The sequence below is a fragment of the Petromyzon marinus genome, chromosome 3 (assembly GCF_048934315.1).
Source record: "Petromyzon marinus isolate PM22_M1 ecotype Great Lakes invasive population chromosome 3, UKy_Petmar_22M1.pri1.0, whole genome shotgun sequence".
NCBI classification, from domain to species: domain Eukaryota; kingdom Metazoa; phylum Chordata; class Hyperoartia; order Petromyzontiformes; family Petromyzontidae; genus Petromyzon; species Petromyzon marinus.
The window spans coordinates 14183838-14255926 of NC_133669.1; the positions used below are offsets into that span (position 1 = coordinate 14183838).

The window sequence follows — 72089 nt, forward strand, 5'->3', positions numbered from 1 at the left end:
CCACCCCGATGGGACTGTTCGAGTTCCGAGTACTCCCGTTTGGGCTCACTAACACGCCTGCGACATTCCAGCGGGTGATGGAGTTGGTGATGCGGGGCTTGCAATGTGAACAGTGCCTAATTTACCTGGATGACGTGATAGTGTTTAGTAGATCTCTGTCTGAGCACTGGTCCAGGCTGCGAGAGGTGCTCCAGCGATTGCGAGTAGCCCATCTCAAGCTCAAGCCGCGTAAGTGTTACCTTGCGCAGCGCGAGGTAGGGTACCTCGGACACCGCGTCAGCGAGGCAGGGGTGCGCACCGATCCGGAAAAGGTACGCGCTGTAGTGGAATGGCCGCGGCCAAGGAACCTGATGGAGATCTGGTCATTTTTGGGGCTAGCCACTTATTATTGTCGATTTGTGAAGGGATTCAGCAAGATTGCATGCCCCCTCACCCAACTCACATCCCCTAAGAACCCATATCAGTGGACGGGGGCCTGCCAGACGGCCTTCGCCACCCTCAAAGACCACCTCACCCACACCCCCACCCTGGCTTTCCCCGATTTCACCACCGATTTTATTTTGGACACCGATGCCTGCAGCAGTGGGCTAGGTGTGGTGTTGTCACAGGTGCAGGATGGGACGGAGCGGGTCATCGCATACGCCAGCCGGACTCTGAGCGGGACCGAGCTGAATTGCTGCGTGACCCGTCAGGAACTGTATGCCGTAATTTTCGCGTGTAAGCAGTTCCGACCGTATTTGTACGGCAGGAAATGTCGCGTACGCACTGACTATTATGCTCTGCAGTTCCTCCTCACATTCAAGGAACCGCGGGGGCAGATGGCCCGATGGCTGGCGCAACTGCAGGAATACAACCTGCAGATCGAGTACCGGGCCGGGCGGACACACGCAAACGCGGACGCCTTGTCAAGGCGGCCCGCGGTGTGCGCCGAGACGAGGGCAGAGGCTGCCTGCCCGTGCTTCACGGGGGGACGCTGCCGACAGGCAACGGCCCCCCAGGAGCGCGCTGGGACTAACCCCCCTCCGGTGAGAGAAAGTGCAGTATGTGCTACAGAGACCCCTGCAGAAGGAGTCAGGGACCCAGTGGACCACCCGGCGGTCATGGAGCCCACATCCCGGGGCCTGACGGGCCACTCAACCCCGCCCGGTCGGATCCAAGAGGACGTCGGCTATGCGTTCCCAGGCCTCGACGATGAGCAGCTGAGACACACCCAGCAGCGGGATCTGGACCTAGCGACGGTGGAGGTGGCCCTGCAGGAGAAAAAGATCTGTTGTTCGGCGTTCCCCCGCCGCAGCTGGAGGAAGGGAGCCAGCCTGTAGAGCACCTGATGGGAACCCTGCGAGGGGCCCGCGGCCGGGCCTACCAACAAGGGGAGGCCGCACATCAGCGGCAAGACCAGGGCACCCGGCCCCGCATGGAACCCCCCCTCTACTCAGCGGGCTCCAAGGTGTGGCTGCACACCCCGTGCGTAGGGGCTGGACAGGTGGGGAAACTGACCACCTACTGGCGTGGACCCTGGATTGTAGTGCGGCAGATCTCCCCCTGGACGGTTCTGATCCAGAGCGGGGAGCGGGGACGAGAGACGGTGGTCAACGTCCGCCGATTAAAACCCTGGAGGGCAGCCCCGGCAGGAGAGATCCCCCCCAGTCGAGTACCCCGAAGCCCCGGGATCCCCGCACCCCCCATACTCGGGGGTTTCGCCCCGTATATGGGCCCGAGGGATCCTAACCCCCGGGAGGCCCCGGTCTGGCCAGGAGGCGGCGGGGACGGCGGCCCCTTAACCCCTCTGCCCCTGAGATTGTTCCGCAGCCTGCAGATGTCGAGGGACGGAAGGAGCCTCTGGAGTGGAGAAGGAGACCGCTGTGAGAGCCCCAAGGTATGGAGCCGCCACCTCCGAGACCGGCAACCAGGGCCGGGCGAGTCCCGCAGACTCCGCGGCGCTACCTCGTGGGGGCGGCCCAAGCGAGGTGCTCCAGTCAACCCGGGACGGGGACGGACACCTCGGGGGGCTATGTGGTGCCACCGTAGCGGAGCAGCTCGGCTGGCGCCACCCGCTCCTCGCACCCCCCCCCCACGAACGCACGCACACCCCACAAAATACTCGCATGCACCCCCGTAGGGTCTCGAGGAGGGATCACCTGGTACGATGGGTTTTCACCCGACTCCACTAACAAGGAGTCATTGATTGCTTCAAAGTGCGCACATATTAGGATATCGACGTTGCCCGCGCGACGCATGTGGTGCGCGGAGATTAATTGATTGCTTCCGAGTGCGCGTGTATTAAAATACTTACGACTGCCCACACCGACGTGTGTGTGTGTGTCAGTATTAACGGCGAGGGTCGTGCGGAGAAAACACGTGGGTGGGGGGGAAGCTGCGCGGGTGCCGATTAATTAGCTATCCTCACACAGCAGCGAGTCGACCGCAGTTAGAAACACGCGAGTGGGTGAAGGCACGCGCCTATTCAATCTGCGCGGCCAGCCGCTCGCTATGTCGGTCCGAGAGGACCCTGGTACGGGGGGGGGGGGGGGCGGTTCCCGCTCGGGTGCGCAGAGGGGCCCGAAAGATACAAACGCGGAGGGGATGGGGGTGGGGGAGGCAAACACCCCACCCCCCCCCCGCGCGTGGAGGGGGGCCTCAGCCCCCACCAATTAGACGTGACGCTCCCCCCGCCCGGGGTGAGGGAGGGGGAGGTCAGCCCCCGTGTAATGTGGAGTGGGGAGGGGGGCACTAGCCCCCACACTACTACTACAGCCAGTACACACTGCTATAGAGTTAGTATAGCTACTACTACGGCCAGTACACACTGCTATAGAGTTAGCATAGCTACTGCTACAGCCAGTATACACTGCTATAGAGTTAGTATAGCTACTACAACGGCCAGTACACACTGCTATAGAGTTAGTATAGCTACTACTGCGGCCAGTACACACTGCTATAGAGTTAGTATAGCTACTACTACAGCCAGTGCATACTACTGTAGTGATAGTAGCTACTACTACAGCCAGTACATACTACTGTAGTGATAGGAGCTACTACTACAGCCAGTCGATACTACTGTAGTAATAGTAGCAACTAGTACAGCCAGTACATACTACGGTAGTGATAGTAGATACTACTACAGCCAGTACATACTACTGTAGTAATCGTAGCTACTACTACAGCCAGTACATACTACTGAAGTGATAGTAGATACTGCTATCGAGCCGGTAGATACTTCCATAGATTTAGTAGATATTACTATAGTCAGTATATACTACTGTAGAGTTAATAGCTACTGCTATAGAGTCAATATATACTATTTATAATCAGTAGATGCTGCTATAGCGTCAGCAGATACTGCTATAGTGTCTGCAGATACTACCATAGAGTCAGTAGTTACTGTTATAGAGTTAGTAGTTACTACTATAGTCGGTGGATACTACAATAGTCATTAAATACTACTGTAGAGTCCGTATTTACTACTTTAGAGTTGGTTGATACTACTATAAAGTCGGCAGAAACAACTATGGAGTGAGTCGATACTACTACAGAATCAGCATATACTACTATAGAGTTAGTAGTTACTACTATAGAGTCGGTAGATAATACAGTAGAGGCAGTAGATACTACTGTAGGGTCAATAGATACTACTGTAGTGCTATTGTTGGATATCACTGAAGCCGGCCTGGGAAAGGTATGGCGCGCAATGTATTGACATCGCTGACACCACTTGAATGTGGATACAGTACCGGCCCTAAGCGGGGCTCAGTCGCACTGACTGACAGTGGCGGATGGCACCACGTTCTGCCTGCAGTGCCAGCCCCTACAGGATTGAGGGCGAGAGTGCCGGAAAGGGAACGGGGTTGCAAGGGGTCATGGCACTCTAGTTGACCCCAGAGGACACATGACCGGAGGTATCTACCCGAGGACCCCTAAAGGGGAGGCTGGGGTGGTCACGTGTCCAGGTGGAGATCCTTCTCGAGGTTTGAAGAAGGTGGGCGTGGCTAGGGGCGGAGCGAGCCCCGTCACACAGGATATAAGCTGGTTCCCCCAGTTGCTGTTGTCATCCTGAAGAATCAACGTTCCACGTCCGATGTCCAAGAAGAGTCATCCACACGTGGACCTGGACCCAAGCTGGGGTCCTGTCCATTGTAGCTACTCCGAGTGTAATTAGTGTAGTTAGCCTGGTGGACCACCACCACAGGTTGTTATCTGGTGAAGGGGCAGTTACCCCTTTGTGTTGGTGTGTTGGTACTAATAAATGTTTTGCCTCCAAGAGTGCGTCTGCGAGTCAGTTTGAACCTACTACACTACTATACAGTCAGTAGATACTACTGTAGAGACAGATGCTACTGTAGAGCCAGATACCACTATAGAGACACTGGACACTACTCACTCTATTGTATGTAAGGTGTGTAGGTATATATGCCTATGGGGGGGTACAAATGTTTTTTGAGGGGGGGGGGGGGTGTGGGGGGGGTGAAGGTCGACAATTTTTGGAAACCTTTTAGATCAAATATTTACCCGCCACTTTCTATTACTTTTTGATTCAGGACTTCTTCAAGCCTCTTATAATTTTGTTGATGGACAAATGGACAAACGGAACGCCGGGCTTTCACAATAGCTTAGTACTTGTGTATGTATATGTTATGTATTTAAGAGAAGTTTTGAAATATATTTTTCCCCCGGGTACTTCCCACTAGTCTAACCTATAAAAAGCATTTTTTGCTGGACTGGCAACGCTGTTGTGGACAGTGCTGTGGGGGTGTGGGCCAATTCCGATTGGCCCCTCAACTCATGGCGTCTGTGACCACTACAGTGGCTAAATAGGGGCTCTGGATGGGTGCGAGGGGCTGGTAACCCCTCCACCTTCAATTAACTACCACTAAACCACGACTAAAATATCTAACTAATAAGCTTGTGCCAGGCGTCGATGACGTCTCCTGGCCAAACCCCAATTGGCGGAGCCAGGAGATTGAATCTTTACCCTCGGGGCTCCTCCAGAAACAATTACAAGCCACTACGGATGGCCACGTGGAATGTTCGAATGCTCACTGCGGAGGAGAGGCTGCCACTCCTCTGTTGGGAGCTGGACCAGTACCACCTGGATTTCTGTGGCATTCAGGAGGTCCGGTGGACCACCTCTAGCTGCTGTCACCATGAGGGGTGGACAGTCCTCTACTCGGGGCAGAAGACTGCCAAACAACAGGGTGTGGCTCTTCTTCCGAACAAAAGAATGAAGGGGAAGTGGGAGCGTGGCGGTGAGGTGTGGGAAGCTGTAAGCCCCAGGCTACTTTGGGCTCGCCTTCCCATCAACTGTAGGCGAGGAGTGGTGGTCGTGGTTACTTATGCCCCCACCGAAGACGAACATCCGTGGAGGGATGCAGGCAAGGCCGATGAGTCAGATGCCTTATATGACCTCCTGTCACAGGTGCTGGCTAAAGTGGCCCCTCGGAATAGAGTAATCTTGTTGGGTGACTTCAATGCCCGAGTTGGTCATGATGCTGGCACCTGGTCCAGAGTGATTGGAAGGCATGGGGCAGATCCACTCAATAACAATGGTAGGAGGCTGCTAGATTTTTGTGCAGCCCATGGGCTTGTAATTACCAACACGCTGTTCCGGCATCGGCGCATCCACACAACATGCCGGGTCCAAGCAAGAACATCTGCTGGATTACATAGTGATGGACCAGTGGATGTGAGCCCATGTCCTTGACACCAGGACCTTCCGTGGAGCTGATCTGACCTCTGACCATCGACTTGTCATCTGTAAGATGTGCCTGCCATTCTTCCACTCCGGTGGTGGGTGTACACCCAGGACCCCATTCCAACCTAAGGTGGCCTGGTCTTAGTTAGCTGATGAAAGTTGCACGCGAGAATTTCATCATCGCTTGCGGCTGGGGTTGGCATCGTCCCCCACTCCTCCTGATGTCGAGGGTTAATGGGCGAGGTTTAGGACTGTGACTCATGCAGCTGCAATGGCTGCTTTTGGTACGTGGTCCAGACCTCCCCAGAGACCCTGGCTGACAGAGGAGGTGTCCAGGATGGTTGAGAAAAAGAGACAGGCCCACTCTAATCGTCTACAGCATCCCACGTCAGAGAATGAGGAGGCTTACCGCAGCCTTCGCTCGGAGGTTCGGAGAGCCGTGAGGCGCTGCAAGGATATGTGGTGGTCGCGGGTTGCTGAGGAGATGGATTCTGCCTCAGTGGCCCGCGAACACAAATCCTTATTTAACTCTATCAAAAAAGTAACCTGCAGCACCACACCTATGACCATCATTAGGGGAAAAAAACTGTGATCCAATCTCTGACCCCCAGGAACAGGTTTGCAGATTTGCTGAGCATTTCTGTGAGGTCTTGGAGGAGTGGAAATCCCTCAGCCAGGAAAACATCATCACACAAAGTTGGGATGACCCTGCTGAGGCTGTGGCTCCTCAAATATTGGAAGAAGTCACCTCCTGTGAGTGGTTGGCTGAGGTGCCATCTGTTGAGGAAGTACTGAAGGCGATCCAGAGTCTGAGACCAGGAAAGGCACCAGGCAGAGATGATCTCCCAAGCGAAATGCTGAAGGAGGGTGGCATTTGTGCACAGACTGCCCTGCATGACATCATAACAACGTTCTGGACCACTGGACGGGTTCCGCAGGATTGGAAGGATACCCTGGTGGTCCCCCTCTTTAAGAAGGGGGACCGCACATACTGTAACAACTACAGGGGCATCTCACTCCTCAGTGTGCCGGGAAAGGTCCTGGAAACGATTGTTCAACATCGCCTTGCTTGGCACGCTGAGGAGAGGCTTGCAAAGCCCCAATGCGGCTTCAGGAAGGGCGGTCCTGCACAGATGCCATATTTTCTGTCCGTCTGCTACAGCAGAGGTGTAGGGAATTCCAACAAGACCTACATCTCTGCTTTATTGACCTGGTCAAGGTCTATGATACCATCAGTAGGCCTGGCGTCTGGGTTGTTCTTCTTGCTTTCGGAGTCCCTGACCCTCTGCTCACCATCATTAAGGACCTTCATGATGGTGAGCGGGCTAGGGTAAAACTACGTGGCAGGGAGTCAGAGCCATTCCCTGTACACTTTGGGGTGCGACAGGGATGTCCTATGGCTCCTACATTATTTAACATCTATTTTGACCACATAGTTCGTGAAGCCTTCAATAGCTGTACCGGGGGAATCTCCTTTTGGTACAGATATAATGGGAGGCTGGTCGATGCCCGGGTGCGGTCAAGGGATGGCTCCCTATTGCTCAACCACGTTATGTATGCCGATGATTTGGTAATAGCTGCTCATTCAGAGGAGGAGTTGGAGACGCTGCTGCTGAGACTGGAGCGTGCCACTAAGAGGTGGGGCCTTACCATCAGCCCCACCAAAACTAAGCACCTGCCTGGGTATGTTGTACCATCGGACACTCCACCCCCATGGCTCCCAATCGGTGATGGGGCAGTTGTGGAGAGAGTGGAGAGTTTCCCATAGCTGGGCAGTGTGCTTATGACCGGCTCCAGTTTAACAGCAGAGGTCTCACTCCGAATCAGTCGAGTGGCAATATGTTTTCATCGGTTGTGTAACGCTGTGTGGAAGCTACCTGGTCTGTCGCGCCGCACTAAGCTTCAGGTCTTCTCAGCCACAGTCATTCCCTCCCTTCTCTACGCTTGCGAAACGTGGACCCCCCCATAATGGAACATCTTCGCCGGTTAGAAACATTTAGGCTATCCTGCCTACGATCCATCCTGGGTTTAACCAGGCTGGATTGTGTCAGCTCCCAAATCCTTGAAAGATCTGGACAAGGTCCCATCGGTGAGCTCCTCCGGCAGTCAACGCTGCGTTGGCTGGGTCATGTAATCCGCATACCCAGTCACCGCATGCCTAAACAGTTTTGTTCAGCCGGATCGAGGGGGATAAACGGGCGCGGCACGGGCAAGAGAAGAGTTGGAGTGGTGTGGTGCAGGAGGACGTGGAGCTGAGTGGACTTGCCGACGACTGGTACCAGCGGTGTCAAGATCGGCCTCAGTGGAGGAGGCTCGTGAAGGATGCTACTGGGCAGTTGGAGGCAGTCGCCCTCCAACAACAACGGAGGGCGGAGGAGCGACGCTCACAACAACGAGCGGAGCGCTGGGTGGCTAAAGCACAGCAGGTCGGCACAGAAGGGGGGCACAGGTGGTGCATCAGCCAGTCATCTCGGTCATCTCAGTCAGTCGACCCGTGGCACTTGGGTCTGCCCCGTGACCTCTTGCCAGCGGGCGTTCGACACTTCACGTGGCCTCAAGGTGCACATGGCCTGGCACAAGCGTCGTGGTGACGTCACCGCCACTTAGTGGTGAATGGCGGTTGTTGTTGTTGTGAGTTGTGTGTGTGTGTAAGTCCATGTATCTGTGTGTAGGTCCATGTACGTGTGTGTAAATCCATGTATGCGCGTGTAGGTCCATGTATGTGTGTGATAGTCACTGTGTGTGTGTAAGTGGATGTGTGTGTGAAAGTCGATATGTGTGTGTGAGTCGATGTGTGTGTGAAAGTCGATATGTGTGTGTGAGTCGATGTGTGTGTGAGTCTATGTATGTGTGTGTAAGTCGATGTGTGTGTGTTAGTCCATGTGTGTGAGTCGATGTGTGTGTGTAAGTCCATGTGTGTGTGTGTGTAGGTCCGTGTTTGTGTGAGTCCATGTGTGTGTGTGAGTCGATGTGTGTGTATAAGTCTATGTGTGTGTGTGTAAGTCGATGTGTGTGTCAGTCGCTATGTGTGTGCGTGTGTCAGTCGATGTGTGTGTGTAAGTCGATGTGTGTGTGTTAGTCCATGTATGTGAGTCGATGTGTGTAAGTCCGTGTGTATGTGTAGGTCGATGTGTGTGTTAGTCGATGTGTGTGTGATTCAATGTGTGTGTGAGAGTCGATGTGTTTGTGTGTGTAAATCCATGTGTGTGTGTAAGTCGATGTGTATGTGTTTGTAAGTCGATGTATGTGTGAGTCGATGTGTGTGTGTGAGTACATATGTGCATGCAAGTCCATACGTGTGTGTAAGTCGATGTGTGTGTATAAGTCTGTGTGTGTGAGTCGATGTATGTGTGTGAGTCGATGTGTGTGCGTGAGTCGATGTGTATGTGTATAAGTCGATGTATGTGTGTGTGAGTCGATGTGTGTGTGTGAGTCGATGTGTGTCTGTGTAAGTCGATGCATGTGCGTGAGTCGATTTGTGTGTAAGTCCATGTGTGTGTGTAAGTCGGTGTGTGTGTGTAGGTCGATGTGTGTGTGAGTTGATGTGTGTGTGTGTGACTCGATGTGTGTGTAAGTCCATATATGTGTGTGGCATGGTCTAAGCTAGCTGATGAAAGTTGCTGAGGAGATGGAGTCTGCATCAATGGCCTGTGATCACAAATCGCTTATTAATTCCATCCAAAAAGTAACCTGCAGCGCCACACCTATTACCATCATTAGGGTAAAGAATGGTGATCCAATCTCCGACCCCCAGGAACAGGTTTGCAGATTTGCTGAGCATTTCTGAGTTCCTGGGGGAGGGGAAATCTCTCAGCCTGGAAAACATCATGGGACAAAGTGGGGATGACCCTGCTGAGGCTGCATTGCCTCAAATATGGAAAGAAGTCACCCCCTGTGAGTGGCTGGCTGAGGCGCCATCCGTTGAGGTAAGTAGTGAAGGCGATCCAGAGCCTGAGACCAGGAAAGGCACCAGGCAGAGATGATCTCCCAAGCGAAATGCTGAGGAAGGGTGGCGTTGTGCATAGACTGCCCTATATGACATCATAACAACAGTCAGGACGACTGGATGGGTTCCGCAGGATTGGAAGACTGCTCTGGTGGTCCCCCTCTTTAAGAAGGGGGACCGCACAGACTGTAACAATCACAGTGGCATCTCACTCCTCAGTGTGCCGGGAAAGGTCCTGGCAAGAATTATTCAACATCGCCTTGCCGGGCACGCTGAGGAGAGGTTTACGGAGCCCAATGCGGTTTCAGAAAACGGCTGTCCTTACAGATGTCATATTGTTTGTCCGTCTGCTACAGCAGAGGTGTAGGGAATTCCAACAAGACCTACATCTCTGCTTTATTGACCTGGTCAAGGCCTATGATACCATCAGTAGGCCTGTGCTCTGGGTTGTTCTTCGTGCTTTCGGAGTCCCTGATCCACTGCTCACGATAATTAAGGACCTTCATGATGGTGAGTGGGCCCGGGTAAAACTACGTGTCCGGGAGTCAGAGCCATTCCCTGTACACCTTGGGATGCGATAGGGATGTCCTCTTGCTCCCACATTATTTAACATTTGTTTCGAATACGAAGTTCATGAAGTCTTTGATGGCTGTACCGGAGGAATTTCCATTTGGTACAGGTACAATGGGAGGCTGATCGATGCCCGGGTGTGTTCAAGGGATGGCTCCCTATTGCTCGACCACGTTATGTATGCCGATGATTTGGTAATAGCTGCTCATTCAGAGGAGGAGTTGGAGACGCTGCTGCTGAGACTGGAGCGTGCCACTAAGAGGTGGGGCCTTACCATCAGCCCCACTAAAACTAAGCACCTGCCTGGGTATTTTGTACCATCGGACACTCCACCCCACAACTCCCAATTGGTGATGGCACAGTTGTGGAGAGAGTGGAGAGTCTCCCATACCTGGGCAGTGTGCTCATGAACGGCTCCGGTTTTACAGCAGAGATCTCACTCCGAATCAGTCGAGTGGCATTATATTTTCATCAGTTACTTAACACTGTATGGAAGTAACCTGGTCTATCGCTCTGCATGAAGCTTCATGTCTTCTCGGCCACGGTCATTCCCTCCCTTCTCTATGCTTGGCGAAACGTGAACCCCCCTAATGAAACATCATTGTCGGTCAGAAACATTTAGGCTGGCCTGCCTACGATCCATCCTGGGTTTAACCAGGCTGGATTGTGAGCAGCTCACAAATTGTAGAAAAATCTGGACAAAGTCCCAACGGTGAGTTCCTCCAGCAGGCAAGCCTTCGTTGGCTGGGTCATGTCGCCCGCATGCCCAGTCACCGCATGCCTAAACAGCTTTTGTTCGGACGGATGGAGGGGGCTAAATGAGCGCGGCACGGGCTAGAGAAGAGATGGAGTGATGTGGTACAGGAGGATGTGGAGCTGAATGGACTTGCCAATGACTGATACCAGCGGTGTCAAGATCGGCCTCTGTGGAGGAGGCTCATGAAGGATGCTACTCGGCAGTTGGAGGCAGTTGCCCTCCAACAACAATGGAGGGCGGAGGAGCGACGCTCACAACAACGAGCGAGCACCGGGTGGCTAAAGCACAGCAAGTTGGCACAGTAGGGGGCACAGGTGGTGCATCAGCCAGTCATCTCAGTCAGTCGACCCATGGCACCTGGGTCTGCCCCGTGACCTCCTGCCAGCGGGCCTTCGACACTTCACGTGGCCTCAACGTGAACATAGCCTGGCACAAGCGTCGTGGTGACATCACTGCCACTTAGTGACGAATGGCGGTTGTTGTTGTGTGTAAGTCGATGTGTGTGTTTGAGTCGCTGTGTGTGTGCAAGTTGATGTGTGTGTGTGGGTCGATATGTATGTGTGTAAGTCGATGTTTTGTGTGTGTGGGTCGATGTCTGTGTATGTGGAAGACGATGTATGTATGTATGTGTAAGTCTATGTGTGCGTGCGTCGATCTGTGTGTATATCTGAGTCGATGTGTGTGTATAAGTCGATATGTGTGTGTGTAAGTCGATGTGTGTATGTGTCAGTCGATGTGTGTGTGAGTCGATGTTAGTGAGTTGATGTGTGCGTGTGAATTGATGTGCGTATGTAAGTCGATGTGTTTGTGTGTGTGGGTCCATGTGTGTGTAAGTCGATTTGTGTGTGCTTGTACGTCGATGTGTGTGTGTGTAAGTCCATGTGTGTGTTTGTGTGTCTATATGTGTGCGTGAGTCGCTGTGTGTGTGTGTGTAAGTCCACGTGTGTATGTGTGTGTTTAAGACCGATGTGTGTGTTTAAGTCGATGTGTGTGTAAGTCAATGTGTGTGTGAGTCGCTGTGTGTGTGTACGTCGATATGTGCATGTGTAAGTCGATGTGTGTGTGTGAGTCGATTTGTGTGTTTGAGTACATGTGTGTGTGTGTAAGTCGATGTGTTTGTGTGTGTGGGTCGATGTGTGTGTATAAGTCTATGTGTATGTCTTTTTTGCCCGGCAAACGTCGGGTACTTCCCGCTAGTAGTTAATACATTTCAAATCTTGTTAAGACTCTTTGTCATCATGTTTTTGTCCATCATTTTATTAAAGCATTTTTTAAACGTCCGCATTGGTATCCTATAATATTGAGGGAATTGCATGTGAGAGAAAATGGAGCCGAACTCCTCTCTCTCTTTCTTACTTAATAAAAAAAAGTGTAACCCTTACACTCTTACAGGGTGCCAATCAGCCAAGCATGTAGATCATGCTGTTAATTTGCAACAAGGACTCTGGAACAGAGTTGTGGATTTGGAGACAATATTTCCCCCCATCAGAATAAAGGTAATGGGAACACTTATGATTTTCTTTTCTGGAAATAACACGTAACTTGTTTCTATGACTTCGGATTTTCAAGTAAATTTGAAATTACAGTATATATAGTACATTTATTTGATTTGTGTGACTAATCTTAAAAACATTAATGTTTAATGAGTATTTTATTAATGATGTGTCCTTCACTCTGCCTTTCACACCACAACTGCTAAATATTAGAAAATTAACACCGCTATTTAACCCAGTCCCAAAAAAAATGTAAGCAAGGTATGTAACATTTTATTTCGTTATATCATTTGATAAAACCAATTGTGGAATTTGTAACACAATATTTCACAGACGTAAATGACCAGAACTCTGAGGTGCCGAGTCAAGCTCAATGTCACTCGAATGTCAGACAAGAGAAGTGGGGCCTTTAACTGTCTTTTAGAAGTCGGTGTTGATTGAATGTTACGAATGTGAAGCGGGATGCCGTTCCAAACGGTGGAGAAATCACGTCGGGCAGGAACGGTCCTGGTCCTTGGTGTAGAGAGAAGCTTGCGACTTGTGCTACTGCGGAGAGTTATACCTTGAGCTGTAGTGCAGAGTGAAGAGAGCAAAGAAAGGTACATATGGGTACAATCATATTACAGTACACCGGTTTTTTTCCTACGTCATAATTCATATTTATAAATTCTACAGTGAGATGCTGGAGTCAATCATATGTCAATCTATTTGATTGAAATATAGTTTTTCATGGAAGCATACTTTACAATGGTAAGTGTTGAAAGTGCTCAGTTTTACGAACATTATGTTGGACACACGTGTGCCAGGAAGAGATCCACCTCGTTGTGCACGATCCACTCAGCCGGGTGTAGAGCAAAGCTATTGAGCGACGCCGTCATTTCCCATGCGTCAATTATCACAACGGGGAGGTCCATAAACACACGTCGTGTCAACGCCCAAATGCGGAATGCCAGCCAGTTGCTGAAACTGGCAAGATTGATGCCCGTCTCGCGCATATTAATGGTCTTGATGACAATGGTCGTCTGCGGACTGCGTGCGATCAGTCGTAGGATCGCGGCGCGCACGTTCAGTAACCGCCGGGACGCGTCGACCAAGGGGAACGGCACAAAGTGGGCCCCCAGCGACACTGCCACAGCCGTCATTGGCCCACCGGAGATGGCATCCAACTTGCGCATATGGAAAGGGTTCAGAGGGAACACCGGGACGTCAGACTGGTGGAAAAGCGCTTTGACCCAACAATTACTAAAAAGTTAATAATGAAGAGGGAGAGTATGCAACTAACAAAACTATTGTTAATATAAGCAACACCATCTCCATCACCTTGTGATTAGAACACTCACTCACAATCTTTAAAAAAAATGCAATGTTTTGTTCCACAGCGTTGTGTTCCACAGTTCAGATCAGATCTTTTGGGATCAACCATGCGCATATTGGTGCACTGGGATCCTGTTGCCATGAATGACGCAATATGAAATGAAAATATTACTGTGCACCACACCTCAAGCGCTGCATGGCGAAAGTCCTTGACACGCTGCAACTGGGAACAGAAGTATGGGTAACCATGCGGAATGTAGCGCAGCAAGATGTCGTTTTGGGGGTCCACGGCGAGTGCAGGTTGGTGAATTGTTGGAATATGCAAGTTAATCTGCTTCAGGGCTGAGAACAGAGACAACAAAAACGAAGCATTGAATGTGTTATTCTATGAGCTCTGTCCACACGCAAACAACGGAAGAGGGTCTCTCATCTTGTCGGGAATTAGCACTGGAAAAAAACACCATTTACCTACTTATGGAGTCACTTTAATAGGCCTCTTATAAAACAGTAAACGACTATCCTGTATGCTTTACACAGAATAGTCTGCTCTAAGTCAGTGCTTCAATATGCTTTATAATTGAGCCCACGGCAATGTGCCATTTTATTGAGGGATTGTGTGTTGCCTTGGTGTGGTCTGGGACTTCTTATTGTCTTGTTGCCTTGCCCAAGCTTGCATTTAATGATGCAAAATCTGACAATAAATGTATTTATATTTATTTGTATTTAGTTACTTGCTTACCTTTTTTCCCTATTTTGCACTCCTATCGTTTTTTGTATTGTTTGTTTAAACTTGCTGACCCACCCCTTCTGGAAATCTGTTAAAAAAAGTTGTATAGCTCATTGGATTTCGCCAGTCTATGAACGAGCTTTAGACCATCAGTCAACATACTAACTTAGTTTGCTTGTGGGAAACTGTCCAGATTCAAAGTAAGTCACTTAGCTTTCTTTTTCTTTACCTGACTAATTATGAAATCTCAGTTTCCATATTTAATGGGGCCAGGAGGGGCAGAGCACTGGTGACTTCTACAGGAAGCAGAGCGGCAAGTAACTTTCTGCTATTTATTTAGCAATGTACAAGCTTCAGTAAATTTCTGCCACTGCCGAACAGCTTGGGATAGACGCCTGTGAAATATAGAATCATACCTCATTGGGCTTTTCCAGATACAAAATGTATATCTATGTATATTCGTGTTTTCAGTATGGGAATATCTTTGGAAGATGCACTACAACTCAATACAGGCCTTGCTCACCACCATGACTCCAAGATGACTTGTTCAGTGTACAGGGTGGTTCACCACATTTGTAGGATCTTATATACATTGCAAAATGTTACTGCGATTAATGGAATATGCAAGATTATGATTTACGTTATATGTTTCAAGCAGATACAGGCGCAGATGGCACGATGAGGTTAGATGGCAGCAGATAGCTAATATAAGGAGTCCGATGCGGATAGGAGATAACAGGTGGCCAGGTGGTGTGAGGATACTTCTGGCACTTGGGGGTAAAGCTCTTGGTGAGTGAGGAGGGGAGTCTCTTACTGGGCATGGCCGAGTCCACTAGTACGTTGTACCATTGACGCACGGTGGAGTCGCCCAAGAGGTAGACGTTGCGTCTGCGGAGGCATGCGGTGACCTGTTCGGCTTTGAGAAACCTGCGTCCTTTGCAGTTGCCCGGTTGCCACTCCCTATTCAGGTAATACCCGAGCTGCTGCACTCTGCTCTTCAAATCGTAGGCCCCAAAAGCATCAGCCTTGCTCTTATCTTTCTGGATTCCACCGCACACAGGTAGCAGAGGTTCCTGCACAGCTGGCAAGCAAACAGGGTCGATGTAGAGGGCGAGCATGCTCAAACGTGCACACCTACAATGCCTCAGGGTATATGAAGCTGATCGTGATGAGGTCAATAATAATAATGAATGGTTTCAACAGGCTACAATAATACAAAGTTATTCGGTTTTGAAGCCAATGAGTTAAACAGATGTCAACCGTGTGATCCAACACAGGGCCAATAAAAGTAACATTCTGCTTGAAAATAATATGGGTCCTTTATTTCCAGTATCAATGCTTGAAAAAATAAGCATACGTTTTGCCCTTTCTGGCAATAAAACAGATGTTTAGATGTTCAAAGACCAAATAAAATCATGTCTGCATTAACCACACGTACTTGTGGTGAACATGCATAGATATATTTTTTTAAGCTGGACAAGCCTGATGAGCTATGATTCTATTTTTCACAGGTGTCCATCCCAAGCTGTTCGACAGCGGCGGAAATTCACTGAAGCTTCGGTAGATAAATAGCAGCAAATTACTTGCCGCTATGCTTCCTGCAAAAATCACTAGTGCTCATCCCCTCCTGACCCCATTAAAATAGGGCAACTGAGATTGCATAATTAATAATGTAAAGAAAAATAAAGCTAAGTGACTTGCTTTGAATCTGGACAGTTGCCCACAAGCAAACTAAGGTGTCACGTTGACTGATGGTCTCAAGCTGGTGGCCAAACAATACGCGAAAATGTTTTTTTTAGAATCACAATATTTATTTAGACTGGAGAAATCCGATGAGCTATAACGCACTTTTTCACAGATTTCCAGGAGGGGTGGGTCAGCAAGTTACAACACAATAAAAATCACGGAAATAAGATTTCATAGATATTTGAATTTAACAATAAAATCAGTGGTTATTTGTAACTATTGTAATTGGCCGTCATATGACAGGTTCATAAAAATGTAATTTAATTAAAAAGACAAAAACAGAAAGATTGCATTGAATTTATTTAATAAAAAAATTATCTATTTAGCAAATTTAGTGTAAGTTGACGATCATTATTCTTTAATGGTGTGCAAAACGAAAAGTAAAAAATTCCACCATTAGGTTTTTTCGATCCACAAATAATCTCATTTGATCCAGAAATAACGTGACAGGAATCACTTTACCAATTTAAAAAAATCGCCCCTGCTTGATCACGGCTTGATCGCATAAACACATGTATTAAAAATGGAATAGCTCAATCACTGCTCAATCAATGGGATGTCACATAGACGCATGTATTCAAAATGGAATAGCTCGATCACTGCTCAATCACTGGGATGTCACATAGACGCATGTATTCAAAATGGAATAGCTCGATCACTGCTCAATCAGAGCTTGATCGGAGTTCGATTGGTGCTCAAACAAAGATCAATTGGTGCTCGATCAAAGCTCAATTGGTGCTCGATCAGTGCTCAATCAAAGCTCGATCAGTGCTTGATCGATGCTCAATCGGTGCTCAATCGGTGCTCGATTGGTGCTCTATCGGTGCTCGATCGGTGCTCAATTGGTGCATGGTTGGAGCTCGATCAGTGCTTGATTGGTGCTCAATTAGAGTTTGTTCGGTGCTCAATCGGTGCTCGATTGGTGCTTGATTGATGCTCGATCAAATACACCAACCTACTCAAAATGTCATGGTTCGATCGGTGCTCTATTGACGCTCCATAGAAGATAATTTGTATGTATGTTGAATTTCTTTTGCACCATACATAGCCTGACTATATTTTGCACCATACATAGCCAACCATGATAATCGGAGGTGTGGGAAGTACAATAAACTAAATACAAAAAGCAGTTCTAAAGAAATGAGTTTTCCTAATATCGGAAGGAAGAGCATTCGAGATGGCTGCAGAAGCATTCGAGATGGCTGCAGAACCAGTGTACGTTTATGTAGTTACCATGTTGGGGTGTTGTAATAAACGCGTTGCCTCTAAGAACAAGAGTGTGCCTCCGTATAACACACTACACATGTAGGTATGACTCAATCTGCCCTAGCAACATTAAATAGCCACACGACGAGTATGTGTTGGTCGATGGTGTCGAAGGCAGCTGAGAGATCAAGGCCAACCAACACTGTGGTGCACCGGCCATCCATGATTTTGTAGAGTCCATCAGCAATATTGAGTCGAGGCGTCTCAGTGATGTGGGACTTCCGGTATGCTGACTGCAATGTGCTGAATCTGCCCATTGCAACAACGTGAGAACCTAACCACCTCAGACAAAGTGGCTCTAGGACCTTTAAATTGTACTCAGGTTTGGGATAGAGCATTAGTTTGTGAGGTCACTACGGCTCAAGCCAACTTTTTTCAAGAGCGGTTGTTACTTGCACCATTTTCAACCATTATGGGAAAGAGCCCTCGAGTGACAATGTCTTATTTGGTCGCTGTGCGATGAACATGGACACCTCTGCCACTGAGATTGGTGCCAGGGTCTCGAGTTTTGGTTCTAGGATGATCAAACTCACATGGCAGACTGGGAGAATGCATTGACTTCAAGTTAGAAACTTCCGTTTTGACCGTCACTATTTCATTGGCGAAGAACATCACAAGTGCTGTACACAGACCAAGTTGCCTCGTTGATGAGTGGTTGGAGTGCAACAGACCCTTCACGAAGCGCCACAGAGCATGGGGGTTGCGAGCTGACTCATTGAAGCACAGAGCATAGCATGATCAATATTGAGTTGGTTGGCAGATCTGCAGGCAGCTCTGTAAGCAAGTCAGACAGTCTCAAAATCAGTGTTCTTCCAAAGATGCTCCAGCCACCTCCAGGACTGCTTTGCTGCGATTGCCTCCAGTGACAGCTAGTTACTGCGCGCTTTCCCTTTCTATTTGTGCTTATTCGAATGGGCACGAGTTCATCAAGAACAGCAGTGATGTCATTTTCTAATTGAGCTGCAAATGAATCGACTGTCGATGCAGGATTTAGACACGCCGATAAAGACCGGATCTTCTTACGGAAAGCATCGTGGTCCAGTCATTTCTAGTTTTTCTTTGATATCGTTGTAACGTATTCTTGGTTCTTTCGGTAAAGTCACGTAGAAGGGTTAGGCTATTAATCTGTAATGCCACTTTACACGTCACGTGACTGATTTGAAATACCCATATCTTAAATAACCGCAGTGTTAGCTGTGAGACACGCTCTAGTGTCACGTGTGTCTGTGTGTGCACCGCAGTGTTAGCTGTGAGACACGCTCTAGTGTCACGTGTGTCTGTGTGTGCACCGCGGTGTTAACGGTGAGACACACGTGAGTGTCACTAGTGTCTGTGTGTGCACCGCGGTGTTAACGGTGAGACACGCTCTAGTGTCACGTGTGTCTGTGTGTGCACCGCAGTGTTAGCTGTGAGACACACGTGAGTGTCACGTGTGTCTGTGCGTGCACCACAGTGTTAACTGTGAGACACGCGCGAGTGCCACGTGTGTCTGTGTGCACACCGCGGTGTTAACGGTGAGACACGCTCTAGTGTCACGTGTGTCTGTGTGTGCACCACAGTGTTAGCTGTGAGACACGCTCTAGTGTCACGTGTGTCTGTGTGTGCACCGCGGTGTTAACGGTGAGACACGCTAGTGTCACTCGTGTCTGTGCGCGCACCACAGTGTTAACGGTGAGACACACTCTAGTGTCACGTGTGTCTGTGTGCACACCGCAGTGTTAGCTGTGAGACACACTCTAGTGTCACGTGTGTCTGTGTACACACCGCGGTGTTAACGGTGAGACACGCTCTAGTCACTAGTGTCTGTGTGTGCACCGCGGTGTTAACGGTGAGACACACTCTAGTGTCACGTGTCTCTGTGTGTGCACCGCAGTGTTAGCTGTGAGACACGCTCTAGTGTCACGTGTGTCTGTGTGTGCACCGCGGTGTTAGCTGTGAGACACGTGAGTGTCACGTGTGTCTGTGCGTGCACCGCAGTGTTCACGGTGAGACACGTGAGTGTCACGTGTGTCTGTGTGCGCACCGCAGTGTTAACGGTGAGACACGTGAGTGTGTCACGTGTGTCCTTGTGCACACCGCAGTGTTAGCTGTGAGACACGCTCTAGTGTCACGTGTGTCTGTGTGTGCACCGCAGTGTTAGCTGTGAGACACACGTGAGTGTCACTAGTGTCTGTGTGTGCACCGCAGTGTTAGCTGTGAGACACACTCTAGTGTCACGTGTGTCTGTGTGCACACCACAGTGTTAGCTGTGAGACACGTGAGTGTCACGTGTGTCTGTGTGCACACCGCGGTGTTAACGGTGAGACACGTGAGTGTCACGTGTGTCTGTGTGTGCACCACAGTGTTAACGGTGAGACACGCTCTAGTGTCACGTGTGTCTGTGTGCACACCGCGGTGTTAACGGTGAGACACGTAAGTGTCACGTGTGTCTGTGCACACCACAGTGTTAGCTGTGAGACACGCTCTAGTGTCACGTGTGTCTGTGTGCACACCGCGGTGTTAACGGTGAGACACGTGAGTGTCACGTGTGTCTGTGTGCACACCGCAGTGTTAACGGTGAGACACACGTGTGTCACTAGTGTCTGTGTGTGCACCACAGTGTTAACGGTGAGACACGCTCTAGTGTCACGTGTGTCTGTGTGTGCACCGCGGTGTTAACGGTGAGACACGTGAGTGTCACGTGTGTCTGTGTGCACACCGCAGTGTTAGCTGTGAGACACACTCTAGTGTCACGTGTGTCTGTGCACACCGCAGTGTTAACGGTGAGACACGCGCGAGTGTCACGTGTGTCTGTGTGCACACCGCAGTGTTAGCTGTGAGACACACTCTAGTGTCACGTGTGTCTGTGCGTGCACCGCAGTGTTCACGGTGAGACACGCTCTAGTGTCACGTGTGTCTGTGTGTGCACCGCGGTGTTAGCTGTGAGACACGCTCTAGTGTCACGTGTGTCTGTGTGTGCACCACAGTGTTAACGGTGAGACACACTCTAGTGTCACGTGTGTCTGTGTGCACACCGCAGTGTTAGCTGTGAGACACGTGAGTGTCACGTGTGTCTGTGTGCACCGCAGTGTTAACGGTGAGACACGTGAGTGTCACGCCGTGAAAACGCGTCGTCGTCGTCGTTGTTGTTGGGGGGCTGCGTGAGCGCCGATTTATTTATTAATATCCGGGCCACTGCGGGAGCTTTCGCCTTGTTGACACAACGGCTTAGTGGAAATTATTAATTAAACCCCACACAGCGGCGTCAAACAATTACGTAATCCACGCGGTTAGGACCCATCAGTTGGGGGAAGGGCACGCGCGTAATCAACCCCGAGGCGGTGTCGGCCAGCCGGTAGCTATGTCGGTCAGAGAGGACGCTGGTGCGGGGGGGGGGGGTCACCCGATCGATGGGGCGGGAGGGCATCAGCCCCCCCCAATTAAAAGGGGCGCCCCTCCCGCCCGTGGTGGGTGAGGGGGAGGTCGGTCCCCACCTAATGGGGAGTAAAGGGGGGGCCATCAGCCCCCACCAAGTAGACGTGGCGCCCCCCCCCCCGCTCGTGGTGAGGGAGGGGGGGATCGGCCCCCACATAGTGGGGAGTGGGGGGTGGGCATTAGCCCCCACATAAACAGTAGGCCTGTGTACATTGTATTAATGTCGCCAGTGAATACTGATCAAAGCATTTTGTCTTAGGTGGGTGTACGACGGTTATGTGGCTGTTATTGTACCGTATGCGGTGTCTCGGTTGCCTTGGATAATTAATTTGTTGTGTCGTGTCAGCTGACCTTTAATTGTTCTTTAGGCTTTTGGCAGAGTCAAAGGGGTTGTGTAGTGTGGACTTGAGGGTCATGGGGACAGCATTTGAGTGCTTTATTGTTTTGTATTGTTCATAAATGCCTACCGTTGGTAGATAAGACGGTGATATCACTTTCACTGGAAGGCCAATAACATTACGAGGTTTTTCTTAATTAGAACACCATCTTTTCAGAGGTCACGCACAATAGCCCCACCTAGTGGCAATGTCACGAGCCGCCGCTGATTATAACGAGAGTAGACGAGTGGACAATTAATCACTGCAGTGTCATGCAGTGTCGAGTTGTGTAGCACATCACATGTTGCCAGTTGATCATAATGTAATCTGTTATTTCGACATTACATACATGATGATTCTAACAATAAAGTGAAAAAAATCGCTCACTCAATATGACTGAATTTAAACACGCAATTTATAAATAAAGTCACCAGCGTTAATTGCAAGATTTATTATGAGCAGTTGTATCAGTTCATAAAATATTTTGGAAGTAATCCCCCGCCCACTATGAGCAGTACCACATACTGCAAATCGTATAATTATCACGTGTTTTTCAGAAAAGCCAAGCATCAATGAGTAATGATGAGGTTATTATTAAGCCATATTTAATTAAAACCAATTAGTGTTTCCTATATTACTTACATTTTACGGATGCAACCTTACACTCCAGATGGTGTGTACCGGTTGAAGGTATTTTAAAAGCCTTGTGTGTGAATTGCAAAGTGAACATTAATTTGTGGCAACATTTTTTACAACAATTCGAACATATGGGCGCAGCCAATCACGGTTATTTATTTAATGTTAAAATATAACATCGTGAGATGTAGCAAATTAAGTGAAGCTATAACGTATGTGCATGTGACCGAACCGTAATGTGCACCAATTGCGCACTGACCGAGCACCGATCAAGCTCCGATTGAGAACCGATCAAGTACCTATTGATCACCGATTGAACTCCGATCGAGCTCCAAATCGAGCATTGATCGAGGTATACATATTCCACTGTCAGACTACGGGGATAATTTAGACTTAGCTACAATAATGAACTTCCAAAACCATACAAATCCTCGATTCACTGCGAGCCCCTTTAGCAACCTCATGAAGGGTTTCTCTTGATTGAGATTGCCATGTTCTAAAAGCACTGCTAAGAGCTAAGCACCTAACACATTACCTGCAGAGTCCCCGCTCATGAAACTCCAATCATCCTGCTCTCTAGCTTGGATTTCCACTTGTCCCGATTCTTCGAGAATCATCTTCATGAGGCAGATGTCCTAGGATCTGTTCTCCTAGGATATTAAAAGCCCTGGTGATAGTTATGTAATAACAGCACTCTATGCAATTATGTTTTGTTCTCTTCCAATATTGTGAGATTCTTCCCATGATAGGTTGTGGTATTTTTATACTTAAGGAGGTGGTAACTTGCAATCAAACCAAACTTTAAGAGCAGCTACAATAAGTGAACCTCACATCCGAGAGTTGCAACACCAGTCCATGCCCTCATCAGTTGCTTACGGTAACAGGAAGTAGTCCTGTTGTGCTCCTCTCTACAGCCAACTGACTGCACCAGGTGGCCTCCACTGCCACCAGGTGGCATATCAGTCAGCAACAAGTGTGTGTGCTGACACCCAAGTAGGGGGGAACTAACACAGATACAACAGGGGACACAGAGAGAGAAGCATACCAAACAAACAGGGTTTAGCAAAATTTGGAAACCATATAAAGCAACACAGACGGTCGGTCAAAACACAATTAACGCATAGTCTGGTTGATTACGCTATTTCAAAGACTGCTAAATTGCAAGTTAAGTATGAAATTTAAAATACAGACCGCGCACACACACATAGACATCCAAGTAGAGCGAACCAGCACAGACACGCACACAGTGTAGTCGCCTTAAATAGGCAGAGAAGGTAAGGCTGAGAGACAATGGGACAATTTAGCTTGAGGTATGCATTGAGCAAAAGGGGCGCAGCAGCACACACTCGGAAACACCAGGGCCCACACACAGGCAGAGACAGCACAGAGACACAAATCCAAGCCAAGACACAAAGGCAGATACACAAGCAGAGATAACACAAAGCCACAAACCTCATACCTCCCCGTAGAGGTGGTTCAACCAGACTATGCGTTAATTGTGTTTTGACCGACCGTCTGTGTTGCTTTATGTGGTTTCCAAATTTTGCTAAACCCTGTTTGTTTGGTATGCTTCTCTCTCTGTGTCCCCTGTTGTATCTGTGTTAGTTCCCCCCTACTTGGGTGTCTGTATATACATCTGGGGTTATGTGTTTCCTCTCTCTCGTAAATTTAGCTCTTCTGTACCTGATGATGGCTGCTTGTGTTGCAACCGAAACGTCGTACGCTATTATGTTATTTTATTATTTCTTATTCTTAGTTCTTTCGGTAAAGTCACGTTGAAGGGAAACAACAAAATAATAATATATATTATAAATAACAAAATATATTTCTTATTATTATATATAATATATATTTTATTATTTTGTTGTTTCCCTTCAACGTGACTTTACCGAAAGAACTAAAAATATGAATTACTGCAGTCACGAAAGCTTTAAATCAAAATTTATTATTTCTTATTTATACGTGACTTTACCGAAAAAAGCAAAGAGTAATTCCTGCAGTCACGAAACCTTTGAATCAAGTCTGAAGTGTGTGTGCTGTCAACTGCCCCCACCTCGCCATCCAGTTGGGACTGTGCTAGCCCTAGGGAAAGACAAAGCTCCCCCATATAGCCTTAACAGACTGTAGGGGCAAGTGCTGCTAGTGAGCACCTATGAAGGCCGGAACGATACACGAGGGGGTGGGTGGCCAGCACCACGCCCAACCGCCTTAGTCTCCCCAGTGGCAATGTTTTTATCCACCGCACCAGGTACTAATTTGAGGCTGAGTCGACCTAGGGGAGGCCCAGGACCGGTTCAGATAATCGTCACTGGTGTTAGCCGTGAGCGGGAATCGAACCCGGGTCGCCAGGTTCATAGCGCAGCGCGCTAACCGCTACACTACCGCTCCCCACTAGGCACCCACAGTAGCAGCAACAACAGTTGCTTTTCTCTCGTCATTTACTCTTCTGCAAACCTCTTGTAATATGAACAGCATCTGACCCACTGCCCGTCTTCTCTACTACAGCCTCCTCCGCGTAATGTGTTCTGTCAGCATTCTTCTTTGTGCCATTTCACTGCCTGTTTCTTGCACTATCCGCTACTTCAACAAAACTGCTTCTCTCAATGTTTGACCAGTTTTCGTATGTTCTCAGATTTCTTTATTCAATGTCTCAGCTGATTTTGCATAATGCTTAAAAATCTATCGTTCTCCTGGTTCAGATCCTTACTTACGTCTCTCACCACTCTCACCGTGTACTCATATTTGGACTTGCCTTTCTCTACCCTGCCTGTCTCACTGGTCTTCTATTATAACACTGTGTAACGTTTGTTTGTTCTTGAGTAATAAGTGTTATTTCCTAATTGCTTATTCCTCAAAAGTACAGAAAATAGCTATTATTCCCCACAAACTTTGCTTTTGTGACCAGGACAGTGATATTTTGAAATTTACCTATTTTCCAGAACATTCCAGATAGATTCAGTGCTGAGTCAACTTGGAGTAACTTCTAGAACATTCCAGAATTTTTCAGTAATATAAATAGTATAAATACAGGGGCCTTAAGGCCACCAGTTCAGTTTAGTTCCAGCTGCCTAAGTGGATACATATCTGCATTTTTCTGAGATGGCATCAAGAGGCTGCAAACATATGCTTCGACAAGGTAAGGTAATTTACCCTTTTTACCAGGTAAAAGGGTAAAGGGTAAAGGTGTTGACATGCCAAGGGGTAAGGTAAAGGGTAGGGTAAAGGTAGCGTGGAAGAATTACTCGGGAGGGTAAAGGTAGCGCGAAGTATTACCCGGTAAATATCTTGTTTACCGCTCGCTAAAAGCTCCGTGACGCAGTCCGTGGCCTTCATTTAAAATTGGAATCATCGAGAATATTCTAGATGAATAAAGCGCTCTTCCTAGCATTTACCTGTTATAAACCTTTTTCATGTGTAGTACCCCAGTTATTACCCTGTAATCGAGTCATTTGTATGGGGTAAGGGTAAAAGGTAGGGTAAAGGTAGGCTCGTTGCTTTTGACCTTTAACCTTAACTTGCTAAAGGTAAAATGTAAGGGTAGAGTGATTGTATTGTGGTAAGGTAAAAGGTAGGGTAAAGGTAGGCTCGTTGTTTTTACCTTAACTTGCCGAGGCCTATGCAAGCATCCGGCAGATGCATTTTACTATATCTGCGGCCAATTTATCAAGACATGAGCGAAAAAGTACTCTGTGAAAGCATCTGCTAAGATGTGTGAGGCCTACAAAGCATATTTCGGCATGCCTGTCAGGGATCAAGACAAACCCTGGGCACCTCATTTCACCTGCGAGCAATGCAAAACAACTCTGGAAGGTAAGATGGACACTTGTTGCTCGGAATTTTGTTACAAAATGTATTAAATTGTAAGAGTTTATCATTTTTTAATGTTTTCCAATTTTCAATGCTATTGAAAAAAAATATGAAAAATGTTGCGAGAATCTCTTACATATTAGTCATGGGTGAAATAAATGTATTTTTGTAGGATGATGCAGAGGGGAAAATAGAGCCATGAAGTTCGCTATCCCAATAATTTGGCGGGAATCCACTGACCACTGAAGCATCTGCTACTTCTGTATGGTGGACCCTTCTAAACGTCGGACTGGCAAGAATGAATCTGCTATCACGTATCCGGGTCTTCCTTCATCCATTGCCCCGGTGCCACACTGCCATGAGCTCCCCGTACCCACTCCTCCGGAGAGAGAGCAGCCATCTTTAGAAGAGAGTAGCAAGTCAGAGAGTGAGGAAGACGTTGTAGATCCAGATGACAATTTCAGAGGTGGAGCTGAGGAGAGAAACCCATACTACCCCAACCAAAAAAGACCTCAACGACTTGAGCAGATATCTTGGTCTCACCAAGTGCAATGCCGAGCTTTTGACGTCTAGGCTCAAGACAAGATGGGCTCTGCTTCTGCCACAATAGGACCAGTCTGTTGGAGGCAATCGGAATCGCCTGTAACCAGAATGAGTGGCGCCTCTTCATTGACAGCTCATCCTGGAGCCTCAAAGCCATGCTGCTCAATAATAGTAACAAGTACCCGTCTCTTCCCCTGGCTCACTCGGTGCACCTCAAAGAGAATTACAACAGCATCAAGACCTTGCTGGACGCCTTGAAGTATGATGAGTATGGCTGGGAGGTCATCAGAGACTCCAAAATGGTGGCATGCCTGATGGGTCTCCAAGGCGGTTTTACCAAGTTTCCCTGCTATCTTTGCGTTTGGGACAGCAGGGACCCCAAGGCGCACTACCTTAGGCAGGACTGGCCACAGCGGACCGAGTTCTCTATGGGGAGGAACAACATCAAGTGGGAGCCACTGGTGGACTCCCGGAAGGTGCTGATGCCACCGCTGCACATCAAATTGGGCCTTATGAAACAATTTGTCAGAGCTGTAGATAAGGAGTCGGCAGCCTTCAAGTACCTTCAAGACTTCTTCCCTAAGCTGTCTGAGGCAAAGGTCAAAGCCGGTGTCTTTGTCGGACCACAGATAAAGAAGATCCTGGAGTGCAATGAATTCCCCAAAAGCTCACTAGCAAGGAGAAAGTGGTTTGGAACAGCTTTGTCGCAGTGGTTCGTGTCTTCCTGGGAAATCACAAGGTCGAAAACTATGTGGAGCTGGTTGAGACTCTGGTGAAGAACTACGGCACAATGGGCTATAGGATGTCCCTCAAAGTCCATATCCTTGATGCTCATCTTAATAAATTCAAGGAGAACATGGGAGCGTACTCGGAGGAGCAAGGCGAGCACTTCCACCAGAATATACTGGACTTTGAACGCCGCTACCAAGGACAGTATAACGAGAACATGATGGGAGACTACGGTACATTTGGCAGCTGATTCGTGAAAGTGTATTACAGTATAATTGTAAATCTTGAAAAACGACTCACTTCTAAATCTTTTGTAGTAATTTTTGTATTACTTTTATATAAATACATGTTAATTTGATTCATATGTTGTTGTTTTCTGACTTTATGTGAACGAAAATTAACAAATTCGCCCGTTTTCTCATTGAAAATATGTACATTTCAAAATATCACTGTCCTCTTCAGAAAAGCAAAGTTTGTGGGTAATAATAGCCATTTTCCATACTTTTTAGGCATAAGCAATTACGAAATAACACTTACTACACAGGAACATAAATTGTGTTACATAGTGTAATCATACAATTACCAACGTCATGTATTCCATGCCTCACTCGATCTTGAATCTAAAGCCTCTCGCTTTACATTTTCAGCTTAAACTTCCCTTCTGGCACCATCGGCTCCATCGTTCCACCTATCACCATGTGCTCCTGTCCAGCCTTTATAGTTTTTCGCACGAGTCCCATTAGACCCCAGAATGTCATGTGACTATTTCTACTTGATGATATGAAAGTAATTCTTCCATACATCATCATGACATCACCCTCAAGGAATTGATGTGATCATAAGCATTAAAACAGGTTTAAAATGTGTTTTCTTACTTTACATTTTACTGTGCAATACAGTATTGTAATTAATGAATACATACAGTATATTGTTTATACAGTACGGTACTCTAAATTGCTCTGTTTTGCTAAATTATCACTATTCTTTAAGACTCCTGGGTAGGCTAGGCCATCTTCGACTTACGATATTTTTGACTTACGATGGGTCGTCGTAACGCATCTCCGTCATAGGTAGAGGACTACCTGTATATAGTTTGTGTTTAAATTCACGCAATTAATATGTAGTGAAGACTGAATAACGTTTCCTCCACAAAAATACATACCATGTTTTCTGGTGGGACTGGTGCTATTAATATGCACCTACAGAATAAAGTTTGGTACAGCTCACAATAGAGTGATATGGCAAGCCACAGGCCAGGTTCCTTTTTTGTACAGTTGTAATGCTTACACATTGTTACTAATAAACAAGCGTTGCAAAGCAACGCTTGTTTATTAGTAACAACATGTTGTCTTCCACAATATAGGTTTTTCATGAGTTAGATAGTGTAAATATATAAATGTGTCGTTAAACCCGCCACCACCCGACACAGCCAATTAGTAAGGTTTGCCACGTAAACAGAACATGCCAATTCGTTACTAATACAGCACACCGGTGTGTTGGAGAGCCAAGCCACAACATTTACAATCTGAGTACGACGTTTCACCAGTAATTATAACTAGCTTAATCAGGCGGTAGCCAGATTTGTGGAGAAATCCTTTTTTGTTCCTTAAATAGAGGGGAAGATGTGATGACGTCACTTGTGAGCCCTTCACGTGCGAATGAATGCATCTAAATTACAATGGGTATCTATTGCCAGTTAGGTTATTCATATATCAATGTACGTTATGCATGCACATTGTCCTTGTACCTCCTGTCGTTTGCGTGCAATAAAATAGCAGTACCTGTGATTGTCTGTGTACAGGTAATCCCCATCGATATATGGTGACCTGTGTAGGCATGCATTTCAACATTTGTTTTTTGATGATTAGCTTTCAAGCAGCACTAAACCTGTAACTATCCGAACGGTTAAAATAATTTCATTTCTCTCAATTTCGATATATTCTCTAATTAGCCTTGGCCAGTAGTAACTAGTTTTTCACAGAACTTCAACATCAAAATCAATTGAGTGTCCTTGTTGGCACGTGTGCTCTGCCACTGCCGACAGTTGTATTTAGGAGTATTTCATATTTATTTGGTGTTCTTTAGTCTTGTGCTGATCATTCGTCCTGTCTGCCCAACATAACATTTTCCACAAGTGCAATTAATCCAGTACACACCTTCTGTTGATAGCTTCGGTAATACGTCTTTAGTACCAGATATTATTTTCTATATTTTATGTACTGTGCCAAATCTGACTACGATGTTTAATTTTTTCAAAAAATTGGGCTGGTTTATCAGTTACTCCCGCGATGCATGTTATTTTAATAGTTTCAATTACTTGGTCAGTTTAAACTCTCGTGTTATTTTATTTGGTTTTGGCATTCAGTGCCCTGTTGTTTTGCACATCATTGTAACTGTTCAATTGCAGCGCTGTTTAACATGTTTAAGTTCACTTTTCAGACTATCACCATCTGACACTTTCTTAGCCCGGTGTATGAGCGTCTTGATGAGAGAGGATTTCTGTGCTGGGTAATGGTGTGACTGTGCATTCAGATAGGCGTCAGTGTGCATTTTCTTTCAGTAAATGCTGTGTTATTTTACCATTCTGGCCACGGCCGAGAAGAATATCCAGAAATAGATGATATCGCGAAAGCCTACCTGTTAAAATGTTGTATCTTGTGTAGGCCCTAGAGATTTCACACGTCCCCCCAGGGGTACACATACTATGGGGTGCTAACCACCCATTCATAGCAACACCTGACTGAATTTTTATCCATGACACCACCTACCCACAGAGTACCAAATTAGAAGATGTATAGTGTCAGTGACATCTGGCTTCACATTCTCAATTTTGCATGCTTTAAATATAAATTTAAAGAGGAAACCTACCTTCACCTTTAACAAGTATCTTGGAGTTTCCATTTGCTTTTAGATATGCATGTGTTTTTTCTCTGCAAAATAAAATTGAGAATTACATGTAAAGGTTTTTGCGACAAGGAAAAGTTACCAGTCATTAACTATCCTTTATCCACTTCGGTATGCATTTCATTTATCTTAAATTAAATAAATAAACATGCAGTAAACTATATCGAGAATGCAAAACTCCTTGTGCATTTCTGGAGTCCCCTGGGGCTTAATTTTTGGACCAATTCTCGTCAACCTTTACATTAAACTCCACTGCACCTTCATAACACATCTTGGTCTCCAATATCACTTCTACGTGGATAACATCAACCTTTTACTCACTATCACACCAGGATCCACTTACTACAAATTAGAAAATACATCAGAACTAAACACTATCAAAACATGGCTCAAAATTACTTTTTAAAACTAATCATACAAAAACAGAGCTCCTCATAACTAGCGCCAAACAACAAAGTAAATCTTCTTTGGTTCTTTTGGTAAAGTCTCGTCCCTTCACCTGATGAAGGCCGCTTGTGTTGTGGCCGAAACGTCGTGAGAATATTATTGTGTTATTTTATTTTATCAATTTATTATTTAATTCTCATTCTACGTGACTTTACCGAAAGAACCAAAGAAGATGAATCCTTGCAGTCACGAAAGCTTTAAATCGAAACAAAGTAAATGTCTATATTACAGATCTCTTGCCGATACAACCAACCAACAGAGTAAACAGCCTGGGCATCACATTATACATCAGCTTAGATTTCTGAGAATATATCTCAAATAAAAAAAACACGCACTACCATCTATGAAACATCTCTATGAAGAACAGTCCATGCCTCATGAATAGATTCATAATCTCTCGGTTAGATTATTGCAACTCACTACTTTTTGGCATACCTCAAACATCTACAAACGTCTTCAAACCATCCAGAATAATACTCTTTGGTTCTTTCGGTAAAGTCACGTAGGTATAAAATACAATTATTTTCTAATTTTATACCTACGTGACTTTACCGAAAGAACCAAAGAGTATGGATTCCTGCAGTCACGAAAGCTTCAAATCAAGATCCAGAATAATGTCGCTCGACTAATTGTTAACCTCCAGAAAAATCCCACATCACACAAACTAAAAAAAACGTACACTTTTTACCAATCAAATACATAACATGTTTCAACATCATCCAATTAACATATACATCAATAAGTAAGTACATTTATAAATGCGCAAATCTAATAACCTAGGTTATCACGAGTGCAAAATACACAACCAAGTTCCACCTTACATCAGAAACATACAGATCAAGCAAAACAACCCAAACACTACTCCAACCACAAAAAACCACAACCATCTGGGAATAGATCTTTCCCATTTGCAGCACCACACCCCTGGAACAACCTCCCCAAAGCAATACGCACACTCGATTCCTTCACTACATTCATGTTACAGCTCAAACCACACCTATTTGCATTTGTATACAACTAACTCACAGCTGCAACTTGCTTTTTTATATATATTTTAATAATTGTAAATAGTTTGTAATTATATATTCTCGTTGTTTAGAATCCTTCTAACTTTTTGTAGAGTTTGAGTTTTAATGTGATGGAGCTTTGAGTTGCAGATTTGCGCCAGAACGGTGGCACATATGTAAACAAACATTTTGTTGGACTTTAATTGACTATTGTAGTCTGTTTAGATTTTTTTAAAGCAAGCAAGGCATTTCAGTAATCTAACCTTGAACAAATAAAGCATTGCAGCATCAGGTTGTGACCGCGTTGGTCTAAGTCGAGCTATGTTGCGTAAGTGGAAACGAGATTTTTATAACGTCACATATTTGGGCCTCAATGTCGAATTGGGATAGAAATAACACCCAGGTCTGACCTCAGAGGATTGATGTACTTGATGTAGAGCCCAATAACATAATCTCTGACTTATTACAATTGAATTAAAAAAAAGTATATGTAAATTATCACATAGATCCAGGGTTTACGAATCACTGGGTCTGAAAAGTGGCACGGTTAATGAATGGCCTCTCATGGACAACTCTGAATAAGGACCATTTCGTGAAACATCAGCCAGCTTGTGCGACACTGCCAATATACTTAATATTTTATTTTTCCATAAATTGCTTCAAAAAATATCTCAATGAGCTAAGCACTTGCCTCGTGAAGAGTTCTTCATGCTCTTTGCTCAAGCGGTAGTCAGTGTTGTTGGAGATGAACCACTGCAGGGATGTACAGGGGACATGCTGTGGCTCGTAACAAAGCCAGGGCTCACCAAGTACTGGTTCTGTGAGGTTGCACAGTTTACGGCCTTTGGTCGGTAACCGTGCCCCACACTCCATCGTCTCCTGGCTGGCCTTATTCACCCCAAAAATTCCCCAAAATTTAATCTTGACAGGAAAGGCCTCACGCACCACCTCAAGCGCAGCCACTGCCTCGCTCGAGTGTACAAACAGCACCTCAACGTTTGTCACTCCAAGCCAGCGTAGGACAAACGACAACGTGTAGGTGCCATTGGCATGATCTTCCAGAACGCCTATCGCGGATGACATCCTCTTTTCACTGAATACACGGCCGATGAGGAAGTCTCCACCGTGGCGCTTCGTTTTGCCCCTGTAGTCTTTTGTTTGGACACGCACTGTTAAGATATCGCCCACGTGGTATTTACGGTTAGGGTCAAGGATTTCAAAGGAGCTGCCTTTGTGAGAGGTGCTGCCATTGAGGTCACTGAGCGTTGACTTAAGGGTGAGCCTGTCGTGGCATGGCACCGTCACATCAGGGTAGGTGCCCAGCTGCTTGGGGTCATTGGCGAAGCGTGAGAGGTCCTCCAGGGGGAGAGGTGAGCACATGTCTTTCTTGTCACCCATGTCTTGCTTGACACTCAGTTCACCACCTATAATCACCAGGGAGATGTCCTGCAACAGGGTCCATATCCACAGAGATGTTTGAAATTCTAGTATTTGAATTATAATTACATGAGAATAAATAATGCAGTACCTCTTGCATATAACTTGATAGAAGCATGAAATGCCTTCTCTCAAAGCCTATAACAAAACCATACAAATTGGATATGTATAGCATCTACATTTGAGCATATCTCAAGATACTGCACAGAAAAAGTTTGCATATTTTATGTTGCAGTCAAAGCCGTCGATAAATAGGAAGAAAAAAGGGAAGGTCTTGGTTCTCGACATCAATTGGAGCAAGGAGTTGACAGCATGGATGACTTGGGGAAGGGAGTTATTTACAGCAGTAAATCATGTGTTTTCTAAAACTACTCACTACTAACCCTGGTGCCTTTACTTTCATACCAGTAAATGAATATGGTTATGTGAATAGGTCAGTGCAAATCACAGCATAGCACAGTCTCTACACTTCATTCAGCTCTACACTTTATCTCAAGCAAGAACTATTCTGCACATTACTGTAAACTCTATAACAAGACTGCTTACCTCACACTCGATAAAAATATGTATTAATTGTCTGTTTTCCATCAGCATTGAATAGACAAAAAAGCTCTTGAAATCTTTCAAATCTTCATTTCAACCACTCCATCACAATGTATATGTTATGCCTCAAGAGTAAATGTGAAAGTTGAAAATGTACCTCTAGTCCTTGTAATAATATCGCATTCCTTTTACATTTCAAATACGTTTCTCAGCCATACACCAAATTGGATTCTTAACTTGGGTCCATGTGAACATATGCACTTTTTAACTAAACATTGTGCTTAATTTTTAAATGCATTTTATTAAAATTTCAACTTAATTGTTACTGTTGAATTGTTATTCATACTTTTTTTCACATCTCTTAAGGTTTTATACAATATTCTGACTGACCTTTTATCAAACGCTTTTGCTGTATTTGTATTTTGTTAAATCTCCGTTGAAAAAAGGTGGTTGATATCAATCAATCCTCAAGTGGGTTGAAAAGGAATGTAAAAAAACCAGAACACTTCTACTAACCTCATGCTGCATTTTTCAAGTGACATGCTATAAAGATCTTTGTTGCATGGCAGTCAAAACAAATGTTTTAATTCTGACAATTTAAATTATTTCCCAACTGAGTGATGAAGTCAATTTAATGGATCCTTATGTAGTTATTGGTGACCAGACTGAGACCGTCAATTATCAACACAGCATTCTTCACAATATAATTGTCACAGAACACTTCGCAAGTAAACATAACATTACGTAAATAAAATGTAAGTTATACATAAGTTCAAAATATATCAAATAGATTATATAATACATATTCTTTGGTTCTTTCGGTAAAGTCACGTAGATAGAAAATATTTTTTTTTAAATAATAAATGATAAAACCCTAAAACTCACGTTTCGATCGCAACACAAGTGGTGTCATCAGGTGCCTGATGACGACCGCTTCAGGTACCTGATGATGACCGCTTCATGCGCCTGATGACACCGTTTCAGGGGCCTGATGACGACGCTTCAGGTGCCTGATGACACCGCCTCAGGTGCCTGATGACGACCGCTTCAGGTGCCTGATGACGACCACTTCAGGCGCTTGATGACGACCGCTTCAGGCGCCTGATGACGACCGCTTCAGGTGCCTGATGGTGACTGCTTCAGGTGCATGATGACACCGCTTCAGGTGCCTGATGACGACCGCTTCAGGTGCCTGATGACGACTGCTTCAGGTGCCTGATGACACCGCTTCAGGTGCCTGATGACGACCGCTTCAGGCGCCTGATGACGACCGCTTCAGGCGCCTGATGACGACCGCTTCAGGTGCCTGATGGTGACTGCTTCAGGTGCATGATGACACCGCTTCAGGTGCCTGATGATGACCGCTTCAGGCGCCTGATGAAGACCGCTTCAGGTGCCTGATGACGACCGCTTATGTTGCGATAGAAACGTCGTGAGTTTTAAGGTTTTATAATTTATTTATTTATTTATATCTACGTGACTTTACCGAAAAAAACGAAGAATATTAATTCCTGCAGTCACAAAACTTTTAAGTCAATATATAATACATCTTGAGCCTGATTTTAAACAACAAAACGTCGATAAGCACCTTGCACCCTAAACACATGCAAAAGCACGCAACCCACACAACTGTACTAACAATTCACTATTTAACGCGATTTTTGTTCCTGGGTAGTAAGTGTTATTTTATATCTTGATTTAAAGCTTCCGTGACTGCAGGGATTCATATTCTTGGTTCTTTCGGTAAAGTCACGTAGAAGGGAAACAATAAAATAATAAAAAATGAAACAATAAAATTCTCACGACGTTTCGACTGCAACACAAGCAATCATCATCAGGTGTGAAAACCACAGCAAGAAAATTTGAAAAAATTGACGTTTTTTTTACGTTAGCACCACGGAGAGCGATTTGACACTTTGTTTAGATGGACGAGTCCATCTATGTTCGGAAAAGAGGAGGGGGGGTGACGAAAATAATGGATGCGGTCTGAAAGCCACCGTAAGCGTGAACAATCAATTAAGACCCGAAATGGTTTATCAAATCCTTCCAATGATTGCTAAGCCAGAATCCATCTTCTCGGTTGAAATTGGCTCTGTGTTTGTATATGTGGATAGCCTAATGAACGAATCTCTCATGGTAGCCAGATGACATTGACTTCTCCAAGACAGAGGTTCTCTGCAAGCCATCTGGATACCATGAGAGATTCGTTCATGAGGCTATCCACATATACAAACACAGAGGCAATTTCAACCGAGAAGATGGATTCTGGCTTAGCAATCATTGGAAGGATTTGATAAACCATTTCGGGTCTTAATTGATTGTTCACGCTTACGGTGGCTTTCAGACCGCATCCATTATTTTCGTCTCCCCCCTCCCCTTTTCCGAACATAGATGGACTCGCCCATCTGAATAACTGCCAAATCGCTCTCCGTGGCGCTAACGTTAAAAAAACACGTCACTTTTTTCAAATTTTCTTGCTGTGGTTTTCACACCTGATGATTATTGCTTGTGTTGCAGTCGAAACGTCGTGAGAATTTTATTGTTTTATATTTTTATTATTTTATTGTTTCCTTTCTACGTGACTTTACCGAAAGAACCAAGAATATGTTATTTTATAATTGCTTATGCCTCAAAAGTATAGAAAATGGCTATTATTCCCCACAAACTTTGCTTTTGTGACCAGGACTTTACGTGAAGGAATGACACAAATGCACACCACGTTTCTCATTGAAAATAGGTACATTTCAAAGTATCACTGTCCTGGTCACAAAAGCAAAGTTTGTGGGGAATAATATCAATTTTCTGTACTTTTGAGGCAAACGCAATTAGGAAATAACACTTACTATCCAGGAATAAAAAATAAAAAAAATTGTTACACTGTTTTTAATGGCGTGTATTAATGATTAACATTGCTTTTGTGTCGTGGTCACAAAAGCAAAGTTTGTGGGGAATAATAGCCATTTTCTGTACCTTTGCGGCATAAGCAATTGGAAAATAACACTTACTACCCAGGAACAAACCATAAATATTTTTTGTTACACAGTGCAATCAACAAACTCAAAGTTCGAACCAATCAGCCTAGACGATGAACCCGTAAACCTGTACTACGAGCCTCCAAACCTGAACTAGAAACCTAATAAACCCAGGCCATGAAGTAACAAATGCAGACTATTACCTAACCATCATAAGCAGCTTGCCCAGTCTAGAAATCAGGATCTTAGCATTGCCGGCGTGTATGTATGTATACATGTTGAATTTCTTTTCGCAACATACGTTACCAACCATGCTAATCAGAGGTCCAGGGAAGGACAACAAACTAAACACAAAAAGTAGTTCTCAAGAAAGTAGTTTTTAATCTAGATTTTAACGTGTGTAGGGGTGTTGTGGGAAGGTAACACCCAGTGTGGGAAGGTGACACACAATCACACCTTGGTGGCTACAACCACGTCCGCTATAGCCCCGCCCTCAGTGGTGTATGAGTATAAAGGGCGGGGAGCCAGAGAGCTCGGGGCGGTGTGTTGGGGCCAAGAATAAAGAACCAGTGAAGAAGGAAGGGCGGCTAGATAGACCCTGGGACTTCCCTGACCGCTGTCCTTTTGAGGGCCGGCAGGGTAAGCCAGTGGTGCGGCCCCAGAGCCTCAGAACCGGAGCCCTTTTAAGGGTTGGTCTGGTTGGTGGGGTGCCGTGATCTGTGCTTGACCAGGGCCAGATCAGATAGCCTCCTCTAGCGCCTATAGTTCGAGGAACTGGGAGCACAGGAATTAGACTAGATAGCCTAGGGGGTGTCCCAGCGTGTATACGGGTGAAGGGGCCGTTACCCCTTCCAATGTAACCCTTGTTAAGTTAAATAAACAGTGCTGCCTCTACTCCACTGTCTCCGTGTCCTGTGAACCCACTACAACTGGAGTCAGAAGTGGTCTTTATAATGGACACAAGACGGACAAACCGCCATTAGGGGACGGGGTAGGGGCGGCTCATTCCCGTCTTGCCGAGCTGCTGTACGCCGCGGCATCCACGCTGGAAGAGATTAACCGCGCAGGGCTGGGGGGTGCCGATGCCGCATGGCGGTGTCTACTATGGAGATTGGAGGGCCGCAGCACCACGTGGACAGCGGGGGCCAATCACCGGCTGTAACGTCATCACCGATGGACGTTCGCCGCCAGGACCAATCGGCAGGCGCAACGTCATCAACTGTGCGACCGCCAATGGATACCCCCATCCCCTCCAGTGATGACGAAAACGGCGGGAACAACTCGCAGTGGCTGTTGGAAACGGAGCCATCATTCCAACAGCGTTTGCCTGTGTTGAAATAATTTGTGTCCTATGGGGGCGACTGGGGGGCCTTTGAACGTCGCTTCCTCGCTCATCAAGAGATGTCCAGGTGGACGGACAACGAGGCGCTGCGTGCCTTGCAGGCCATGTTGGATGATGACGCGCTCGCCACCCTCATCACGGCCCCCAAGTCGGCACGCGCTACACTGCAGTCAGCGCTCCGAGTCCTTGCCACTGTCTACGGGCCGCCATCGGACTGTCGCCAACTGTTCCACGAGTGCAGCAGGTGCCAGAAAGAGTCGCCGCTTGCGTACCGCATGGCTCTCCTGGTCCTTGCAAAAGCGGCTTTTCCGCACATGGACTGCAAGGGGGTGGACTCGATGGTTACAGAAAAACTTCTGGCGCTGGCTCAGGAACTGCAGATCGTTGTCATCGCAGCGGACGATGCGTACATGTGTTCCTTGCGGGCAGCAAGGAACATACACGCGCATCTGCTGTCACAATGCCGACCACCTCTCGTCTCCAACGGAGCGGCTGCGGTGTGCGCTGGGACGTCAACCATCCCCTCGTCCGAGGAGATCTTCGCTGCAGGTCGCCCTGCAGAGTGGAGATCCGGAGGGAGGCCGGCTCGGACAACATCGAGCCACCAGGAGCAACCCAAGACGGCGGGTGCACTCGTCACCTGCTACAACTGTGGCCTCAACAGCCACGTGGCTTCGGGATGCCGGGCGCCGCGACAGCCAGGACCCCGACCGGACGGCGCTCCAGCCTTCAAGCCTTTGCATCAAACTCCAGTGCCTTGAAAATGACGGCCTCCCAGCCGCCTGCGCCACCCGGCGGGGACGGGGTTTGTCCTCCCGGAATGCTGGAAGGTTGCGCACCCGAACGAACAGCGCCCACCGCCGGCCCGACCGGTTCTCCCCCCTACAATGGCCCCGCAAAACAGACTCGCGCAAAACACGCCGGTTTTTGTAATGTTGCCTTCTGGTTGCACTTGTTCTGTTCACACTGTTCTACTCACCTGTTACGTCTACTTTTGCTGGGCTAACGGGTGGCTCGGGTTGAATGCGGGGAGGGGGGGGATGAATATGCTGAATATAATGTATCTTTGTATAGGTGGGTTGGGTTATTTATTGGGGCGTTTGGTTGTTATGAGGCACACACGGTTCGGGGTTTTGTTGCATTGTTATTGTTCAATATTGTTGCAGCCGGGATGGCTGCGGGCTGTACAGGAGGGGGTGATGTAGGGGTGGTGGGAAGGTAACACACAGTGTGGGAAGGTGACACACAGCCACACCTGGTGGCTACAACCATGTCCGCTATAGCCCCGCCCTCAGTGGTGTATGGGTATAAAGGGCGGGGAGCCAGAGAGCTCGGGGCAGTGTGTTGGGGCCAAGAATTAAGAACCAGTGAAGAAGGAAGGCCGGCTAGATAGACCCTGGGACTTCCCTGACCGCTGTCCTTTTGAGGGCCGGCAGGGTAACCCAGTGGTGCGGCCCCAGAGCCTCAAAGCCGGAGCCCTTTTAAGGGTTGGTCTGGTTGGTGGGGTGCCGTGATCTGTGCCTGACCAGGGCCAGATCAGATAGCCTCCTCTAGCGCCTATAGTTGGAGGAACTTGGAGCACAGGAATTAGGCTAGATAGCCTAGGGGGTGTCCCAGCGTGTATACGGGTGAAGGGGCTGTTACCCCTTCCAGTGTAACCCTTGTTAAGTTACATAAACAGTGCTGCCTCTACTCCACCGTCTCCGTGTCCCGTGAACCCACTACACCTGCATCGCTCCAGTGGCTTCCTAATATCGGAATTAAGAGCGTTTCAGCATTCCATCGCTTCCGAATTTTGGTATAGCTACCATCATTAAGTCCTGAATTTTGTTATTGTATGTGTTTTTGTCCATGATAACTGTGGCATTGCCCTTGTCGGCTGAGAGGATGACGATGTCACCTCTCTTTTTTAATTGAGAAGGCTCAAAGCGCTCATCTTTACTAATGTTGCTAATAGGTGTCTTAGCGTTTTTAAGGATTGCAGAGATTTCCGATCTTGCCATGTCTGCAGTAATGTCCCAAAACTTTAAGGGCTACATCGACCTGGGCAATGATATCATCAATTGGGATGTGTTTAGGGGTGACTGCGAAATTCAACCCTTTGGCTAGAACCGATTTTAGTCTGTCTGAAATTGGACTGTTACTCTGATTGATAACAATCTTGTCAACTTCTAACTTTTTGATGTATGGATCTGGCTTCTTCTTGGAAAGGAGGTTGAACTTGGACATCAGGTTATATTGGCACTTAGCTGACATTGAGGCAGCTGTAGAGGCTGTCATGTTGTCTACATGTTCCCAATTAGATGTAAACTTTTTTTCCGTCAATGTTAAGTGTCATTCCAGGAGAGTCTTGTCTAAATTGTCTAGTTCAAATCGGAGCAATCTTATTCTCTCTGAGATCAGGGCAAGGCCAGCCCTGAACAAGATCAGTTTAGCATTGGGAGAAGTGACAGCAGCAGATGTCAGTGTAAAGGCAATAGGTATTACCTTAGTGTCGCGGCGTCTTTTCAGAAATGTGAGCGACTCGATCAGGTGAGCCTTCTTATCTCGAAGTTTGTTAAAAGATCTAATAGTTGTGTGGAAACCCTCCCCATAGAGGCGGTTAAGTATAATCTAATCAAAATCAATTTTAAATGACATATTTACAGAGTTGCTATCAGTTTTCCTATCAAAGAGAGTGTTCAGAATGCCTTTCTGAGAAGTTTAGAATAAAATTTTAATCCTCATTTAAGAGATGTAGTGGAGTAGGAAGGTGCGTAGTGCAAACAGCATGATTACATGAGAACACAGACAGTACGGGTTATGTTGGGTCAGCCTGTAGCGAAGGCGAATACAGTGCAGGTTATGTTGGGGCAATTAAGCTGGGAGAGCCAAGGACAGCTGTGATTGGCTGGAGCTGTTGCCAAGGCTAGAGTGGCGCCTAAAGGTCTGGGGAAGAAACAGGTGCGAACGACGCGGAGTGCCGTTGGGACGCGGACTAATTAATTGGGGAGTAATGAGAGCGGGAATAAATTGGGGTGTCGGCAATTGGAGCGGGGACTTGAAGGGTGGAGAGCTTGGAGAAGGTTGTTGAAGTTGGAGAGCTTGGAGTCAACAGCGTGGAATTGAAGTGTGGAGAGCTTGGAGACAGAGAGTTGGAGAGACAGGTTTTGGGAGACAGAGTTGGAGACGGGGCTTGGAAACAGCGTAGCGATAGCGGAGCTGAAGAAGAGAAGCAGCCAGCAGTGGAGAGAGCATAGCGATAGCGGAGTTGAAGAAGAGAAGCAGCCAGCAGTGGAGAGAGCATAGCGACGGTGATAGCGGAGAGCAGAGACGAAGTAGTTAGCAGGGGAGAGAGCATAGCGACGGTGATAGCGGAGACGAAGAAGTTAGCAGCGGAGTAAGCGAAGTAATCGTGGGGAGTGGAGAAACAAAGGTGGCGAGCGAGTCGAGTGAAGCACGGCAAGCGAGCCGTGGCGACATGGATACTGTAAAATATTGAGGACATGCTGAGAGTTGTAAATAAAGCGGTGTTCGAAGAAAGACAAAAGTTGTCCGAGTGAAATCGAACACTACAGAAACACAAAATTACGCGAATAGCATCTCTGATTCGTATTTCTGTCTGGTCATACTGTGTTCTGATCACACTGTGTTCAACGATTTTGTTCTTGAGTTTGTCAGGAAGAGGATTCCATGTGACACGAGCTGCCTTTTGAAAAGCGTGGTCGCCATGTGTCTTTAAGCAGGTTCGTGGAAGAACAAGATCACCACGTGCAGCAGATCTAAGGTGTTGTCGTTTCTGATTATTGGCAACAGGCGTGCATAACTCCAACAAATAACGGGATGCTATATCATGTAGGCACTTACAGTATATAGTCAGACAGAGCTCATACTTTACATGCATGAGCTTCCGGAGCCCATGATTGTATCGTCTTTTACCAGTGTGTAATCAGGCTACTGCACTCAAGACAGGCTGAAGTTAATTAATCAACTTGATAGTTGTGCCGGTCAGCAAATCATTGCAATGGTCAACTCGAGAAATGACAATACTCTGAATGAGTGTTGCAGCTGCCTCAGTATCCAGTGGTCGATAGACATGACGCAGCTGACGAACTCGGAAAAATCAGGCCTTAAAAATTATAGCAACATGTTGTGTGTGTTGGATATCAGGTGCCACTTGGACTCTAAGACAACGGACATCGGCAGCTGGTGGTATGGTAGTGGCACCCACATTGAGCGATGGACCGTGGCTCATCAGCTTATCAAGGCTATGGGTGGTGCCCAACCAGATCACATCTGTTTTTTTCCCACATTCAGCTTCAGTCCATTAAATGCTATCTAGCAAATAATATCCAGAACACATTGTTCACAGAGCAATGGCTGATGCTGCTATGCCATCAGGCTCACAATGGATATATAGCTGAGTGTCATCTGCAAATGTGTGGAGTGATCCCTATTTTACACGTGGGCTTTCAAAACCCATATTATCCATAAGAGGTTTTTTCGGTTGGATCACGTGAATTTAAGTGTGTCGTTAAACCCACCATCACCCAAAACAGCAAATTAGTAAGGTTTGTCACGTAAACAAATTATGCCAATTAGTTACTAGTTCAGCACACCAGTGTGTTGGAGAGTAAACCCACAAAATTTACAATTTAAGTACGACGTTTCCCTGGTAATTACAACCAGCTTCATCAGGCGATATCCAGAATTGTAGACAATTCCTCCTGTTTTGGTCTTAAATAGAGGGGGTAAATGTGATTCACAGTTAATCATCATATATAACACTGGTGTACAATTTTTTTGACGTTTGCTTCAGAGATTAAATGTGCTGTTTGTTATGGACTTTGATGTGCTGAATTCAAATAATACAATTAAAACAACTGATTGGCTACTGTTTAACACGTAGGCTTTCGTGACCAATAGCATCCATAAAAGAGGTTTTTGAGTTAGATCGAGTAAATATATAAATGTGTCGGTAAAACCTGCCACTACCCGACACAGCCAACTAGTAAGGGTTGTCACGTAAACAGAACGTGCCAATTCGTCACGAGTACAGCACACTGGTGTGTTGGAGAGCCAAGCCACAACATTTACAAACGAGAACGACGTTTCGCCAGTAATTACAACTAGCTTCATCAGGCGACAGCCAGATTTGTGGTTGTAACAAACGCTTTTGTATGCCTTGAGGTTTTCCACCAACTCCCTGTAGTTGTCTGCCTTGTTGTTTCCGAGAAAATGTGTTGCCACTAACTGGAAGGCTTTCCATGTCGTCTTTTCCTTGCCATGCAGCGCACTGTCAAATACATCAGCTTGAAGAAGTTCACGAATCTGAGGACCAACAAAGACACCTTCCTTTATCTTAGCTTCACTTAATCTTGGAAATTTTCCATGGAGGTACTTGAAAGCTGCTTGTGTTTTGTCCATGGCTTTGACAAAGTTCTTCATCAGACCCAGCTTGATGTGTAAGGGTGATAACAGGAGTGGCCAATCTATCTTGATGTAGTGGGAATCTCTCGCACGACTATCCTATTCGTAGAGCAAACAGCAGTACTTTGTGTATCCAGTTTACAGACCAAGCAAGACAACAACCTTCAAATTGCCACAAAGCTGACACTGATTTTGGTCATAGTTTATGCACCTCAAAAGTTGTTTCATGTTGTCATAGGTTTCCTTTTTTCTTCTTTGGTTCTTTCGGTAAAGTCACGTAAAATGAGAATAAAATAATAAATTGATAAAATAAAATAACACAATAAAATTCTCACGACGTTTTGGCCACAACACAAGCGGCCTTCATCAGGTGAAGGGACGAGACTGTCTGGAGGACAGCGCTGGAGCGAACAAAGCCACGCTCAGATCGCGACCTTTAAGCTGTGTGAGACGAAACAAAGCGCCTTGACAAAGGAATTAGCATAGAATTTAGCATTGAAATAGCTGAGTGATTAGCTTGTGACTGGTCACAGAAATGGCTATGTTAAAGTCAAAGCATACACATCCACAGAGGCACCCCTTGACAAAGGAATTAGCATAGAATTTTATTGTTATTTTGTTTTATCAATTTATTATTTTATTCTCATTCTACGTGACTTTACCGAAAGAACCAAAGAAGATGAATCCTTGCAGTCACGAAAGCTTTAAATCGAAACTTAATAGGTTTCCTTATTAAGGACTGCATGACCAACTGGAATTGATGGCAAAACATTGCCATTATGCAGCAAAACAGCTTTAAGACTTATCTTCGATGAATCAATGAACAGTCTCCACTCATCTGGATCATGAACGAAGTTTAAATTGAGATCCCTTCCCTTAATAACTTACTTATCCTCCGTCATTCCATAGTCAAGGGTCGTGTATACTGATCCAGTGGCATATCTTGAAAACTAGAGCCAATCAACAATTTTAAGCTAAATTTTCATTCTCAGTGACCCAGAATTAGTAAAGTTGGACTACATTTATTTTGGAAGCATTTTGGCTGTAGACCAGTGTAATGTACATTACATTATGTACATTATGTATGTGGATTATGTTAATCGAAGAGTATGCAGAGAATATGCACTATCTATTATGTTAATAACCCAACAACCAATAGGTATAATTGTAATTTATATAACTCATTAACCCCCCTCTGGTCTTCGCACCTGATTGGCTCACAGTGATGATGAGATGCAATGTGAATAACTTGCCATTGTCGGTGGCCATCAAGCTCATTGTAGATTTTTAGCAAGGCCATCTCGCTGCTGTGGCACTTCTGATAGGCCTACTGAAACTTGGGCTGTTAATTTGTTGCATAAATACGTGTCTGTAGCTGCAGTTGCAATGTTTTTTTCAAGCAGCTTTAAACTAAATGGCAGATTTGACATTGGTCGGTAGTTCTTCAGATCATCAGCATCAATATTGCTCTTCTCAAAGAGTGGCTGAACTATTGCTTTCTTAAATTGCTTAGAGAAGCAACCAGAGGATACAGACACATTAAAAAGGAAGAGCAATACATCGTGACAGAATGCACTGATACTGCTTAATCAACCAAGCTGGTGCTGGGTCGATCTCACGTGATTTTATTGGAGTAGCAGCTATGAGCTTCACTATAACGTGCGTTATAATATACCATTAATTGATTATTTGGACTTCTGCATATGGAACTTGACTTATGGGTGTACCAGCAATCGCCACCTGAACATCGGCAACCTTATTAGTAAAAGATGAGGCAACGTCCTCAGCTTTATGAAAACCGAAATAATTTTCCCCGTGTTTGCCTTCTCTTAGGATGTCAGATATAGTCTGCCACAGCCTCTTAATATTTCCTTTACCATTGGAGATCTTGTCATGCGAGTGCTGGTGTATTTTGACTTCAAACTTCCGATGCATATGCTTCATTTGTTCGACCCAAGCTTGTCGATCTATGATCGTATAGTGACATGGAATGGGTCACTATGCAGCTTAGCGCTGGTTGCTGGTAGAGAAGGGGATCTGCAGTTGCAGCAGCCCTGTCTGACAGCAGGTCACGTGATAAGCCAGAGAGAGGGATGAAGGGGAAAGGTTACAGAGGGGGCACGTGAGGGAAGCCCGGGAACCCACTAGTAGGTTCTAGAAGGGGGTGTGGCTGGGGTGGAGCGAGGCCACGCTGGAAGGATAAAATGGGACCCCGAGCGGAGGCTCGGGGTTGTTGCTTGGAGTGGGATCTCGTCGTTCTGCTGGATTCTTCGTCGCCATCTTCACCTTCTCGACGTCGTCAGTCAGGCAGTCTGCCAGCTGTCCTGACTGGGAGCTGTAGTTACCTCTTGTGAACTGTGAAGGCTGTTAATAATAGAGTGCCTCCTACTCCTAGTGTCTCTGAGTCAGTCACTACAATCGTATGAGAACTTCAAAGGTGTCGACCATTCTCATTTGTTGGCATACAGTGAAGCACTCAGTGTCAAACCACCTTTTGACAAACTGTTCGAGTTGGACAATTTTTTTATCGAGCAATGAACAAATTGTATCATCATCAAATTCAGCTCGTTCATCAGCTGTCTTATTGTTGAGAGATGCCAGGTTGCTCCACATGGATGAAGCAAGCAGATCTAGTTCAAAACACTCAGGATTTAAGCTTTTCCACATCCTCACTGTACAGCAGGTGTTTCATCTTGGCTTTGCTAGTGACAGTGTGAATGTGACCAACGTGTGGTCAGATGATGAACTCGCTTACATCCACTGAAACGGGCACTGTTTCTGGCCGTGTGATAACCAAGTCCAGTGTGAGTCCGGCCTTGTGTGTGGATTAATTGATATGTTGAATCTAGTTGTATAAGTACAACTGTCGAATGTTGTAGGATGAGGATCGTTTAACTTGTCAATGTGAATGTTGCAATCACCACGCACAATAACCGGAAAATTATACGAACTTAGCAGATAAAACACGGCATGTAAATTCATTAAAGAAAGGTTGCGTTACAGTTTTACACCTGGTCGATAGACACCTCACACAATGGCATGCTCGTCGGGGTGGAGTACACAATAGTGATGTAACTACAGACATACTCGATGGTTCTAACCTTTGTCTCAGGCGCCAGTTTGGCGAGAGATTGAGGCGATAGCAGCGGAAGCCACGTGTGAGAGGCGACGGGAGGACGCCAACTTAATTAGGGGACTTAATGAGGAGCGGGATAAAGAAGGAACGTGTGCGGCAGAGAGGGGTGAGTTGGTTGGAAGTGAAGACAAGGTGAAGTCAAGAGAAGTCCGGGACCCCACTCTCCACACCTCGTCCTCTCCAGCGGTGATGGCTGATCCCCCACTGGAGGCAAGGGCGAGGTTGGAGAGGCCAGGGTAGGCAGGCTAGCAGTAGAGAAGCTAGCGGAGTGTATAGCGACAGGCTATCAGTAGAGAGGCTAGCGGAATCCTAAGTGTGAGTGCTCGAAGACTAGCAGTAGAGAAGCTAGCAGAGTATATAGCGGAAAACTAACGGCAGAGAAGCTAGCAGAGCATATAGCGGAAAACTAGCGGCAGAGAAGCTAGCAGAGCATATAGCGAGAGGCTAGCAGTAGAGAAGCTAGCAGAGCATATAGCGAGAGGCTAGCAGTGGAGAAGCTAGCAGAGTATATAGTGAGGGGCTATCAATAGGAAAGCTAGCAGAGTATATAGTAGTAGACTAGTAGTGAAGAGGCTAGGAGAGTGAGAGAGAGAGAGCAGGCTAGCAGTGGAGAGGCTAGGATAGTGAGAGAGAGAGAGAGCAGGCTAGCAGTGGAGAGGCTGTGAGAGAGAGAGCGCGGAGTGAGCGAAGCGAGAGAGTTGCGACGGAGTCACGTGGTGCTGAACGCGAGGAGTTCTGTTCGAATAAAGTGCCACAGGAGAAAAATAAGTTGCCCGTGTGAAATAAATAACTACATCTCTATAAATAACCACAATTCCACCATGATCTGTGAGTGTGTTTGTTCGAGTTTTTTTCACAAGTAGCCGTAGGGTGGGCAGCATCAATATACGTGTATTCAGCTGCCTTTGCTAACTTTAGACAAATTGAATCCTTTCTGTAACCACGAGAATGGCATTGTTCTCCCGATCAATTGTATTGCACAATACTGCGGCTTTATTGCGAATAGATCTAGCATTCACACACCCAAAATATGGATTTCCAGATGAAGCTCCTACTGATATTGTGTCGGAACTGATTGTACTTGGTACAGGGATGACACTGACAGATGATACACATTTTAATATCACCAGCTCTGGGGACAACACCAAACAATGCCTTAATATGCTGCCTTCGGCTCCCGCTAAAAGCAGATCTGTGGTTTGCGACGAAAAAGGTTGTAACTAATAAGTAAATATACTAGGGTAGTGGAGACTTGAAATAACTCTGGTTAAGTAAAGTTTGCCTGGGAATAGGGCCAGGGTTTGGGTAGATGCCAATGAACAACAACAAACAACCAAAGTAGGCCACTGACTGATGGCCAGCAGAGATCCCCGGCCAATATTGCAGAAAGAAGATTTCAGACATGCTAATATGAGGATGAAGATTATGAAGAGTCACCGGAGGAACAGCTCACAGGGACGGCAAGCGCACATCGCGTGCAGCACCAGAAGCAGTGGAGGCCCACTGGCAGCGACAGATGATGGGTTGTGGAGCAAAGCATGTACAGGGTGGTCCAGATGTCTTGTGACCCCCCATTTAATGATCTATCCCTGAATATTTTTGCAGTAAGGTTTCTTTAAAACAGAAATGAATACGCAAAGGAAAACAAATGGTCGAAGTCAATTAATTGGGGGGGGGGGGGGGGGGGGGGGAGGTCACAAGACATCTGGATTACCCTGTACGGCACAGGCTCCCATAACTGGAGAAGTGCAGCAGGTGTGGCACGACGTTTTTTGGATGGAGATGTGAATCAAGTGCAATTCAGGCTTCCTTGGGTTGGGGAGTGCAGCATGTTTTGCTGAGACTCCCGTGCCTGGGAGCAGTGCAGCACCTGCAGTGAAAGCTCCCATCAAGGTTCCACAGCAAAGCATTGAAACCATTGATTGGGTTAGAGGGTTGCAGCAGGTGATGCACGGCACCTTAATCCGACGACGTGCAGCACTTGTAGCCTGTGAAGCGCCGGAACTCTTCAGTTAGTGCAGCCAACACGGTACAGGTTCCCTTGTATTGCACATCATGTGCAGCATAGGCACCCTCAATTGAGCATCTGATACCATCCAAATGTAACCCGCGATTATCAATCATGCATGCAAATTCTGATTTGTACAATTAATTATCTATCAACCTGGCCCCTTAATAAGGTAACAGGTTTTATAAATCACACGTTCAATATGGAAATGACCCAGGTAAATGGTTCACTGATGTTTAACATCAAGGAGAATGCTTATCTCTTTGGCACCTATTGTGAGTCAAACTATAATTTCAACCCAGAAAGAACAATCCAATCACCTCATGTGATGTATACTGCCTCTGACTAAAATGTTCAATATAAATTCCAGTTATGGGATTCCCATGGCTTACACAGCCTTCCCTTCATAGTTCATGGACCTCCGTGAGGTCTGGCTCATATCCTGTCGAAATTCCACAGAAATTGTAAGTCAATGATTGCCCTTCATGCGTTTTAATCTCTAAAACAGTGGTACAGCTCCCTGCCACCAAACTCCTGGTTCATGCTCTGATCTTTACCCATCTGGACTGTAATTCTCCCTCCATACACACTCACTCCCCTCCAACTAATTTAAAATGGTTCTGTGCAGGTTATTTTCAATATCTCATTTAATTATCATAATTTGCCTCTCCTACATCAACTTCACTAGCTTCCATTTTACTATCGCTGTCTTTTGAAATACCTTACACTGCTCAGACACACAACTTACATTGAAGGTGTAGATTCTTGTCACGGCAAAATAGACAAGGGTGAAGAGTATCATGATCAACAGCATGATCCAGTAGCCAGTTAACTGCGAAGACGACGTCATGTCCTGGACGTGGTGAATAAATGAATAAACAAACATGTAAATATATTTCATCATGGACAGGAGCAGTAATAAAATACCTTAGAAAGAAGATTTGCAGTGTTTTTTATGTTCAAATATGTCCATTAAGTGCACATTCAGTGGGTGGTGGAGAGGAGCCACTGTAATTGAATAAAAATGATATTTTGGGCACATCTTAGAAGCCTTTGCAGATACACTGTGGCAAAGCCAGTCCAGAGTTTGCTCGTATTGAATAATTGCTGCTGAATTTATGCACTCCCAGAAGGCTGTGGGGCTGCTGGGTTTTGTAGAAAGTGTGTATTTATATATTACACATGTAATAGGTTCGATGGAGGCGCACACTCGACTTGGAGGCAGCACTATTTATTAACACACACCACCCACCTGAACACTATACATAAGGTGGTGACCACCTTCCTAATCTTACGAACACTCGGGGGAACACTACACAGCATGACCCAGGGCAGGTGACGGCTGCCTGGTCACGAACGACGATCGGAGACTTGAGGACTTCTCATGGCGTCTTCATCCCGGAGTAGAACAGCCCAGCTCCCCATTCACACTCCGCTTATAACCGCTCCAGCGTGGCTGGCTCCGCTCCAGGCCACGCACCCCTTCTCGATCCTTCGGGAAGGTCCGGCCCCCCAACCATGTGACCCCCAAGCTTCCCCCTGGGGCCCCTGGCCCCTCTTTATCTGGTCACGTGTCCTGTTGGGTTCACGCGGAGTGCCACGGCCTGACACGACCCCCGTGACACCCGCCTACAGCCCCCATACCGAGCCGACACGGTAGTGACGTCATATGTCCCTACGCTCGTACAGTCCCGACATAGCAGTGATGTCATATGTCAATACACGTGTGTCGCGACTTGACTTGAAGACGCTAAGACTTGGAGGCACTTCTTTTTTTTTACCGAGCACCCTTTGCACAATACACACCCCACGCTGGTACACTCTTCTGTCACTTGTTTATACACAACTCTACGTGGGTTTTACATTATGAGACCTCCTTTGCCAGTAAAAAGATATAGGAATAGGTTTTACCTTTTTAACTGGCACAAAAACTGACACCTTTATTCAAGGCATCATGTTTGCAATAACCACAACACAAGCAGTCAAAATGCAAACAAAAAAGACTACTCTGATAATAATATGCACTGTCCTTGAATTTGATTGGTCCACACCCGTGACGGCTTTCTTTAGAGCCTAGTCTCCATTGGTGTTGGACCAGAAGACGTCAAAAGGTGTCAATTTTTGTGCCAGTTAAAAGGGTAAAACTTATTCCTATATCTTGTTACTGGCAAAGGAGGTCTCATAATGTAAATGCTCATCGCGAGCCCTCAATACTCTGATAGTGCGCTGTTTTTGAGTTGTACGCCTTTTGGCGTCTTCTGGTCCAACACCAGTGGAGACTAGGCTCTAAAGAAAGCCGTCTCGGGTGTGGATCAATCAAATTCAAGGACAGTGCATATTATTATCAGAGTTGTCTTTTTTGTTTGCATTTCGACTGCTTGTGTTGTGGTTATTACAAACATGATGCCTTGAATAAAGGTGTCAGTTTTTGTGCCAGTTAAAAGGGTAAAACCTATTCCTATATCTACGTGGGTTGCGAGCCTATACACAACACTAGCCGTCTAACACTGACGGCATTTAACCAAGACAGCCAACTACCGTCTAGCAGCGCAATATCAAATGAAGACGACAGCAACGATGGCGACAAGATGACAGCGGCGATGGCGACGATCTTCAACAGCACGAAGGAAATCCCACTCCAAACGACAGCCCCGAGCTCTCGCTCAGGGCCCCCTTTTATGCTCCCAGTGTGGACTCACTCCGTCCCAGCCACGCTCCCTCTCTAGAACCTACTAGCGGGTTCCCGGGCTTCCCCCACGTGCCCCTTCTGTAACCTTTCCACCAGATATCCCCTCTGGTGTATCACCTGGCTTTGCTGACGTCAGGGCTGCTGTAAGCTGCAGATGCCCTTCCCCGTCAGCAACCAGCACTATGCTGTTACATAGCTAATTCTATGTCACTACACATGGAAAGATATATTAATATATTTTGTTACTTAGTCTCCACAATGTCGCTTATGATTACTTTCCGTAATTTAATTTAATTCACTTTCATTTGTTGTCTTATTGATCATGCCATCAGAAAATGAAATGCTTTATATTTCTCCATGGTATTTATGCCTTACAAAAACGGGTCATTTACACTTGAGATTGCACGTAGAAAGTAACACAATATACTGTATATTTGCAAGCATAGTCGATAAGAAGTGAAGCTTTCACTAACATTATTCACAGTGACATTAAGATGTTTTCCGAAAAATGTATTTGAGGAACAGATGTGGTGCCACCGCAGCGGAGCAACTCGGCCGGCGCTACCCTCTCCTCGCACCCCCCCCCCACAAACGCACGCCCCCAATATACACTCACATGCACCCCCGTAGGGTCTCGAGAGGGGGGCCCCCGGGTACGATGGGTTTTTACCCCAGGGCCCCTTAGGGATGTTCCACGGTTTCCCCGGACCCGGAGATTGGCCGGACCCCCCCCAGGCTGGATTACATGGCCCCCCAAAACTGGGCATAGAGCTTTACAGGCCGTCCGCGATGAAGCATACACGACATGGGGGGGAGGGGGTGGTCCCCAAGGCAGACGCCCCTACGGACAGCGTAAACAGTGGGGCGGGCGGGGGGAAATCCCCGTGGGCGTCACGAATGTATATTCGGCAGTGTTTACCTGGCGAGCCGACATCCAGCTTAAACCAGTGAGTGAGCATTAAGGAACAAAGCTACAGGGACAATGGAAGAGGGGGGGGTGACGTGATGCCCCCCCCCCCAACGGCCGGTAAAGAGCTTTCAATTGGACGCGCAGGATGACATCATGTCATCCGGGGATTAAGAGGTTGAGGAGATGAGGGCAAAATTGGGAGAGATCAGAGTTCTTCTTCTGGAGTCGTGTGGAGACCAGCCGCCCTCAGCGTCCGTGTGACGTTTGTTGGGCGCAGCTACGAACGATTTATCCGGGAAAAAGTCTTCAAGGTGAGCATCTTCCCCAACTCCCATCACGCAGCTGGAAAGGTGAGTAAGCACGGGTGGGCGATTCAGCCCAGTTCGCCGTCAGCCCTAGCGTGGGGTAATCGGACGTTGCAAGGGTTAGGTGATAAGAGGTTAGGCGCTGTCTGAAGGGGCTAGCTGGGGGGGACCACAAACAAGGGTTCGCTATTCATGCCGGGAATAAAACCTTGGTAACAGAATGTCGGTTGACACGTTGTGCGTGGGCGTGTGTGAAGAGGGGTAAAGAGCGGTGGGACAGCGATCGGCGCACTGCTGTGTGTGGGTGACTCCAATCAGTGTGTATACGAAGCGCGCGCACATACAAATAAATAATTAAATAGATGAACGTTCGGCCGCGCCGCGAGCGTATTGCGCAGAGATTAATTAATTTATTCCGAGCGCAGCCGGCCGGCTTGTTGCCATGACCGCTTCGCAAATTAATTAATTAATTCCAAACAGCTGTGAGCAGCGATTTAAACAATATTACATAATCCACGCGGTTAGGATGCGTGAGTGGGGGGGGGGAGGGCGCACGCATAATAAACCCCTAGGCGGTGTCTGCCAGCCGATAGCTATTTCAGTCAGAGAGGGCGCTGGTGCGGGGGGGCCGGTCACCCGGTCAACGGGGGGGGGGGTACGGGGGGCCCAGCGAGACGCGAACGAGGAGGGGGCGGGGGTGGAGGGGCGGACGTCGTGCCCCGCCTGCTCGCGGGGAGTGAGGGTGGGGGAGATCAGCCCCCACATAATGGGGAGTGGGGAGGGGGGCATTAGCCCCAACACAGACATTCATGCATTTTATCCACAATCTACCAAAACAAGGCAATATACATATTCTATTATAGGCCTCACGACACATTTAGGAAGGATATTTCGCTCTGGGTAACGTGTACGTGGGAGAGATCCTACATATAGTGATTGGAAAAAAATCCATGAAAACCCATTGAAGACTTGGTTCATCAAGGACTGCATACTGATGTACCCCCCCCCCCCCCCCCCGCCTGGTGAGACACTGCTTAACCAAACACATACTTCACCTGGAATGGAACTTTCTACAAACAAACTGAGGGCACCCCAATGGGCTCCCCCTTATCTCCGGTTGTAGCCAACGTTTTTATGGAGAACACATTGCCAGTGAACTCAAGCACATACACCAAGCTCTCAAGGCTAAAGGTTACTCCTACTACACAATCCGCAAAGCCATCACTCCAACCATGAAGAAGGATCCTCTTGAGGAGCCATTCAAAACCATCACCTTACCCTACATTGCAGGGGTCACAAAAAAGATCTCCAAAATCCTGAATAAACAGAAGATCCAGGTCCGATTCTACACAGTACATAAAATCCGTGATCTGGTCCCGTCTGTAAAAGATGTGGTTCCAGACATACAGTACCCGGGCGTCTACAAACTAAGTTGCTTCTGTGGTAGCAGTTACATTGGAGAAACCAAACGACATGTCTCGGACCGCATCTGTGAACATAAACCAGACTTGAAACACGGTAGGACCAACACCTCAGCCGTGGCAGATCACTGTTATAATTCAGTAGGCTTACATGACATTGACTTCTCCAAGACGGAGGTTCTCTGCAAGCCATCCAGCTACCATGAGAGATTCGTTCATGAGGCCATCCACATATACAAACACAGAGATAATTTCAACCGAGAAGACGGATTCTGGCTCAGCAATCATTGGAGGGACGTAATAAACCATTTCGGGTCTTGATTGATTGTGTTATACGGTGACTTTCAGACCGCAGTGCATTCGCTGGCATTGCCTCTTAGTACCTTTCACGCGACGGTCAATGGTATGGTTTATAGCAGATTGTAGAATAATAAATAGTATGACAGTGTAATGTTGAATATAACTTATAAGGGAATATATAGTATCGTAATTATATAGTGAATATACAGCAGTGTGGTATACAGTAGGGTTGGTAGAATAATACATAGTGTAATATTACAAGTCTAATATTATTATAGTCTAAGGTAGTGTATAGTAACGCTGTGTATATTATTCAATGTTGGGGTCTGTCAATGGCAGTTTATAATACGGGGTATAGTCGTTTGATGTAAGAAAAAATATTAGTTGGAAGCATATTATAATAATTTATGCGACATAGAAGTGTAATATATAATGACTTATTGTTAGTAGCTCAGCTTATTGGAGAGCATATTGAGTATATTGATGATATTCATGTAGTTTACATATTTTTTCACATCGGTTTATTGTGTTATAGTAGGGTAGTTGCAGTTCTTTAGCGTCAATGTGCTAAATTCTTCTGTTGATATGTATACTCAGCTTATTGGAGAGTATATTGAGTATATTGAGTATATTGATGTTTATTGATGTAGTTTAACACGTAGGCTTTCGCGACCAATATTATTCATAAAGCTTTTTGGGTTAGATTGCGTTATTTATAAATGTGTCATAACCCTCCACCACCCGACACGGCCAAACAGTAAAAAATGTGTCACGTTTACAAAGGACAAATAGTTCACTACTTTAGCCCACCGGTGTGTTGAGTGAATCAACATTTAAAATTTGAGTACGACGTTTCGTTGGTAATTACATCCAGCTTCATCGAGCAATTAGCCAGAATGGTAAAGCCCTCACTTGCTCCCGGTCTTAAATAGAGCAGCAGGGTGACGTCGCTGCACCTGAATACGCTAAATGATGACGTCACCCTGCTGCTCTATTTAAGACCGGGAGCAAGTGAGGGCTTTACCATTCTGGCGAATTGCCCGATGAAGCTGGATGTAATTACCAGTGAAACATCGTACTCAAATTTTAAATGATGTTGATTCACTCTTCAACACACCGGTGGGCTAAAGTAGTGAACTATTTGTCCTTTGTAAACGTGACACATTTTTTACTGTTTGGCCGTGTCGGGTGGTGGAGGGTTACGGCACATTTATAAATAACGCGATGTAACCCAAAAAACTTTTTTATGAATTTATTGATGTAGTTTATATTTAAATTTTTATCGGCTCACTATATGGTAGTCATTATATAGTGTAGTGTATACCCAGTTACTTAATGTTAATATCTCAGCTTATTAGATAATATATTGAGTACATTGATTATATTGATGTAGTTTGTATTTAGTTATTTCACATCGGTTTATTGTATGATAGTTGGGTAGTTGCAGTTCTTTAGCGTCAATATACTAAATGCCTCTTTGATATGTAAACTCTGACTTTAACATAGCCACTTCCATGACCAGTTACATGCTAATTCCTCACATTAACATCATGCTAATCTTCCAGTTACATGCTAATTTATAACTTTAACATCCTGCTAATCTCTTACATTAACATAGCTACTTCAATACTACATTCTTCTGTTGATATGTAAAGTCCTTGTCAAGGCGCTCTGCTCCTCCCACCCAGCTTAAAATACGCTGCCAAGCTTAGAAGTGTTCATTGGAGCGCTGTCTTTCCAACAGCTTTGTTTCTTCACCTGGGGACGGCTGCTTGTGTTGTGGCCGAAACGTCATGAGAATTTTATCTTATGTTTTATTTTTATTATTTCATTATTTCCCTTCTACGTGACTTTACCGAAAGAACCAAGAAGATGCACTACCTACTCGCTGTACTATATTTTACAGGCCACCTAATAACAAGAGGTGGTGTCTAGGAGGGGTGTAATAATTCATAGATTACCTGATGTGACGGAACGAGTTCAAAATTTACGCATTGGGGGTGTGGGTGATATGGGAAAGAAAACAATCCAGCAGGGTTCGTGGGATAACCACGCCAAAGGAAGGGGAAAATTATTGAAAAGGTGGGAGAGAGACACGTGAGGAGAAATATATATTAGAAGGGATAAAAAAACAACCACCAAGCTGTTGAACTCCAGAAGATGGGTAAAATATCAAGCACCTGCTCCCCCCCCCCCCCCCCCCGACGTCTACGCACGCGCACCTCACATCAGGCTCCATAGGAATTGGGACCATCTGGCTTCGAACTCTAGCTCTCTGTCTTTAAGCTTGTAGGTTAAATGTTATTTTCCCGGAAGGTGAGGTCTCTCTTAAAACGAGGCCTCCACCCATGGCTGAGATCTCTCACCAGCTAAGGTGTTCAACCCAGCAAAGAGGGGATATGCCGCTACAGTGCTGAAGAATTGTACTCTTATTCAAAGAGTCAGTTGTTTGGGAAAAATTGTAAGATTGGTGATGCATTATATTCCCCGTCAAATATTAATTTATCCTACTAGCAGGCTGGATAAAATTATATGCAAAGTTTATACTTTATTCAAGACATGCATTTAGGATGCCGTGAATTACTTTTCAGTCGTATTACCATCCAATATTCACTCTTGGGATAAATGTAAACCCTCTAGATAAAAGATTTTGAATTTACAATGCCAGGGTTCAGACTGGTTCATACAGGACTACAATAGATATTAATTCAGGCTTTAGGGTTAGGGCTGACTGTGATGTGGTCAGGAGATAAAAGTACAACATATTCTTGAATCTCTCTAAGTGGAGCTTTGAGTGCCATCCCCTCCTAGTCCTAGGCGTAGTGGGTAAAAACGCATTCCTGCGGAGGTAGCTGGTAGGAACGTTGGGTTGCTCGGTCAATAGCGGCGTGGTGTATTCCGCAAATATGCCCGACTGAGGACGGGCACAAGCCGGCGTGAGTAGGATAAACTTTGAGTTTTATAAGGGCACCACGTGGTGACCAGCCCCTCCCCACCCCTCCCACCCCCACCCAGCCCCACCCTCCCCACCCAGCCCCTCCCCACCCTCCCCACCCAGCACCTCCCCACCCTGCCCCTCCCCACCCTGCCCCTCCCCACCCTGCCCCTCCCCACCCTGCCCCTCCCCACCCTCCCCTCTCCACCCAGCGCCACCCCTCCCATTTTTGGATGCACGACAGACGGACACAATAATCCCCTGTGGGCTGCTGGTGTAACCAGGAGGTTCCTACCAGTATAAGCTCGCTAATTGCACTGGTTCTCACAACCCCGTATCAGTGCTTACGTTATTACAGACCAATTCAGACCTTATAAATTTAATGTTCATCCTACAAAGTCCCATCACAAGGGAGAAATACAAACAAATTTAGAAAACTGGTTTTGTCCGTATTGAAACGGATGTACGCCATATGAACCTGAAAACCCGATTTCCCTGTACAAGACTGCGGGTAATCCGTATGGGTTGACAGGTACATACAGTATGCACACACCAAGAAAAGCAAAGAAAAAACCTTCAGATTATAAACCCCCCCCCCTCAGATTATAATCTGGGGGGGGGGGGTTACCAATTTACCAAATGCTCTTAGTGGGCACTTAGTAAGAATGCTGACGTTTAAATACTTTAGAACATTTTCCGAAAATTAAGCATGTGAAAATTATTGGAAATGAATTGTTGGAACATCTAATAAACTCGCCTATGACCGAATGACTCACATTGTGTTCGTACTCGTAATTAAAACGGACACTCCCCAAAGTTAATAAATAACCCAAAAACCTGTATTATGAATAACCAATAACTGTGTTTTTCTATAAGAGCGTGCACAGACATAGTGCTGCACAGACACACACTCATACACAGATTATGCAACTTTACCAAAAATGTTTTTACTATGCTATGGAATCTGACAATATATTAAAACAAATCATGAATGTCCAGTTTTTATTGCATCATGTCACGAAGGACTTTGGATCTAATCCTGAGAGAGTTTACGATTCGTATCTGTGTGTTGCCCCCGTATCCTGAAAGTAGTAATGTTTCGAGTGTTACTGTATACAGTAGTCTAATGTGCACAGAGCAATACATTTATAAATGCTACAGGAAAATAAGCAAGTGGAATTATCGCGATAACCTGAGTTTATGACAAAGCTTATAAAGGTATCCCACCAGTCTCAATACAGGTATAAAGTATGTGAACACTCTCCTGTTGTACTTTACCCAACACAACTTTAACAATACTGTCATCAGACATTAGCAGTCTTTATAAATTGATCACTCTGTCTTCTGCTGTGGTGCTGTGTATCATGTTGATGTCTATTACTGAAGTAATGCTTACGCGCTTTGTCTTAGAGGTCTTCATTTTTGACTCCATAAGAGGCATAAGAGCGATGTAATCCACTCCTCCCTCGACAGAGAACCGACAAGACGTGGAAGCGTCAAAGGTGACAACCAATACTCTCCACAATGCATATATAACCACACCTCTCTAAAACCCTTCCCCACCCATCTTATCTATGAAAGGCATTATGTGTCTAATGTGTGTGGCCGAAACTTGCGAAGGATTTGCCTCGCAAACCGTGGGGTTTAATTTTTAGATTTAAGCGCTGTCTTCCAGACAGTCCTGTTTCTTCACCTTAGGAAGGCTACTTGTGTTGTGGCCGAAACGTCGTGACAATTTTATTCTGTTATTATTTTTATTATTATTTTATCTCCATTCTATGTGACTTTACCGAAAGAACCCAGAAGACGTGGGGTTTAAGTTTTTAAAAAGTAGGCAGGTACCACGCCATAAGCCCCATGCTGACCCAACAGTATTGCGATTTCACGTCCATCACCTTTAAAGTATGAGAATAAAACGAAAACAAAAAACACTCTGATAATATATGCATTGTCTTTGAAACTGATTGGTCCACACCAGAGACAGCTTTCTCTTGACCCTCGTCTCAAACAGTGTCAGAGTATGTTTTTTGTTTGCATTTTGACCACAAGTATTGTGATTAATGCAGACATGATTCCCTGGAAAAAGGTTTCAGTTTGGTGTTTTAAAAAATTAACACCTGTTTTGTTGCCAGATAAAAGGGGAAAACTATTCTCATATTTTGGTACTGGAGAAGGAGGTCCCATGATGTACCTTTACAGGAGTTTAATTAGCAATTTAGTGCTGTTTTTGTTTATTTATTTACTAGCGGGAAGTAGCCCGGCATTGCACGGGCGAAAAAGATACACACATCGACTTACATACACACAAACATCGACCCACACACACACAACAACAACCGCCATTCGCCACTAAGTGGCGGTGACATCACCACGATGCTTGTGCCAGGCCATGTGCACCTTGAGGCCACGTGAAGTGTCGAACGCCCGCTGGCAGGTCACGGGGCAGACCCAAGTGCCACGGGTCAACTAAGATGACTGAGATGACTGGCTGATGCACTACCTGTGCCCTCTACTGTGCCAAACTGCTGTGAGCGTCGCTCCTCCGTCCTGTGTTGTTGTTGGAGGGCGACTGCCTCCAACTGCCCAGTAGCATCCTTCACGAGCCTCCTCCACAGAGGCCAATCTTAACACCACTGGTACCAGTCATTGGCAAGTCCACTCAGCTCCACGTCCTCCTGTACCACATCACTCCATCTCTTCTCTAGCCCGTGCCGTGCCCATTTAGCCCCCTCGATCCGGCTGAACAAAAGCTGTTTAGGCATGCGGTGACTGGGTATGTGGATTACATGACCCAGCCAACGCAGCGTTGACTGCCGGAGGAGCTCACCGATGGGACCTTGCCCAGATCTTTCAAGGATTTGTGAGCTCCTCACACAATCCTGCCTGGTGAAACCCAGGATGGATCGTATTCAGGCTAGCCTAAATGTTTCTAACCGGCGAAGATGTTCCATTAGGGGTGTCCACGTTTCGCAAGCGTAAAGAAGGGAGGGAATGACCTTGGCCGAGAAGACCTGAAGCTTAGTGCGGAGCGACAGACCAGGTAGCTTCCACACAGCGTTACACAACCGATGAAAAGATATTGCCGCTTGACTGATTCGGAGTGAGACCTCTGCTGTTAAACTGAAGCCAGTCATAAGCACACTGCCCAGGTATGGGAAACTCTCCACTCTCTCCACAACTGCCCCATCACCGATTGGGAGTTGTGGGGGTGGAGTGTCCGATGGTACAAAATACCCAGGCAGGTGCTTAGTTTTGGTGGGGCTGATGGTAAGGCTCCATCTCTTAGTGGCACACTCCAGTCTCAGCAGCAGCGTCTCCAAATCATTGGCATACATAACGTGGTTGAGCAATAGGGAGCCATCCCTTGACAGCACCCGGGCATCGATCAGCCTCCCATTATATCTGTACCAAACGGAGATTCCGCCGGTACAGCTATTGAAGGCTTCATGAACTACGTGTTCAAAATAGATGTTAAATAATGTGGGAGCCAGAGGACATCCCTGTCGCACCCCAAGGTGTACAGGGAATGGCTCTGACTCCCGGCCACGTAGTTTTACCCGGGCCCGCTCACCATCATGAAGGTCCTTAATGATCGTGAGCAGAGGGTCAGGGACTCCAAAAGCACGAATAACAACCCAGAGCCCAGGCCTACTGATGGTATCATAGGCCTTGACCAGGTCAATAAAGCAGAGATGTAGGTCTTGCTGGAATTCCCTACACCTCTGCTGTAGCAGACGGACAGAAAATATGGCATCTGTGCAGGACTGCCCTTTCCTGAAACCGCATTGGGGCTCCGCAAGCCTCTCCTCAGCGTGCCTGGCAAGGCGATGTTGAATAATCCTTGCCAGGACTTTTCCCGTCACACTGAGGAGTGAGATGCCCCTGTAGTTGTTACAGTCTGTGCGGTCCCCCTTCTTAAAGAGGGGAACCACCAGGGCATCCTTCCAATCCTGCGGAACCCGTCCAGTGGCCCAGACTGTTGTTATGATGTCATATAGGGCAGTCTGTGCACAAACGCCACCCTCCCTCAGCATTTCGCTTGGGAGATCATCTCTGCCCGGTGCCTTTCCTGGTCTCAGACTCCGGATTGCCTTCAGTACCTCCTCAACAGATGGCACCTCAGCCAGCCACTCACAGGGGGTGACTTCCTCCAATATTTGAGGCACCGCAGCCTCAGCAGGGTCATCCCCACTTTGTGCCACGATGTTTTCCTGGCTGAGGGATTTCCCCTCCCCCAGGACCTCACAGAAATGCTCAGCAAATCTGCAAACCTGTTCCTGGGGGTCGGAGATTGGATCACCGTTTTTCCCATAATGATGGTAATAGGTGTGGCTCTGCAGGTTACTTTTTTGATGGAGTTAAATAGAAATTTGTGATCGCGGGCCACTGAGGCAGACTCCATCTCCTCAGCAACTCGCGACCACCACCCATCCTTGCAGCGCCTCACGGCTCTCCGAACCTCCGAGCGAAGGCTGCGGTAAGCCTCTTCATTCTCTGACGTGGGATTCTGTAGCCGATGACAGTGGGCCTGTCGCTTTTTCTCAACTATCCTGAACACCTCTTCTGTCAGCCAAGGTTTCTGGGGAGGTCTGGACCACGTACCCAAAGCAGCCATTGCAGCTGCATGAGTCAGTCCTAAACCTCGCCCATTTACCCTCGACATCAGGAAGAGTGGGGGACGATGCAAACCCCAGCCGCAAGCGATGATGAAATTCGCTTGCAACTTTCATCAGATAACTGAGACCAGGCCACTTTAGGTTGGAATGGGGTCCTGAGTGTACACCCACCACTGGAGTGGAAGAATGGCAGGTGCATCTTACAGATGACTAGTCGATGGTCAGAGGGCAGATCAGCTCCACGGTAGGCCCTGGTGTCAAGGACATGGGCTCGCATCCGCTGGTCCGTCACTATGTAGTCCAGCAGATGTTCTTGTTTGGACCCGGAATGCATCCATGATGTTGTGTGGATCCGCCGATGCCGGAACAGCATTTTGGTAATTACAAGCCCATGGGCTGCACAAAAAACTAGCAGTCTCCTACCGTTTTTATTGAGCTGATCTGACCCATGCCCTCCAATCACTCCCGACCAGGTGCCAGCATCATGACCAACTCAGGCCTTGAAGTCACCCAACAAGATGACTATCCCGATGTGCCATTTTAGCCAGCACCTGTGACAGGAGGTCATAGAAGGCATCTGACTCATCGGCTTTGCCTGCATCCCTCCACGGATGTTCGTCTTCGGTGGGAGCATAAGTAACCACGACCACCACTCCTCGCCTCCGGTTGATGGGAAGGCGAGCCCAAAGTAGCCTGGGGCTTACAGCTTCCCACACCTCACCGCCATGCTCCCACGCCCCCTTCATTCTTTTGTTCAAAAGAAGAGCCACACCCTTTTGTTTGGCAGTCTGCTGCCCCGAGTAGAGGACTGTCCACCCCTCAGGGTGGCAGGAGCCAGAACCGGTCCACCGGACCTCCTGAATGCCACAGAGATCCAGGTGGTACCGGTCCAGCTCCCGACAGAGGAGTGGCAGCCTCTCCTCCGCAGTGAGCGTTCGAGCATTCCACGTGGCCACACGAAGTGGCTTTTCGTTGTTTCTGGAGGAGCCCAGAGAGTGACAATTCAATCTCCTGGGCCCGCCAATTTGGGTTTGGCCAGGAGACGTCATAGACGCCTGTCCCCCCGGGGCCTCCGGCACAAGCTTATTAGTTAAATTTTGTATTCGTGGTAAAAATGTTTAAGGTGGAGGGGTTACCAGCCCCTCGCACCCGTCCAGAGCCCCCGTTTACCCACTGTTATGGTCACAGACGCCATGAGTGGAGGGGCCAATCGGAATTGGCCCTGCACCCACAGCACTGTCCACGACAGAGTTTCCCGTCCGGCACCGCGAGGAGGTAGGGGTTGTTTTGCCGGACTCACATACATAGACTCACACACACATCGACCTACATACACACACATATTGACTTACACACACGCACAAATCGACTTACACACATAGACATAGACTAGCACATACACATCGACTCACACACACACTGACTTACGCACAAACACAAAGACGTACACAACACTTTGACTTATCGACTCACACACACCCATCGACTTATATACTCACATATCGACGCACACACACATGGACTCACACACACATGGAACTACAAACACACAAACATATGGCCTTCATACACACACATATCGACTAACACACACACACATATCGACGTACAGACACACAGCGACTCACACACACACATATTGACTAACATACGCACACATGGACTTACAACAACAACAACTGTCATTCACCACTAAGTGGCGGTGACGTCACCACGACGCTTGTGCCAGGCCATGTGCACCTTGAGGCCACGTGAAGTGTCGAACGCCCGCTGGCAGGAGGTCATGGGGCAGACCCAGGTGCCACGGGTCGACTGACTGAGATGACCAAGATGACTGGCTGATGCACCACCTGTGCCCCCTACTTTCCCAACCTGCTGTGCTTTACTCACCCGGCATTCCGCTCGTTGTTGTGAGCATCGCTCCTCCGCCCTCCGTTGTTGTTGGAGGGCAACTACCTCCAACTGTCCAGTAGCGTCCGTCACGAGTCTCCTCCACAGAGGCCGATCTTGACACTGCTGGTATCAGTCATTGGCAATTTCATTCAGAATTTCGATTTAAAGCTTTCGTGACTGCAGGGATTCATCTTCTTGGTACTTTCGGTAAAGTCACGTAGAAAGGAAATAATAAAATAATAAAACATAATACAATAAAATTCTCACGACTTTTCGGCCACAACGCAAGCAGCCGTCCTCAGGTGAAGAAACAGAGCTGTCGGAAAGACAGCGTCTTAATGAACACTGCTAAGCTTGGCAGCGTATTTTAAGCAGGGTGGGAGGAGGAGAGAGCCTTGACAAAGGAGTTTACATATCAATAGAGGAATTTTGCATATTGATGACAAATGCAGATATGGGATTAATCACTCCTTGCGGAATGTGTAGGTGGTGGGGAGTCTCAAAGTCATATTATGCTAGTGCATTATGTAGGATTAGCAGTAATAAAGGGAGGGAAGTTTTAATAAGAACTGCAGCAGCTAAACCACCGCGTATCAAGCTAGTGCATTATGTGGAAAACAAAAAAGGAGTTTCTAAAGAACTACAAATACCCTACTACCATACAATACTCTTTGGGTTTATTCGATAAAGTCACGTAGGTAAAATAAAATGAAAACAATTAAATCACGACGTTTCGGAGGCAACACAAGTTTCCGTCTTCAGGTGGTGTAGACACAGCAAAAAAAATCGCTGTATCCTCAAACGGCTCTTGAATACCCGGGATTATAAACAGGTTAAGGGGGGGGGGGGGGAAGCCAGGAAGGGGGAGTAGGGATAAGTTAAGCCGCCTTTTGTATGCTACCTGGGGTTCGGTGGCAGCGGTGGTGCACTGCAGGAAAGCGAGTACTACACCCTTTTTGCAATGGGCTATTAAACTAAACTATTGAACTAAGCTATTAAGCTAAGCTATTAAAACTAAACTATTAAACTAAGCACTTAAAATTTAACTATTAAACTAAACAATAAAACTAAACTATTAAACAAAACTATTAAAAACTAAATTATTAAACTTAACTATTAAACTAAGCTATTAAACTAAGCTATTAGACTAAACAATTAAACTAAACAATTAAACTAAACTATTAAACTAAACTATTAAACTAAGCAATTAAACTACACTATTAAAATAAACAATAAAACTAAAATATTAAGCTAAACTATTAGACTAAACTGTTAAACAAAACTATTAAAGACTAAACTGTTAAACTAAACTATTAAGCTAAACTATTACACTAAACTGTTAAATTAAACTATTAAACTAAACTATTAGACTTAGCTATTAAACTAAACATATTAAAATGGTGTACCGCGCGAAGAAACGGGTAAAACCCCTTCTGTTATGCTGCCGGGGGTTGGGAGGAAGCGATGGACGAGCTGCACGAGGAGGAGCTGTACGAGAGCGAGTTGCAAGAGAGCGAGTACAGACCGACTTTTGGAAACTGAAATGAAAACTACGAAAATAGCTGTACAATTATAAGGTAGCTAAAGTTTGACATACAACCACTGAGGAGTGGAAATGGCTGTACAATTGAAAGGCAGTTAACGCTTGACTTGATTTATAACATCTTTCCAGTGGTTGTTCAATTTGAAACCATCCTCTCGGTTGAAGTTGTGTCTATGTTTGTATATCTGGATGGACTCATGGACAAATCTTTGGTAATAGCCGGGAGGTTTGCAGAGAACTTTGGTATCAGAGAACATAGTGTCATGAGAACCCGCTGTGTTGAAGCAATGATCAGCCACGGGCGAAGAAGTCGTTTCGTCTCCCCAATATAGCAGTCACTGCAGGTGCAACTCAATTTGTAAACACCAGGGTACTGTAAGTCAGGGATGACATCCTTCACGGATGGGATCAGATCACGGATTTTGTGTACTGTATTGAACTGGACCTGGATCTTGTGTTTGTTTAGAATATTGGAAATCTTTTTAGTAACGCCTGCTATGTATGGTAACATGATGATTTTGATCGGAGTCTCAAGTGGTTGTTTCTGTATGGTGGGAGAAACAGCTTAGTGGATGGTACGGTCAGAGTATCTGTTCATCTTGAGGGCCAGATGTACATGTTTTAATTCACTGGTCAGGTGGTGTTGGTCAGAAATGTAATGAGCCCTATGGTATAACGTTTTGATGAGAGAATTATTCTGAGTCTTGTGGTGGTGGGAATCAGGTTTCAAGTAGGAGTCTGTGTGGGTGGGTTTTCTGTAAACAGAATGTCCCAAAGAGCCATCAGACCTCCTCTCTAACAGAACATCCAAGAATGGCAGCTTGCCATCTTTCTCCACTTCCATGGTGAATTTGATGGTGGGATGTCTGGAATTGATGTGGTCTATGAAAAGGTTCAAAGCTGGGAAGCCTTGTGGCCAAATGACGAAAGTATCATCCACATATCTCATCCACAGGGAAGGACTGAGGGTGGATGTCTGGATGGCGTCTGATTCAAATTTCTCCATGAAAACATTGGCTATCACTGGAGATAGGGGGGAACCCATAGGGGTACCCTCATTTTGTTTGTAGAAGGTGCCATTCCAAGTGAAGTAGGTGTTGGTGAGACAGTGCCTAACCAGCGCAGGTACATCAGGGTCCACTCCATGTTGGAACAAATCTTCAATTATTGTAATGGTATCAGGTACTAGGACCTTGGTGAACGGAGATACCACATCAAAGCTGACGAGGATATCGTCAGGAGACAGTACAAAGTCTTTGACCATAGAAACCAATTCGGTTGAGTTAAGTACTGCTGAGGTGGTCTTGCCAGTGAAGGGAAGCAGAGTATCTGACAGAAAACGGGCCAGCTTGTAGATAGGGGTGTTGATCGTGGACACGATGGGTCGTAGTGGGGTACCTTCTTTATGGATCTTGGGAAGACCATAGAATCTGGGAGGTCTTGCAGTGGAGGGTTTTAGGGAGAGACGTTTGGTTGGTTCGATTAGGGAAGTCGAACTTGTGATGATCTTGTTGGTTTTTATCGTTAGGCTGTTAGTAGGGTCATTTTTAATTTTTGAATAACTCCCATCATTGAGTAGGTCCTGGATTTTGTTGTTGTATGAGTTTTTTTATCCATAATGACAGTGGCATTGCCTTTGTCGGCCGAGAGGATGACTATATCATCTCTCTTTTTTAAATTCGCGAGTTCAGAGCGTTCATTTTTGCTGATGTTGCTAATGGGTTTCTTAGCATTCTTAAGAATAGAGTGGCTATTTCAGCTCTCACAACGTCTGCTTGGATGTGTCCTATGCCTTTGAGGGCTACATCGACCTGAGAGATGGTATCCTCTACTGGTATATGTTTTGGGTTGACAGCAAAATTTTGCCCTTTAGCCAGTACTGTTTTCAGATTGTCCGAAATCGGGATGCTACTCTGATTAATAACGATTTTATTAACCTTCTTTGGTTCTTTCGGTAAAGTCACATAGAATGAGAATAAAATAATAAATTGATAAAATAAAATAACACAATAATATGCCTCTGCGGATGTGTATGCTTTAACTTTTAACATAGCTATTTCTGTGACCAGTCACAAGCTAATCATTCAGCCTTTTCAATGCTAAATTTTATGCTAATTCCTTCGTCAAGGCTCTTTGTTCCTCTCACACAGCTTAAAAGCCGTGATCTGAACGTGGCTCTCTCACTCCAGCGCTGTCCTACCAGACAGTCTCGCTCCCTTCACCTGATGAAGGCCGCTTGTGTTGTGGCCGAAACGTCAAAAAATAAAAGAATAGTGAGAATATTATTGTGTTATTTTATTTTATCAATTTATTATTTTATTCTCATTCTACGTGACTTTACCGAAAGAACCAAAGAAGATGAATCATTGCAGTCACGAAAGCTTTAAATCGAGATTTTATTAACGTCTAGTTTTGTGATATGTGGTTCTGGGTTCTTCTTTGATAAGTGGTTGAATTTAGCGATCAGGTTAGCTTTGCATTTGACTGACAGTGAATCAGCAGTCATGTTTTCAACGTGGTTCCAATCAGACGGTGACATTTTTTGTTAACATAAAACGAGATTGTAGGAGAGTCCTGTCTAAACTTTCGAGTTCAAATCGGAGTGACCTTATCCTCTCTGAGATCAATGATAGGCTAGCCTTAAACAGAATCTGTTTAAAGTTCGGTGAAGATACAGTAGCCGATGTGAGTGTGAAAGCGATGGGTATTACCTTGTTGTCGCGGCATCTTTTGAGGAAGGTCAGCGTCTCGATGAGCTGTGACTTATTATCTCGTTATCTGTTAAAAGCTCTAACAGATATTTTCGTAGTTTTCATTTCAGTTTCCAAAAGTCGGTCTGTACTCGCGCTCGTGCAACTCGCTCTTGTGCAGCTCGTCCTCGTGCACCTCGTCCATCGCTTCCTCCCAACCCCCGGCAGCATTACAAAAGGGGTTTTACCCGTTGCGAGAGCTGAAATAGCCACTATTCTTAAGAATGCTAAGAACCCCATTAGTAACATCAGCAAAAATGAACGCTCTGAACTCGCGATTCTAAAAAACAGAAGTGATATAGTCATCCTCTCAGCCGATAAAGGAAACGCTACTGTTATTATGGATAAAGATTCATACAACAACAAAATCCAGAATCTGCGCAACGATGGAAGTTACTCAAAAATAAAAAAATGACCCCACTAATAGCCTAGCGATAAAAACCAACAAGATCATCACAAGTTCGACCTCCCTAATCGACCCAACTAAACGTCCTTCCCTAAAACCTTCTGCTGCAAGACCCCCTAGATTCTATGGTCTTCCCAAGATTCATAAAGAAGGCACCCCACTACGACCCATCGTATCCACGATCAACTCCCCTACCTATAGACTAGCCCGTTTTCTGTCAGATACCTTGCTGCCTTTCACTGGCAAGACCACCTCAGCAGTACTTAACTCAGCCCAATTGGTCTCTATGGTCAAAGACGTTGTACTGTCCCCTGACGATATCCTTGTCAGCTTCGATGTGGTCTCTTTGTTCACCAAGGTCCCAGTACCTGATACCATTGAAATAATTGAAAATTTGGTCCAACATGGACTAGACCCCGACACACCTGCACTGGTTAGGCACTGCCTCAACAATACCTACTTTACTTGGAATGGCTCCTTCTACAAACAAAATGAGGGTACCCCCATGGGTTCCCCCTTGTCACCAGTGATAGCCAATATTTTCTTGGAGAAATTTGAATCAGACGCCATCCAGACTTCCACCCTCAGACCTTCCCTGTGGAAGAGATATGTGGATGACACTTTCGTCATTTGGCCACATGGGTTCCCAGCTCTGAACCTTTTCCTACACCACATCAATTCCAGACATCCCGCCATCAAATTCACCATGGAAGTGGAGAAAGATGGCAAGCTACCATTCTTAGACGTTCTGTTTGAGAGGAGACCTGATGGCTCATTGGGGCATTCTGTCTACAGGAAACCCACCCACACAGATTCCTACTTGAAACCTGATTCCCACCACCACCCAGCCCAAAAGAATTCTCTCATCAAAACTTTATACCATAGGGCTCATTGCATTTCGGACCAACACCACCTGACCAGTGAATTAAAACATGTACACCTGGCCCTCAAAAGGAATGGTTACTCTGACCGTACCATCCGCCAAGCTGTCTCTCCTTCCATACAGAAACAACCACTTGATACTCTGGTCAAAACCATCACACTTCCATATATAGCAGGCGTTACTAAAAAGATTTCCAAAATTCTAAACAAACACAAGATCCAGGTCCGGTTCAATACAGTACACAAAATTCGTGATCTGATCCCATCCGTGAAGGATGTCATTCCTGATTTACAGTACCCCGGTGTTTACAAATTGAGTTGTACCTGCGGTTATTGCTACATCGGTGAGACAAAGCGACATGTCTCTGACCGAATTCGCGAGCACAAATCAGATTTGAAACACGGCAAAACGAATTCTTCTGCCATAGCTGATCACTGTTACAACGCTGTGGGGGATCACGATATAATATTTTTTTCAAATACCAAGGTTCTTTGCAAACCCACGGGCTTTTATCAGAGATTTGTTCATGAAGCAATTCAGATCTACAAACACAGACACAATGTCAACCGAGAGGATGGTTTCAAATTAAGCAACCATTGGAAAGATGTTCTAAATCGAACTAAACATTAAACTAATTTCAATGGTACAGTATATTTTTCGAGTAGTGGTACCCCAAACTTTCGCAGCTCTTATAAATTCCCATTTTCACACCATCAATGGGTAAAATCCCCCTCCCCCCTTCTCCCCCCCCCTCGCCAAACTGCAAGTCCACCGGCACGTACACCACCTCTTTGCTCGCACACAGGTCCGTGGTTGTGTTTCGCTAAATTCTCCTGTTTGATGAGTACTAGGTGCCTCGGTGAATGTATATACTCTGACTTTAACATAGCTATTTCTGTGACCAGTTGCTAGCTAATCACTAAACTATTTAAATGCTAAATTCTATGCTAATTCCTTTGTCAAGGGGCACCTCTGCGGATGTGTATACTTTAACTTAGCTATTTCAATGAGCCATTTCAATGCTAATTTATATGCTAATTCCTTTGTCAAAGCCCGTGGTCTTCTTCTTCTTCTCACACAGCTTAAATGTCGTGATCTAAGCGTGGCTTCTTCCACTCCAGCGCTGTCCTCCAGACAGGCTCGTCCCTTCACCTGATGAAGGCCGCTTGTGTTGTGGCCGAAACGTCGTGATTATTGTTGTTTTATTATTTACCTACGTGACTTTACCGAATAGAACCAAAGAGTATGGATCCTTGCAGTCACGAAAGCTTTAAATCTAGAATTTTACCCGTTTCTTCGCGCGGTACACCATTTTAATGTTTAGTTTATTAGCTTAGTCTAATAGTTTAGTTTAATAGTTTATCTTATTTGCTTCTTTCGGTAAAGTCACGTAGAATGAGAATAAAATAATAAATTGATCAAATAAAATAACACAATAATATTCTCACGACGTTTCGGCCACAACACAAGCGGCCTTCATCAGGTGAAGGGACGAGACTGTCTGGTAGGACAGCGCAGGAGTGAAAAAAGCCACGTTCAGATCACAACCTTTAAGCTGTGTCAGAAGAAACAAAGCGCCTTGACAAAGGAATTAGCATATAATTTAGCATTGAAATGGCCGAGTGCTTAGCTTGTGACTGGTCACAGAAATGGCTATGTTAAAGTTAAAGCATACACATCCGCAGAGGCACCCCTTGACAAAGGAATTAGCATAGAATTTAGTATTGAAATAGCTAAGTTAAAGCATACACATCTGCAGAGGCACCCCTTGACAAAGGAATTAGCATAGAATTTAGCATTGAAATAGCTGAGTGATTAGCTTGTAGCTGGTCACAGAAATAGCTATGTTTAAAGTCAGAGCATACACATTCACCAAGGCACCTAGTACAAATCAAACAGGAGAATTTAGCATTGAAATAACTAGGCGAATTTAGCATTGAAATTACTGAGTGATTAGCTAGTGACTGGTCACAGAAATGGCTATGTTGAAGTCAAGGTCTACACATCTGAGCTATTCACAGTAACTGGGTATACAATACAATGTATAATGAATACTACATAGTGAACCAATAAAAAACTAAAATATAAATTACCTTAATGTTATCAATAAACTCTATATTCTCCAATCAGCTAAGCTACCAACAATAAGTCGTTATATATCACAATGCTATATGGCGAAAAAATGGGTGGATTCTTACCCTCAACTTTAGCAACACGGATGGCTACGGGCCCCGTTCAGACGGACGAGTTCATCCAAGGTCGGAACAGAGGAGGGAGAGAAAGACAGCTGCGAGGCGCTATTATACTCCATGTTGTAAACCATACCATTAACCGTGGTGTGAGAGGTATTAAGAGTCAATGCTGGTGAAAGAGCTGCGGTCTGAAGGTCATCGTAAAATACAATCAATTAAAACTGAAATGGTTCATAACATCTTTCCAATGGTTACTAAGCCAGAATCCATCTTCTCGTTTGAAATTGACTCTGTGTTTGTATATGTGGATGGCCTCATGAACGAATCTCTCATGGTAGCCGGATGGCTTGCAAAGAACCTCCGTCTTGGAGAAGTCAATGTCATGTGAGCCCACTGAATTATAACAGTGATCTGCCACGGCCGAGGAGTTAGTCCTACCGTGTTTCAAGTCTGCTTTATGTTCGCGGATGCAGTCTGAGATATGTCGTTTGGTTTCTCCAATGTAGCTGCTACCACAGAGGCAGCTTAGTTTGTAAACACCTTGGTACTGTATATTTGGAACAGCATCTTTTACAGACGGAACCAGATCACGGATTTTATGTACTGTGTTGAATCGGACCTGAATCTTGTGTTTATTCAGAATTTTGGAAATCTTTTTTGTGACCCCAGCAATGTATGGTAAGGTGATGGTTTTGAATGGCTCCTCAAGAGGAACCTTCTTCGTGACTGGAGTGATGGCTTTGCGGATTGTGTAGTCGGAGTAACCATTAGCCTTGAGAACTTGGTGTACGTGTTTGAGTTCACTGGCAATGTGATCCTGGTCGGAAATGCACTGTACTCTATGGTATAGAGTCTTGATGAGGGAATTCTTCTGGGATGGATGGTGGTGTGAATCCGGTTGTAAGTAAGCATCCGTATGGGTAGCTTTCCTGTAAACAGAGTGGCTCATTGAACCATCAGGTCTCCTTTTAATTAAGACCTCCAAAAAGGGTAGTTTGCCATGTTTTTCGACCTCCATGGTGAATCT

General features: G+C 46.0%; 1 protein-coding gene across 1 annotated transcript; it reads right to left on the minus strand.

Moving 5' to 3' along the window:
• Positions 1–13237: 13237 nt before the first annotated feature.
• LOC116958201 (NXPE family member 3-like) lies at positions 13238–32770 on the minus strand. Its single transcript, XM_032980709.2, has 4 exons — positions 32179–32770; positions 15311–15577; positions 13954–14111; positions 13238–13666 (listed from the first exon to the last, which is right to left on the minus strand). Exons 1-4 carry the CDS (start codon positions 32768–32770, stop codon positions 13238–13240), a joined length of 1446 nt encoding a protein of 481 aa, XP_032836600.2.
• Between the last annotated feature and the right edge of the window lie 39319 nt (positions 32771–72089).

Bases quoted from the DNA above. Each gene is read 5' to 3' on its own strand.
- LOC116958201 (XM_032980709.2), bottom strand. From the start codon at position 32,770: ATGGGTGACAAGAAAGACATGTGCTCACCTCTCCCCCTGGAGGACCTC. The intron at 14,112-15,310 runs GTAAGAGACTCC...CTCTGTTCTCAG, and splicing joins AGTGGACTCGGCCATGCCCA to CCCTGAAGCAGATTAACTTG. The intron at 13,667-13,953 runs GTGTGGTGCACA...CTTTTCCACCAG, and splicing joins TTCGCCATGCAGCGCTTGAG to TCTGACGTCCCGGTGTTCCC.